A 72,089-nucleotide genomic window follows, 5' to 3' on the forward strand; every position below is an offset into this window, starting at 1 on the left:
AATTGGGTTTCATGATGGTTCTTGGTGATTGTTTCGACAGAAAACAGAATGAATAAGCAGCAGATATGGTGGTGTTTTCATGGTTACAGCTTGTGGGGGCTTTGTGGTGTGTAAGATGGTGATTGAAGGTTGATCAAGGTGGTGATTATTGTGGTTGTATGGATTGAACAAGAAACAGAAAATACTCATAACAGTGGTGGTTTGATCATGGTGGTTATGGTTTGAACCCGATTTTAAAACAGAAAAAAGGAGAGATGGGAGAGAGAAAAAGAAGAGAGGGTGTGATCGATGGTTATGGGTTGCAGATGGGTCTTCTACGGTTGATGGTAGCCGATTATGGTTGTAAAGATGGCTGTGGTGGTGATGGATTGAGTAGTGTTTTTGTCTGTTGACCAAACAAGATATAACGGGTATAGCAACTGCAAGTCTCGAGCAACTATAGATGGTGATGGTGAGGTTGATCTCGATTAGAAAAACAATAGCAGCAAATAATTGGGTTGTTGTTTTACTTGTCTAAAACAGAATCATATAAGTCTTCGAACAACAACAAGGGAAAAATAAAAGAGGCCTGTGATGATGGTGATGATCAATGGTGGGTTGAGAATGTTTTTCGAATATACAAGATCACAACAAGTAGTCGATGGTGGTTGTAATGATTCCTAATGGAGATGATAGTCGAAGGTAGTGTTTTGGGTCGGTTCTAGATTGTCAATTGATCGTTTTGTGATGGTGATCGCAGGTCTGATCAGCCACAATAGGAACGAAACTACAGCCGGTTTGTAATCGATGGTGGTGGCGTTTATAGTGATCTTTGGGGTGATTCATGACTGTACAAATAGCAGCACTGATAGCTGTGTTTTTGCAGTTCTTTTGATTGACATAATCATGGAAACAAGTTACATATTTAGGAGAGAAAGAGAGAGGAGAGTGATCGGGTGTATGTATTAGATATAAAGGATGTGTAAGTTTGTTTTTTTGTAAATAATTCATGAATGATTTATAATATTTTTTGTAATTTTGTGAGATATTTCATGCTAGTTGCCAAATGATGGTTTAGGTGACTCACAAGGGCTGCTAAGAGCTGATCATTGAAGTGTGTATACCAATAGTAAATACATCTAGAAGCTGTGTATTGTACGAGTACGAATACGGGTGCATACGAGTAGAATTGTTGATGAAAATGAATGAGGATGTAATTGTAAGCATTTTTGTTAAGTAGAAGTACTTTGATATGTGTCTTGAAGTCTTTCAAAAGTGTACTAATACATCTAAATACACTACATGTATATACATTTTAACTGAGTCGTTAAGTCATCGTTAGTCGTTACATGTAAGTGTTGTTTTGAAACCTTTAAGTTAACGATCTTGTTAAATGTAATTAATTCATTGTTATTATACTTAAATGAGATGTTAAATTGTTATGTTAACATGATAACATGGTGTATGAATATATCTTAACATTATATATATATATATATATGTGTGTGTGTGTGTGTGTGTGTGTGTGTGTTAAAATACTATTACAACGATAATCGTTACATATATATATAGTTTCGAAATCCTAAGTTAGTAGTCTCATCTTACTTGTATAGTTCATTTTTAATAAACTCAATGATATACTTAATTATCATTTTATCATGTTAAATATGGTATATCAATATCTTAATATAATACATATGTATTTAGTAAGACGTTGTTATAACGATAATCGTTATGTATATCATTTCGAGCTTCATAATTCAATATTCTCATTTTTTTTATGTATATCACACATTGTTAATATACTTAGTGAGATACTTACTTATCATAATCTCATGTTAACCATATATATGTCCATATATATATATCCTCATGTCATTTTTACAAGGTTTAACGTTCGTGAATCGTCGGTTAACTTGGGTGGTCAATTGTCTACATGAAACTCATTTTAAATAATCAAGTCTTAACAAGTTTGATTGCTTAACAAGTTGGAAACATTTAATCATGCAAATATAGTTTTCATTTAATATATAATCATGGAATAATCATGGAAAAGTTCGGGTCATTACATCGTATCCCGTCATGGTGTACCCTTATCAATTATTTCTAACCGAGATGGCCGTTTTGTTTCTAAAAATGATAATAATACTAAAATATATAAAAAAAATTTAATAATGATAGCAATAATAATAATAATAATAATAAGATAAAAAGGTTGTATTATTTTTTTTTACAATAAAAATACTAATTTTGATAAAAACTCTTAATACTAATAATACTTAATAATAATACTTGTTAATAAATATATTAATTTTAATAATAGTAATAATAATAATAATGATAATAATAATTATAAAAATGATAGTAATAATAATATTAATGATAAAAATAATAAAATGTATTATTTTTATAATAATAATAATGATAATATTAAAAATAATAATAATAATAATAATAATAATAATAATAATAATAATAATAATAATAATAATAATAATAATAATAATAATAATAATAATAATAATAATAATAATAATAAAAACAAAATTTAGAATACAACCTTTGAAGAAACAAGCTTCTAAAATAAAACGCCACTGCCGGGACTCGAACCTAAGACCTCTCGATCAACCATTCTATCCAAAACCACTTAACCATTAGTTATTTCTTGTAACAATAAGCGAGTTTAATTAATTAACATTTACGACCGTCATGACTTCATCATCGTCTAATACCACAGTATACAATACCACCATCATATTGCATCTCGTCATCATCATATTATAGTATCATCTCGATCATCATCTATCAGGCATCGTCCAAAAAAAAAAATTAAACGAAGTAGCAGCAGCATAGCAGGATTGTATCGAGCATTTTGGGTTTTTAATATGGCCCAACAGAAGGTGTAGTATGGTTCTCGGCCCAAGAACACCAAAGGGGCACGGCCCAACAATTAGAAAAATGGCAGCCCAATTTCTTAAAGTAATTTAGCCCATCAACAATATTTAAATCAACTTGCATGATGTAATTGGGGTGGTAGGGCTAGTCTGGTAGCACAGGAACAACAAACACATATTTTACAACTCATCATTCCATTTATCATTCTCATTAACATAACCGACAATATTTTTTTTCATCAATCATCTTTTCTGTCTAATCATCTCGTGGTAGTATTAACAACTTCTTCAATGAGGTTTCGTGGCTGTGCAAACATAAGAATCTAAATATACCGGTCGTTGGAACAGGAACCGTAAGTGTGAAAATACAGTGGTGGTTTCAAGATGGTGATGGAGGTGAAAGGAAATGTTAATAGTAGTAGCTACAATTGGGTTTCATGATGGTTCTTGGTGGTTCTTGGTGATTGTTTCGACAGAAAACAGAAAGAATAAGCAGCAGATATGGTGGTGTTTTCATGGTTGCAGCTTGTAGGGGCTTTGTGGTGTGTAAGATGGTGATTGAAGGTTGATCAAGGTGGTGATTGTTGTGGTTGTATGGATCGAACAAGAAACAAAAAATACTCGTAACAGTGGTGGTTTGATCATGGTGGTTATGGTTTGAACCTGATTTCAAAACAGAAAAAAGGAGAGATGAGAGAGAGAAAAAGAAAAGAGGGTGTAACCGATGGTTATGGGTTGCAGATTGGTCTTCTATGGTTGATGATGGCCGATTATGGTTGTAAAGATGGCTGTGGTGGTGATGGATTGAGTGGTGTTTTTGTCTGTTGACCGAACAAGATATAACGAGTATAGCAACTGCAAGTCTCGAGCAACAATAGATGGAGATGGTGAGGTTGACCTCGGTTAGAAAAACAATAGCAGCAAATAATCGGGTTGTTGTTTTACTTGTCTAAAACAGAATCATATAAGTCTTTGAACAACAACAAGGGAAAAATAAAAGAGGCCTGTGATGATGGTGATGATCAATAGTGGGTTGAGAATGTTTTTCGAATATACAAGATCACAACAAGTAGTCGATGGTGGTTGTAATGATTCCTAATAGAGATGATAGTCGAAGGTAGTGTTTTAGGTCAGTTATAGATTTTCAATTGATCGTTTTATGATGGTGATCGTAGGTCAGATCAACCACAATAGGAACGAAACTACAGCCGGTTTGTAATCGATGGTGGTGGCGTTTATAGTGATCTTTGGGGTGATTCACGACTGTACAAATAGCAGCAATGATAGCTGTGTTTTTGCAGTTCTTTTGATTGACATAATCATGGAAACAAGTTACATATTTAGGAGCGAAAGAGAGAGGAGAGTGATCGGGTATATGTATTAGATATAAAGGATGTGTAAGTTTGTTTTTTTGTAAATAATTCATGAATGATTTATAATATTTTTTGTAATTTTGTGAGACATTTCATGCTAGTTGCCAAATGATGGTTCCCACATGTTTAGGTGACTTATAAGGGCTGCTAAGAGCTGATCATTGAAGTGTATATACATATAGTAAATACATCTAGAAGCTGTATATTGTACGAGTACGAATACGGGTGCATACGAGTAGAATTATTGATGAAAATGAATGAGGATGTAATTGTAAGCATTTTTGTTAAGTAGAAGTACTTTGATATGTGTCTTGAAGTTTTTCAAAAGTGTACTAATACATCTAAATACACTACATGTATATACATTTTAACTGAGTCGTTAAGTCATCGTTAGTCATTACATGTAAGTGTTGTTTTGAAACCTTTAAGTTAACGATCTTGTTAAATATAATTAATTCATTGTTATTATACTTAAATGAGATGTTAAATTGTTATGTTAACATGGTGTATGAATATATCTTAACATCATATATATATATATATATATATATATATATATATATATATATATATATATATATATATATATATATATATATATATATATATATATATATATATATATATATGTTAAAATACTATTACAACGATAATCGTTACATATATATATTGTTTCGAAATCCTTAAGTTAGTAGTCTCATCTTACTTGTATAGTTCATTGTTAATACACTCAATGATATACTTAATTATCATTTTATCATGTTAAATATGGTATATCAATATCTTAATACCATACATATGTATTTAGTAAGACGTTGTTATAACGATAATCGTTATGTATATCGTTTCGAGCTTCATAATTCAATATTCTCATATTTTTTATGTATATCACACATTGTTAATATACTTAGTGAGATAATTACTTATCATAATCTCATGTTAACCATATATATGTCCATATATATATATCATCATGTCATTTTTACAAGTTTTAACGTTCCTGAATCGCCGGTCAACTTGGGTGGTCAATTGTCTACATGAAACTCATTTTAAATAATCAAGTCTTAACAAGTTTGATTGCTTAACATGTTGGAAACATTTAATCATGCAAATATAGTTTTCATTTAATATATAATCATGGAATAATCATGGAAAAGTTCGGGTCATTACATCGTATCCCGTCATGGTGTACCCTTATCAATTATTTCTGACCGAGATGGCCGTTTTATTTCTAAAAATGATAATAATACTAAAATATATAAAAAAATTTAATAATGATAGTAATAATAATAATAAGATAAAAAGGTTGTATTATTTTTTTTACAATAAAAATACTAATTTTGATAAAAACTCTTAATACTAATAATACTTAATAATAATACTTGTTAATAAATATATTAATTTTAATAATAGTAATAATAATAATAATGATAATAATAATTATAAAAATGATAGTAATAATAATATTAATGATAAAAATAATAAAATGTATTATTTTTATAATAATAATAATATTAATAATAATAATAATAATGATAATATTAAAAATGATAATAATAATAATAATAATAATAATAATAATAATAATAATAATAATAATAATAATAATAATAAAATTAGAATACAACCTTTGAAGAAACAAGCTTCTAAAATAAAACGCCACTTCCGGGACTCGAACCTAAGACCTCTCGATCAACCATTCTATCCAAAACCACTTAACCATTAGTTATGTCTTGTAACAATAAGCGAGTTTAATTAATTAACATTTACGACCGTCATGACTTCATCATCATCGTCTAATACCAGAGTATACAATACCACCATCATATTGCATCTCGTCATCATCATATTATAGTATCATCTCGATCATCATCTATCAGGCATCGTCCAAAAAAAAAATTAAACGAAGTAGCAGCAGCACAGCAGGATTGTATTGAGCATTTTGGGTTTTTAATACTGAAAGGATCCGTTCATATACATTATAAACGATTCACAATAGTTAATTACATCGCGAGATATTTGACCTCTATATGATACGTTTTACAAACATTGCATTCGTTTTTAAAAGACAAACTTTCTTTACATCTAAAATTGACGGCATGCATACCATTTCATATTACATCCAACTATAATTGACTTAATATTAATCTTGATGAACTCAACGACTCGAATGCAACGTCTTTCAAAGTATGTCATGAATGACTCCAAGTAATATCCTTAAAATGAGCTAATGCACAGCGGAAGATTTCTTTAATACCTGAGAATAAACATGCTTTAAAGTGTCAACCAAAAGGTTGGTGAGTTCATTAGTTTATCATAATCAATCATTTTCGTAATAGTAATAGACCACAAGATTTCTGTTTATAAATATATGTACACTCGCAAGTGTATAAAAGTATTCTATAAGTTGTAGGCACCCGGTAACAAGCCTTAACGTTCATGTTTTACCCTCTGAAGTACACCAGATCAGGTGTGTTTAATATAACCTCGAAGTACTAAAGCATCCCATAGTCAGGATGGGGTTTGTCAGGCCCAATAGATCTATCTTTAGGATTCGCGCCTACCGTACATAGACAAGTAGTTTAATGTTACCAAGTTAAGGGTATATTTCTGGTTTAAACCCACATAGAATTTGTTTTAGTACTTGTGCCTATTTCGTAAAACATTTATAAAACAGCGCATGTATTCTCAGCCCAAAAATATATATTGCAAAAGCAATTAAAAAGGGAGCAAATGAAACTCACAATACTGTATTTCGTAGCAATTTTGTATATGACGGAACTGAACAAGTGCAGGGTTTGTCTCGGATTCACGAACGTATCAATATTGTGATTCAATATTGCAGGAAAGTACGTAGACGCAACGAAAATGATAAACGTTAGGTTGACCTCACGAGCAATACCCTCGAACAATACCCATAACCTCCATAGCTATAACCCATAATTTCCTTAGCTCTATCCCGTTTGAAAACTTATTTTGAAATCGTCTGAATATAACTCCGTCGTAGTATTTTATGTATACTAATAATATCTTGAAATAATACTAAGTAAATATATATATGTAATTCGACTGAGAGAGTTTAGAGAAATATATTTTCAAGTTTCTATGAAATAATGAAACCTATTGAATTCTATTTATAATAGATTTTTGAATTATTAAAGTGAATTATTAAAGTATGAATTATTAAAGTGAATTATTAAAGTATGAATTATTAAAGTGAATTATTAAAGTATGAATTATTAAAGTATGAATTATTAAAGTGAATTATTAAAGTATGAATTATTAAAGTGAATTATTAAAGTATGAATTATTAAAGTGAATTATTAAAGTATGAATTATTAAAGTGAATTATTAAAATGAATTATTAAAGTTAAAGTAAAGTAAAAGTAAAGTAAAGGTAAAGTTAAAGTATAGTAAAAGTATAAAACTATATACGTATAATACGCATATATATAATATTAATTTAAACCGTTATATATATTTAATAAAATAAAATATAAATATCGTTATCTTTATCATACTGGTTAAGTAATGAGTTGTCAAAAGTGGTTCTAGATATTTATAAAAGTTATATACGTTTTAATAATAAAGTTTTTTTTAAACTGAAAACGTCTTTGTACTTTTGAAACTAAATTAATAGAATATTATGGAAACCAATTCCCCACTATCTTTTGTCTAACTTTCGTAAATGACACTTTTTGTTTTTATTTATAAATAGCTTTACAAATTATTCTGAATATCGTTAAGAGGAATAGATTTTCTCAAATCATAGTGGACCTCTCAACAGAGACTTGTAATCATAATTCAATGTTTCTGATAATTTAATCATTTAATATATATTTTTAATTTCATCGAAAATCATATTGAAACAAATACGTTCGTGTAAGGTATTATACGTTTAATACTTTATTAATATTCTCAAGTTATAATACATATATACATATACATATCTATTTATATATAACGGTTCGTGAATCGTCGGAATTTGGTCGAGGTTATAATGAATGTATGAACACAATTTAAAATTCTTGAGATTTAACTTAACAAACTTTGCTTATCGTGTCGGAATAATATAAAGATTAAAGTTTAAATTTGGTCGGAAATTTCCGGGTCGTCACAGTACCTACCCGTTAAAGAAATTTCGTCCCCGAAATTTGATAGAGGTCGTCATGACTAACAATGAGAATGTTATTATAACGATTATAGAGTTTTATCATGTTCAAGAAGAATGGATAAAATAATTCGATTAATCGAAACGTGTGAGTGAAGTTATCGTAAATGAATGAAATAAGATAATAGTGATTCGTCGTATCTTTTGACGTCATCACGATTGATCTCCGAAAAAAAAATCTTTGTAATCTATATTGGATTTGATTATTCGGCGATTAAGGAAATTATGATCCTCTTCGAATTAATGCGATAATCCATTTTGATTTCTCTGTCGGATATTTCACTATAAATCCACCTTATTTGTTTCTTACAACTCACACCTTCTCAACTCATATTTTAAAGTATTTGTCAATATATACTTCATCCAGTGCTGATTCTTGATATACTCCTCACTTTCATATCTGTCGCTCTTCTTTTTCATCTACCTCCGGAAGAATCTATTTACTTCTACTATACTCTTGGTTTTATAGTGTTTTTAGTTCTCCCGTGTCTTTATATTGCTATATGCATTGATATATACGGTTTGTGATTTCAGGGTTGTTGTTGGGTTTTATATCTTCCCTTATATTTCAAAGTCCTTGCTTCTTCTATAATCATTGTCATCCCCAATTAATGCTCTCTTTTATTTGCTGCGATTTATACCCCAATTTCTATTTCGGAGTTTTGTCCTTTCGTTTCTTCTTCTTGCGATTAAGCACCGCTTGTAATGGTCCATAATTCGCATATTTGAATTTCAGAATGAACATTGTTAATGTTCTAAGAAGTAAATTGTAATGACACGATCTTGACTTGTCAAATTACTAGAATGCCTCGAAAAAGGCCGAATCATCAAGAAATATTTTCTTGATATTTTAGAGGTTAAAGAGAATACAAGAGTCGTGTAACATAGCACATGATGACGTTATGATCTGTGAATCATCACGTTCCATTTAGAAACTCAGCATGACTTAATGTAATATAATCACGTTGATCAAGTGTCATTATATTATACTAGTTCATGCTTCAGTTCACAACACTACTTCAAAAATATTCCTATTTTAAATTCGAAAGTTTCAGAATTTAGAAACTAAAATAGTTTCTTTTATGATGTAATACAGACAGCACGAAGAGGTAAATGATTTCAGATAAGAATAATTATGGAAATATCTTCAGAAATATGGAGGATATTTATAATGAAAGATACGATGATATCTTAAAATTTCTAATATCAGAGGATGATGAAGAATATTGTCCGTAAGAGTTTAGAGTCAGGAGCAAGGTATTCGATAATGACTTCAGCAGACACGGAATCATTTGGATTCTTTGAAGGTAGATTTCGTCCTTGTGATTTATCCACAGCCTTCTTCATGGTTTGCTCAATCCGTATTTTTCAGTACCAAATATTCTCTTTTTCTGAGCTTTACCAACACACTACTCTTTATCATCAAACTTTTTACTGTTAAGGTCGTTTATAGTTTTTGCTGCTTCATCAGTATTTCGAGAACTAGTTCGCAGTTTAGGGTGTTTTTCAGAAACTTCACATTCAAAGTATATAAGTCCAGAAGATAGACACATATAATTGTTGGCGTAGACATGCTGCGAGATTTCAAAATACTGATTGCTAATTTTTGATGATTCGTATGGCAATTCTCGTTACAAGATGCAGATGAGTAAATGATGGGGTTTTGATAAATATAAAGATTTTTCAGAAAGTCAAAGATCAATGAAGTTGTTAATAAGTTTACTGCTAATGTGGCGAGATATGAAAGGTTCCCCGGTAATAATGATGAAGGGGTAATCATTATAATAAGGCTTATTCGAATGAACAATTGAAGCTGGTTTGCTGGAGCTGTGACAAAACCGTCTATTTTTAGAAGGGATTGAAAAGTTATTTTAGCTAGTAAATGCCAAAAGGTCTGACATGGATACATGTTAAATTATGACTTTGATTTCAAGAGTTTTTCAGGTACGTAACTGTGGATAACATGTGGTTGGATCATCATCTCGATTGTTCATTATTTGAAGTGTCTTCAGGTATTTCGAAGGGCTTGAACACAGATTATAATCGTTAATATACATACAATGTTCTAACACAGTTTTGAAGTTAAAGTATAGCTTTGAAAGATGTAAGAATCTAAGAGTGATGATACCGGTTATAACTTGAATTGAATTCGGCGATTTCAAAATCAGAATATGTAATTAGATTTTTGAATGAGTATGGTTGTTTTGATTTCTATAAAAGAATGTATATTGTTGTGAAAGTAGGGAGTATAATGGATAATTTGCTGAATCAGATTCGAAGAATGTAACATATTAATTGTGAATTTATATATCTCTCGGGTATTACCTACCCGTTAAAAAAATTGTCACAATTAATATTTTGTACAAAAGAATTTTATTACAGTCTTTATGGAAATATATGTGTATATTTCTTCAGATGTAATATTGATTTAATGAGTTAATATTAAATTAAACTCACTTAATTTATGGTTAAGGCTAGGATAGATAATTTCTAGACTTTAGAAATTACATAATCGTTGTAGAATGTTTTCCCAATGAAGTTATGAATCAATACTTCATCGTTGTGGTATTCCTTAGTATCTACAGGGCGTATGACGTCGATGCTCATGGGACAGATTGTGAAGTTGAGGTTTGCGATGCGGTTGTTGTTGGTGGTGGTAATGGTACTGTTGATGTTGTTGATGGTGGTACTGGTTATGTTGTTGGTGCTGCTGCTGGTGTTTGTAACCTTTGCACCATATTCTCCAAAGCCACTACCCGAGCGTGAAGCTCGTTGACTTTTTCTATTACACCGGGGTGATTGTTGGTTCGGACGAGCGGATAGATAAGATCTAGAATTTGGTGTAGTATATAATCATGACGAGATACTCTGGAAATGAGAGAGAAAATGGTGTTTCGGACAGGTTCGCCGGTAAATGCTTCAGGTTCATTGCCAAGAGGGCAATGTGGTGGATGAAAGGGATCACCTTCTTCTTGTCTCCAATGGTTAAATAGATTACGAACTCATCCCCAATTCATCCAAAATAGATGATGGCTAATTGGTTGATCCATTTTGGTCATGCTGCTTTCGGAGCTCATGTGAAAATCCATATCGGTATAGCTGTCGGAACCCGAGGAACTCGAACTGGTTGAGGGATCCATCTTGTATGATCAGGGAAAGAATTTTTGGTATGAAATAGATTGTAGAATTTAGATTTGGTATTCTTCAATACATAATTTACATATGTATATATAATACCAAAATCCCATAAATTACGGAGGAATCTTTGAAAGATGTCAATCAAAGTTCACAGTAACAGATATGCTAAGATAAGAATTCGTCTATACATTATTATGCAATAAATGTAGGAAAACGCGTCTAGACTTAAGAATGATAAGCAGGTAATTTCCTAAGGATGGTAAGTAGATGATTTCCGACTAAAAATGATAAGTAAAACTTTTGACATGTAGACACGGTCAAAGTCCAGACTCACTAATGCATCTTAACAACTATCAGTTAGACACACTAATGCAAGACCTGGTTCGCTAAGACCACCGCTCTGATACCAACTGAAAGGATCCGTTCATATACATTATAAACGATTCACAATAGTTAATTACATCGCGAGATATTTGACCTCTATATGATACGTTTTACAAACATTGCATTCGTTTTTAAAAGACAAACTTTCTTTACATCTAAAATTGACGGCATGCATACCATTTCATATTACATCCAACTATAATTGACTTAATATTAATCTTGATGAACTCAACGACTCGAATGCAACGTCTTTCAAAGTATGTCATGAATGACTCCAAGTAATATCCTTAAAATGAGCTAATGCACAGCTGAAGATTTCTTTAATACCTGAGAATAAACATGCTTTAAAGTGTCAACCAAAAGGTTGGTGAGTTCATTAGTTTATCATAATCAATCATTTTCGTAATAGTAATAGACCACAAGATTTTTGTTTATAAATATATGTACACTCGCAAGTGTATAAAAGTATTCTATAAGTTGTAGGCACCCGGTAACAAGCCTTAACGTTCATGTTTTACCCTCTGAAGTACACCAGATCAGGTGTGTTTAATATAACCTCGAAGTACTAAAGCATCCCATAGTCAGGATGGGGTTTGTCAGGCCCAATAGATCTATCTTTAGGATTCACGCCTACCGTACATAGACAAGTAGTTTAATGTTACCAATTTAAGGGTATATTTCTGGTTTAAACCCACATAGAATTTGTTTTAGTACTTGTGCCTATTTCGTAAAACATTTATAAAACAGCGCATGTATTCTCAGCCCAAAAATATATATTGCAAAAGCAATTAAAAAGGGAGCAAATGAAACTCACAATACTGTATTTCGTAGCAATTTTGTATATGACGGAACTGAACAAGTGCAGGGTTTGTCTCGGATTCACGAACGTATCAATATTGTGATTCAATATTGCAGGAAAGTACGTAGACGCAACGAAAATGATAAACGTTAGGTTGACCTCACGAGCAATACCCTCGAACAATACCCATAACCTCCATAGCTATAACCCATAATTTCCTTAGCTCTATCCCGTTTGAAAACTTATTTTAAAATCGTCTGAATATAACTCCGTCGTAGTATTTTATGTATACTAATAATATCTTGAAATAATACTAAGTAAATATATATATGTAATTCGACTGAGAGAGTTTAGAGAAATATATTTTCAAGTTTCTATGAAATAATGAAACCTATTGAATTCTATTTATAATAGATTTTTGAATTATTAAAGTGAATTATTAAAGTATGAATTATTAAAGTGAATTATTAAAGTATGAATTATTAAAGTGAATTATTAAAGTATGAATTATTAAAGTATGAATTATTAAAGTGAATTATTAAAGTATGAATTATTAAAGTGAATTATTAAAGTATGAATTATTAAAGTATGAATTATTAAAGTATGAATTATTAAAGTGAATTATTAAAATGAATTATTAAAGTTAAAGTAAAGTAAAAGTAAAGTAAAGGTAAAGTTAAAGTATAGTAAAAGTATAAAACTATATACGTATAATACGCATATATATAATATTAATTTAAACCATTATATATATTTAATAAAATAAAATATAAATATCGTTATCTTTATCATACTGGTTAAGTAATGAGTTGTCAAAAGTGGTTCTAGATATTTATAAAAGTTATATACGTTTTAATAATAAAGTTCTTTTTAAACTGAAAACGTCTTTGTACTTTTGAAACTAAATTAATAGAATATTATGGAAACCAATTCCCCACTATCTTTTGTCTAACTTTCGTAAATAACACTTTTTGTTTTTATTTATAAATAGCTTTACAAATTATTCTGAATATCGTTAAGAGGAATAGATTTTCTCAAATCATAGTGGACCTCTCAACAGAGACTTGTAATCATAATTCAATGTTTCTGATAATTTAATCATTTAATATATATTTTTAATTTCATCGAAAATCATATTGAAACAAATACGTTCGTGTAAGGTATTATACGTTTAATACTTTATTAATATTCTCAAGTTATAATACATATATACATATACATATCTATTTATATATAACGGTTCGTGAATCGTCGGAATTTGGTCGAGGTTATAATGAATGTATGAACACAATTTAAAATTCTTGAGATTTAACTTAACAAACTTTGCTTATCGTATCGAAATAATATAAAGATTAAAGTTTAAATTTGGTCGGAAATTTCCGGGTCGTCACAAATATGGCCCAACAGAAGGTGTAGTCTGGTTCTTGGCCCAAGAACACCAAAGGGGCACGGCCCAACAATTAGAAAAATGGCAGCCCAATTTCTTAAAGCAATTTAGCCCATCAACAATATTTAAATCAACTTGCACGATGTAATTGGGGTGCTAGGGCTAGTCTGGTAGCACAGAAACAACAAACACATATTTTACAACTCATCATTCCATTTATCATTCTCATTAACATAACCGACAATTTTTTGTTCATCAATCATCTTTTCTGTCTAATCATCTCGTGGTAGTATTAACAAATTCTTCAATGAGGTTTCGTGGCTGCGCAAACATAAGAATCTAAATATACCGGTCATTGGAACAGGAATCGTAAGTGTGAAAATACAGTGGTGGTTTCAAGATGGTGATGGAGGTGAAAGGAAATGTTAATAGTAGTAGCTACAATTGGGTTTCATGATGGTTCTTGGTGATTGTTTCGACAGAAAACACAAAGAATAAGCAGCAGATATGGTGGTGTTTTCATGGTTGCAGCTTGTGGGGGCTTTGTGGTGTGTAAGATGGTGATTGAAGGTTGATCAAGGTGGTGATTGTTGTGGTTGTATGGATTGAACAAGAAACAGAAAATACTCGTAACGGTGGTGGTTTGATCATGGTGGTTATGGTTTGAACCCGATTTCAAAACAGAAAAAAGGAGAGATGAGAGAGAGAAAAAGAAGAGAGGGTGTGACCAATGGTTATGGGTTGTAGATGGGTCTTCTACGGTTGATGGTAGCCGATTATGGTTGTAAAGATGGCTGTGGTGGTGATGGATTGAGTAGTGTTTTTGTCTGTTGACCGAACAAGATATAACGGGTATAGCAACTGCAAGTCTCGAGCAACTATAGATGGTGATGGTGAGGTTGATCTCGATTAGAAAAACAATAGCAGCAAATAATCGGGTTGTTGTTTTACTTGTCTAAAACAGAATCATATAAGTCTTCGAACAACAACAAGGGAAAAATAAAATAGGCCTGTGATGATGGTGATGATTAATGGTGGGTTGAGAATGTTTTTCGAATATACAAGATCACAACAAGTAGTCGATGGTGGTTGTAATGATTCCTAATGGAGATGATAGTCGAAGGTAGTGTTTTGGGTCGGTTCTAGATTGTCAATTGATCGTTTTGTGATGGTGATCGCAGGTCTGATCAGCCACAATAGGAACGAAACTACAGCCGGTTTGTAATCGATGGTGGTGGCGTTTATAGTGATCTTTGGGGTGATTCACGACTGTACAAATAGCAGCAATGATAGCTGTGTTTTTGCAGTTCTTTTGATTGACATAATCATGGAAACAAGTTACATATTTAGGAGAGAAAGAGAGAGGAGAGTGATCGGGTGTATGTATTAGATATAAAGGATGTGTAAGTTTGTTTTTTTGTAAATAATTCATGAATGATTTATAATATTTTTTGTAATTTTGTGAGATATTTCATGCTAGTTGCCAAATGATGGTTTAGGTGACTCACAAGTGATGCTAAGAGCTGATCATTGAAGTGTATATACCAATAGTAAATACATCTAGAAGCTGTGTATTCTACGAGTACGAATACGGGTGCATACGAGTAGAATTGTTGATGAAAATGAATGAGGATGTAATTGTAAGCATTTTTGTTAAGTAGAAGTACTTTGATATGTGTCTTGAAGTCTTTCAAAAGTGTACTAATACATCTAAATACACTACATGTATATACATTTTAACTGAGTCGTTAAGTCATCGTTAGTCGTTACATGTAAGTGTTGTTTTGAAACCTTTAAGTTAACGATCTTGTTAAATGTAATTAATTCATTGTTATTATACTTAAATGAGATGTTAAATTGTTATGTTAACATGATAACATGGTGTATGAATATATCTTAACATTATATATATATATATATATATATATATATATATATATATATATATGTGTGTGTGTGTGTGTGTGTGTGTGTGTGTGTGTGTGTGTGTGTTAAAATACTATTACAACGATAATCGTTACATATATATATTGTTTCGAAATCCTTAAGTTAGTAGTCTCATCTTACTTGTATAGTTCATTGTTAATACACTCAATGATATACTTAATTATCATTTTATCATGTTAAATATGGTATATCAATATCTTAATACAATACATATGTATTTAGTAAGACGTTGTTATAACGATAATCGTTATGTATATCGTTTCGAGCTTCATAATTCAATATTCTCATTTTTTTATGTATATCACACATTGTTAATATACTTAGTGAGATACTTACTTATCATAATCTCATGTTAACCATATATATGTCCATATATATATATCATCATGTCATTTTTACAAGGTTTAACGTTCGTGAATCGCCGGTCAACTTGGGTGGTCAATTGTCTACATGAAACTCATTTTAAATAATCAAGTCTTAACAAGTTTGATTGCTTAACAAGTTGGAAACATTTAATCATGCAAATATAGTTTTCATTTAATATATAATCATGGAATAATCATGGAAAAGTTCGGGTCATTACATCGTATCCCGTCATGGTGTACCCTTATCAATTATTTCTGACCGAGATGGCCGTTTTGTTTCTAAAAATGATAATAATACTAAAATATATAACAAAAATTTAATAATGATAGTAATAATAATAATAATAAGATAAAAAGGTTGTATTATTTTTTTTTACAATAAAAATACTAATTTTGATAAAAACTCTTAATACTAATAATACTTAATAATAATACTTGTTAATAAATATATTAATTTTAATAATAGTAATAATAATAATAATGATAATAATAATTATAAAAATCATAGTAATAATAATATTAATGATAAAAATAATAAAATGTATTATTTTTATAATAATAATAATAATAATAATAATAATGATAATATTAAAAATAATAATAATAATAATAATAATAATAATAATAATAATAATAATAATAATAATAATAATAATAATAATAATAATAATAATAAAAACAAAATTTAGAATACAACCTTTGAAGAAACAAGCTTCTAAAATAAAACGCCACTTCCGGGACTCGAACCTAAGACCTCTCGATCAACCATTCTATCCAAAACCACTTAACCATTAGTTATTTCTTGTAACAATAAGCGAGTTTAATTAATTAACATTTACGACCGTCATGACTTCATCATCGTCTAATACCACAGTATACAATACCACCATCATATTGCATCTCGTCATCATCATATTATAGTATCATCTCGATCATCATCTATCAGGCATCGTCAAAAAAAAAAATTAAATGAAGTAGCAGCAGCACAGCAGGATTGTATCGAGCATTTTGGGTTTTTAATATGGCCCAACAGAAGGTGTAGTATGGTTCTCGGCCCAAGAACACCAAAGGGGCACGGCCCAACAATTAGAAAAATGGCAGCCCAATTTCTTAAAGCAATTTAGCCCATCAACAATATTTAAATCAACTTGCATGATGTAATTGGGGTGGTAGGGCTAGTCTGGTAGCACAGGAACAACAAACACATATTTTACAACTCATCATTCCATTTATCATTCTTATTAACATAACCGACAATATTTTTTTTCATCAATCATCTTTTCTGTCTAATCATCTCGTGGTAGTATTAACAACTTCTTCAATGAGGTTTCGTGGCTGCGCAAACATAAGAATCTAAATATACCGGTCATTGGAACAGGAATCGTAAGTGTGAAAATACAGTGGTGGTTTCAAGATGGTGATGGAGGTGAAAGGAAATGTTAATAGTAGTAGCTACAATTGGGTTTCATGATGGTTCTTGGTGATTGTTTCGACAGAAAACACAAAGAATAAGCAGCAGATATGGTGGTGTTTTCATGGTTGCAGCTTGTGGGGGCTTTGTGGTGTGTAAGATGGTGATTGAAGGTTGATCAAGGTGGTGATTGTTGTGGTTGTATGGATTGAACAAGAAACAGAAAATACTCGTAACAGTGGTGGTTTGATCATGGTGGTTATGGTTTGAACCCGATTTCAAAACAGAAAAAAGGAGAGATGAGAGAGAGAAAAAGAAGAGAGGGTGTGACCAATGGTTATGGGTTGCAGATGGGTCTTCTACGGTTGATGGTAGCCGATTATGGTTGTAAAGATGGCTGTGGTGGTGATGGATTGAGTAGTGTTTTTGTCTGTTGACCGAACAAGATATAACGGGTATAGCAACTGCAAGTCTCGAGCAACTATAGATGGTGATGGTGAGGTTGATCTCGATTAGAAAAACAATAGCAGCAAATAATCGGGTTGTTGTTTTACTTGTCTAAAACAGAATCATATAAGTCTTCGAACAACAACAAGGGAAAAATAAAATAGGCCTGTGATGATGGTGATGATTAATGGTGGGTTGAGAATGTTTTTCGAATATACAAGATCACAACAAGTAGTCGATGGTGGTTGTAATGATTCCTAATGGAGATGATAGTCGAAGGTAGTGTTTTGGGTCGGTTCTAGATTGTCAATTGATCGTTTTGTGATGGTGATCGCAGGTCTGATCAGCCACAATAGGAACGAAACTACAGCCGGTTTGTAATCGATGGTGGTGGCGTTTATAGTGATCTTTGGGGTGATTCACGACTGTACAAATAGCAGCAATGATAGCTGTGTTTTTGCAGTTCTTTTGATTGACATAATCATGGAAACAAGTTACATATTTAGGAGAGAAAGAGAGAGGAGAGTGATCGGGTGTATGTATTAGATATAAAGGATGTGTAAGTTTGTTTTTTTGTAAATAATTCATGAATGATTTATAATATTTTTTGTAATTTTGTGAGATATTTCATGCTAGTTGCCAAATGATGGTTTAGGTGACTCACAAGTGCTGCTAATAGCTGATCATTGAAGTGTATATACCAATAGTAAATACATCTAGAAGCTGTGTATTCTACGAGTACGAATACGGGTGCATACGAGTAGAATTGTTGATGAAAATGAATGAGGATGTAATTGTAAGCATTTTTGTTAAGTAGAAGTACTTTGATATGTGTCTTGAAGTCTTTCAAAAGTGTACTAATACATCTAAATACACTACATGTATATACATTTTAACTGAGTCGTTAAGTCATCGTTAGTCGTTACATGTAAGTGTTGTTTTGAAACCTTTAAGTTAACGATCTTGTTAAATGTAATTAATTCATTGTTATTATACTTAAATGAGATGTTAAATTGTTATGTTAACATGATAACATGGTGTATGAATATATCTTAACATTATATATATATATATATATATATATATATATATATATATATATATATATGTGTGTGTGTGTGTGTGTGTGTGTGTGTGTGTGTGTGTTAAAATACTATTACAACGATAATCGTTACATATATATATTGTTTCGAAATCCTTAAGTTAGTAGTCTCATCTTACTTGTATAGTTCATTGTTAATACACTCAATGATATACTTAATTATCATTTTATCATGTTAAATATGGTATATCAATATCTTAATACAATACATATGTATTTAGTAAGACGTTGTTATAACGATAATCGTTATGTATATCGTTTCGAGCTTCATAATTCAATATTCTCATTTTTTTATGTATATCACACATTGTTAATATACTTAGTGAGATACTTACTTATCATAATCTCATGTTAACCATATATATGTCCATATATATATATCATCATGTCATTTTTACAAGGTTTAACGTTCGTGAATCGCCGGTCAACTTGGGTGGTCAATTGTCTACATGAAACTCATTTTAAATAATCAAGTCTTAACAAGTTTGATTGCTTAACAAGTTGGAAACATTTAATCATGCAAATATAGTTTTCATTTAATATATAATCATGGAATAATCATGGAAAAGTTCGGGTCATTACATCGTATCCCGTCATGGTGTACCCTTATCAATTATTTCTGACCGAGATGGCCGTTTTGTTTCTAAAAATGATAATAATACTAAAATATATAACAAAAATTTAATAATGATAGTAATAATAATAATAATAATAAGATAAAAAGGTTGTATTATTTTTTTTTACAATAAAAATACTAATTTTGATAAAAACTCTTAATACTAATAATACTTAATAATAATACTTGTTAATAAATATATTAATTTTAATAATAGTAATAATAATAATAATGATAATAATAATTATAAAAATCATAGTAATAATAATATTAATGATAAAAATAATAAAATGTATTATTTTTATAATAATAATAATAATAATAATAATAATGATAATATTAAAAATAATAATAATAATAATAATAATAATAATAATAATAATAATAATAATAATAATAATAATAATAATAATAATAATAATAATAATAATAATAATAATAAAAACAAAATTTAGAATACAACCTTTGAAGAAACAAGCTTCTAAAATAAAACGCCACTTCCGGGACTCGAACCTAAGACCTCTCGATCAACCATTCTATCCAAAACCACTTAACCATTAGTTATTTCTTGTAACAATAAGCGAGTTTAATTAATTAACATTTACGACCGTCATGACTTCATCATCGTCTAATACCACAGTATACAATACCACCATCATATTGCATCTCGTCATCATCATATTATAGTATCATCTCGATCATCATCTATCAGGCATCGTCAAAAAAAAAAAATTAAATGAAGTAGCAGCAGCACAGCAGGATTGTATCGAGCATTTTGGGTTTTTAATATGGCCCAACAGAAGGTGTAGTATGGTTCTCGGCCCAAGAACACCAAAGGGGCACGGCCCAACAATTAGAAAAATGGCAGCCCAATTTCTTAAAGCAATTTAGCCCATCAACAATATTTAAATCAACTTGCATGATGTAATTGGGGTGGTAGGGCTAGTCTGGTAGCACAGGAACAACAAACACATATTTTACAACTCATCATTCCATTTATCATTCTTATTAACATAACCGACAATATTTTTTTTCATCAATCATCTTTTCTGTCTAATCATCTCGTGGTAGTATTAACAACTTCTTCAATGAGGTTTCGTGGCTGTGCAAACATAAGAATCTAAATATATCGGTCGTTGGAACAGGAACCGTAAGTGTGAAAATACAGTGGTGGTTTCAAGATGGTGATGGAGGTGAAAGGAAATGTTAATAGTAGTAGCTACAATTGGGTTTCATGATGGTTCTTGGTGGTTCTTGGTGATTGTTTCGACAGAAAACAGAAAGAATAAGCAGCAGATATGGTGGTGTTTTCATGGTTGCAGCTTGTAGGGGCTTTGTGGTGTGTAAGATGGTGATTGAAGGTTGATCAAGGTGGTGATTGTTGTGGTTGTATGGATCGAACAAGAAACAAAAAATACTCGTAACAGTGGTGGTTTGATCATGGTGGTTATGGTTTGAACCTGATTTCAAAACAGAAAAAGGAGAGATGAGAGAGAGAAAAAGAAAAGAGGGTGTGACCGATGGTTATGGGTTGCAGATTGGTCTTCTATGGTTGATGATGGCCGATTATGGTTGTAAAGATGGCTGTGGTGGTGATGGATTGAGTGGTGTTTTTGTCTGTTGACCGAACAAGATATAACGAGTATAGCAAATGCAAGTCTCGAGCAACAATATATGGTGATGGTGAGGTTGATCTCGGTTAGAAAAACAATAGCAGCAAATAATCGGGTTGTTGTTTTACTTGTCTAAAACAGAATCATATAAGTCTTTGAACAACAACAAGGGAAAAATAAAAGAGGCCTGTGATGATGGTGATGATCAATGGTGGGTTGAGAATGTTTTTCGAATATACAAGATCACAACAAGTAGTCGATGCTGGTTGTAATGATTCCTAATGGAGATGATAGTCGAAGGTAGTGTTTTGGGTCGGTTCTAGATTGTCAATTGATCGTTTTGTGATGGTGATCGCAGGTCTGATCAGCCACAATAGGAACGAAACTACAGCCGGTTTGTAATCGATGGTGGTGGCGTTTATAGTGATCTTTGGGGTGATTCACGACTGTACAAATAGCAGCAATGATAGCTGTGTTTTTGCAGTTCTTTTGATTGACATAATCATGGAAATAAGTTACATATTTAGGAGCGAAAGAGAGAGGAGAGTGATCGGGTGTATGTATTAGATATAAAGGATGTGTAAGTTTGTTTTTTTGTAAATAATTCATGAATGATTTATAATATTTTTTGTAATTTTGTGAGACATTTCATGCTAGTTGCCAAATGATGGTTCCCACATGTTTAGGTGACTCACAAGGGCTGCTAAGAGCTGATCATTGAAGTGTATATACATATAGTAAATACATCTAGAAGCTGTATATTGTACGAGTACGAATACGGGTGCATACGAGTAGAATTATTGATGAAAATGAATGAGGATGTAATTGTAAGCATTTTTGTTAAGTAGAAGTACTTTGATATGTGTCTTGATGTCTTTCAAAAGTGTACTAATACATCTAAATACACTACATGTATATACATTTTAACTGAGTCGTTAAGTCATCGTTAGTCATTACATGTAAGTGTTGTTTTGAAACCTTTAAGTTAACGATCTTGTTAAATATAATTAATTCATTGTTATTATACATAAATGAGATGTTAAATTGTTATGTTAACATGGTGTATGAATATATCTTAACATCATATATATATATATATATATATATATATATATATATATATATATATATATATATATATATATATATATATATATATGTTAAAATACTATTACAACGATAATCGTTACATATATATATTGTTTCGAAATCCTTAAGTTAGTAGTCTCATCTTACTTGTATAGTTCATTGTTAATACACTCAATGATATACTTAATTACCATTTTATCATGTTAAATATGGTATATCAATATCTTAATACAATACATATGTATTTAGTAAGACGTTGTTATAACGATAATCGTTATGTATATCGTTTCGAGCTTTATAATTCAATATTCTCATTTTTTTTATGTATATCACACATTGTTAATATACTTAGTGAGATAATTACTTATCATAATCTCATGTTAACCATATAAATGTCCATATATATATATCATCATGTCGTTTTTACAAGTTTTAAGGTTCCTGAATCGCCGGTCAACTTGGGTGGTCAATTGTCTACATGAAACTCATTTTAAATAATCAAGTCTTAACAAGTTTGATTGCTTAACATGTTGGAAACATTTAATCATGCAAATATAGTTTTCATTTAATATATAATCATGGAATAATCATGGAAAAGTTCGGGTCATTACATCGTATCCCGTCATGGTGTACCCTTATCAATTATTTCTGACCGAGATGGCCGTTTTGTTTCTAAAAATGATAATAATACTAAAATATATAAAAAAAATTAATAATGATAGTAATAATAATAATAAGATAAAAAGGTTGTATTATTTTTTTTACAATAAAAATACTAATTTTGATAAAAACTCTTAATACTAATAATACTTAATAATAATACTTGTTAATAAATATATTAATTTTAATAATAGTAATAATAATAATAATTATAAAAATGATAGTAATAATAATATTAATGATAAAAATAATAAAACGTATTATTTTTATAACAATAATAATATTAATAATAATAATAATGATAATATTAAAAATGATAATAATAATAATAATAATAATAATAATAATAATAATAATAATAACAATAATAATAATAATAATAATAAAATTAGAATACAACCTTTGAAGAAACAAGCTTCTAAAATAAAACGCCACTGTCGGGACTCGAACCTAAGACATCTCGATCAACCATTCTATCCAAAACCACTTAACCATTAGTTATGTTTTGTAACAATAAGCGAGTTTAATTAATTAACATTTACGACCGTCATAACTTCATCATCATCGTCTAATACCAGAGTATACAATACCACCATCATATTGCATCTCGTCATCATCATATTATAGTATCATCTCGATCATCATCTATCAAGCATCGTCCAAAAAAAAATTAAACGAAGTAGCAGCAGCACAGCAGGATTGTATCGAGCATTTTGGGTTTTTAATATGGCCCAACAGAAGGTGTAGTCTGGTTCTTGGCCCAAGAACACCAAAGGGGCACGGCCCAACAATTAGAAAAATGGCAGCCCAATTTCTTAAAGCAATTTAGCCCATCAACAATATTTAAATCAACTAGCACGATGTAATTGGGGTGGTAGGGCTAGTCTGGTAGCACAGAAACAACAAACACATATTTTACAACTCATCATTCCATTTATCATTCTCATTAACATAACCGACAATTTTTTTTTTCATCAATCATCTTTTCTGTCTAATTATCTCGTGGTAGTATTAACAACTTCTTTAATGAGGTTTCGTGGCTGTGCAAACATAAGAATCTAAATATACCGGTCATTGGAACAGGAATCGTAAGTGTGAAAATACAGTGGTGGTTTCAAGATGGTGATGGAGGTGAAAGGAAATGTTAATAGTAGTAGCTACAATTGGGTTTCATGATGGTTCTTGGTGATTGTTTCTACAGAAAACACAAAGAATAAGCAGCAGATATGGTGGTGTTTTCATGGTTGCAGCTTGTGGGGGCTTTGTGGTGTGTAATATGGTGATTGAAGGTTGATCAAGGTGGTGATTGTTGTGGTTGTATGGATTGAACAAGAAACAGAAAATACTCGTAACAGTGGTGGTTTGATCATGGTGGTTATGGTTTGAACCCGATTTCAAAACAGAAAAAAGGAGAGATGAGAGAGAGAAAAAGAAGAGAGGGTGTGACCAATGGTTATGGGTTGCAGATGGGTCTTCTACGGTTGATGGTAGCCGATTATGGTTGTAAAGATGGCTGTGGTGGTGATGGATTGGGTGGTGTTTTTGTCTGTTGACCGAACAAGATATAACGGGTATAGCAACTGCAAGTCTCGAGCAACAATAGATGGTGATGGTGAGGTTGATCTCGATTAAAAAAACAATAGAAGCAAATAATCGGGTTGTTGTTTTACTTGTCTAAAACAGAATCATATAAGTCTTCGAACAACAACAAGGGAAAAATAAAAGAGGCATGTGATGATGGTGATGATCAATGATGGGTTGAGAATGTTTTTCAAATATACAAGATCACAACAAGTAGTCGATGGTAGTTGTAATGATTCTTAATGGAGATGATAGTCGAAGGTAGTGTTTTGGGTCGGTTCTAGATTGTCAATTGATCGTTTTGTGATGGTGATTGCAGGTCTAATCAGCCACAATAGGAATAAAACTACAGCCGGTTTGTAATCGATGGTGGTGGCGTTTATAGTGATCTTTGGGGTGATTCACGACTGTACAAATAGCAGCAATGATAGCTGTGTTTTTGCAGTTCTTTTGATTGACATAATCATGGAAACAAGTTACATATTTAGGAGAGAAAGAGAGAGGAGAGTGATCGGGTATATGTATTAGATATAAAGGATGTGTAAGTTTGTTTTTTTGTAAATAATTCATGAATGATTTATAATATTTTTTGTAATTTTGTGAGATATTTCATGCTAGTTGCCAAATGATGGTTCCCACATGTTTAGGTGACTCACAAGGGCTGCTAAGAGCTGATCATTGAAGTGTATATACCAATAGTAAATACATCTAGAAGCTGTGTATTATACGAGTACGAATACGGGTACATACGAGTAGAATTGTTGATGAAAATGAATGAGGATGTAATTGTAAGCATTTTTGCTAAGTAGAAGTACTTTGATATGTGTCTTGAAGTCTTTCAAAAGTGTACTAATACATCTAAATACACTACATGTATATACATTTTAACTGAGTCATTAAGTCATCGTTAGTCGTTACATGTAAGTGTTGTTTTGAAACCTTTAAGTTAACGATCTTGTTAAATATAATTAATTCATTGTTATTATACTTAAATGAGATGTTAAATTGTTATGTTAACATGATAACATGGTGTATGAATATATCTTAACATCATATATATATATATATATATATATATATATATATATATATATATATATATATATATATATATATATATATATATATATATATATATATGTTAAAATACTATTACAACGATAATCGTTACATATATATATTGTTTCGAAATCCTTAAGTTAGTAGTCTCATCTTACTTGTATAGTTCATTGTTAATACACTCAATGATATACTTAATTATCATTTTATAATGTTAAATATGGTATATCAATATCTTAATACAATACATATGTATTTAGTAAGATGTTGTTATAACGATAATCGTTATGTATATCGTTTCGAGCTTCATAATTCAATATTCTCATTTTTTTTATGTATATCACACATTGTTAATATACTTAGTGAGATACTTACTTATCATAATCTCATGTTAACCATATATATGTCTATATATATATCATCATGTCGTTTTTACAAGTTTTAACGTTCGTGAATCGCCGGTCAACTTGGGTGGTCAATTATCTACATGAAACTCATTTTAAATAATCAAGTCTTAACAAGTTTGATTGCTTAACATGTTGGAAACATTTAATCATGCAAATATAGTTTTCATTTAATATATAATCATGGAATAATCATGGAAAAGTTCGGGTCATTACATCGTATCCCGTCATGGTGTACCCTTATCAATTATTTCTGACCGAGATGGCCGTTTTGTTTCTAAATTTTGGTGTACCTTACAAGAAGCGTTGGGAACACGATTAGACATGAGCACCACATATCATCCACAAACCGATGGACAGAGCGAACGCATGATTCAAACTTTGGAAGACATGTTACGAGCTTGCGTTATCGATTTGAAAAAAGCTTGGGAAAAGCACTTGCCTCTCGCCGAATTCTCTTACAACAATAGTTATCATTCGAGTATTAACGCCGCACCATTCGAAGCGTTGTTTGGCCGAAAATGTCATTCTCCTCTTTGTTGAGCCGAAGTAGTCGACAAGCAAATCACCGGACCCGAACTCATTCATGAAACAACTGAGAAGATCGTTCAAATCCGAGATAGGCTCAGGACGGCCCGTAGTCGTTAAAAGAGCTATACCGATAGAAGATGTAATGATCTTGAGTTCCAAGTCGGTGATCGTGTAATGTTAAAAGTCTCGTCTTGGAAAGGTGTAATCCGTTTCGAAAAACGTGGGAAACTAAATCCGAGGTACATTGGTCCTTTTGAAATCTTGAAACGTATTGGAACCGTCGCTTACCGTTTAGATCTTCCGACCCAATTGAGCTTCGTTCATCCTACTTTCCATGTATCAAATTTGAAGAAGTGATTTGCCGAACCCGAACTCGTCATCCCTCTCGAAGAGCTTACTATTGATGACAAACTTCATTTCATGGAAGAACCGGTTGAAATCGTGGACCACTCCGTCAAAACGCTAAAACAAAGCAAATTCCCGATTGTTAAAGTCCGTTGGAATGCCAAAAGGGGACCCGAGTTTAATTGGGAAAGACAAGATCAAATGCAAAGAAAGTATCCCCACTTATTCGAGGATTCGGAAATGCAAGATCTCGAGGAAGAAACAACGACCACTACGCCTACTTAAATTTCGGGACGAAATTTCTTTTAAGGAGTAGGTAATGTAACATCCCGCCTTTTTCCGTTTACTTAATTTAAAGTCCATTATTTAATTATAACATCTTCCGTTAATATGCGTTTTTAAAATATTTCGTTTAGGTAATTCACGCACCCGTTTTTAAACTAGAGGGACTAAACTTGCTAATGGATCAAAGTTTTGACTAGGTCAAAGGGTCAAACCTCATCTCCTCCATTCATTTTACCTCTTCACATTCTAATACTTTCATCTTTTTCTCTCAACACCAAATTCAAAGAATCGTCATCCATTTTCGATCTAGCAAGTGTTCATAAAAACAAATTGCATATTTGGAATCCTTGCATCTTCCTCTTCGAATCCATACCAACATCATCTCATTTGGGTAACTTTCTAAAAACACTTGATTTTATGTTCTTGATGTTTTGACTTATAAAAGTGTTAGTTAGTGTCTATGGCTCGAGTCTAACATGAATATATAATTTGTATGCTCGATCTTGTTGTTTTAGTGTAACTAGCTTGAACTTGCAAAGTGTGTATTTAATCTTGAATTTTGGATGATTAAATGTTGTTGCTATGTTAAAGTTCATGTATTAAATGTGTTACTAGCATCACTAGCTTCATTTTGATGTATAGGTTGATTAAGAAAACTTCACTAACATGATTATTGAATTTGTGATTTTGGATTAGGGTTTGATAGACTTAAATATGAACCTTTGATGCATCGAATGCTATGAAATGTTGTTGGTAAGGGTTTAGTTGTATTGTATATGTAATTACCTACGAAACGGCGTATTATATGTAGGTAGTAAGTTCCCGAATCATCTTATGAAATTTGTGAACTTGAAACTTTGAAGATGAACTTTTAATGATCACTTGACGAGATTTTGATTATTTTAAATGATGTTATTGTTTGATGATAAGTGCTTAGTTGCGTTCCTCGTCAAAATACCTTTCCGGTGATATAAGATACATGTTTTGATTGTTTGCGGATCATAAATTGTGATTGTTTCAAGTTTGGTTCGTGCACTTGTGTGATTTCAGCAAAACAGGATCTGTATACCATTTTGGATGCCGTCCAAACACTTGGACGCCGTCCAGCCCTTCACTGCTAGATGCCGTCAAGCATATTTTGGACGCCGTCCAAATGAACTAGAGAATTCTGTTTTGGTTGGTCGTTTACCGTTTAATTCTAACTATGCTACGCACCTCCGATTAACATGTAACTTGTTCTAACATGCTCATATATGATTATATAACTCAGAAAAATTGTCTGAGGCCCGACCCGAATGTGTTGACTTTTTCGTTAACTTTGACTTGACTAAATTTGACTTTTATTCAAACTTAACCAAACACTTATGCGATTGTTCTAACTTGCGTTTATACTTATATCTTGCATGAAAAATGACAATTTGACTCACATGCTATATTAATCGAGTCGTAACGAGCCATAGGACTAATTGAACACTTTGACCGACTTATACTTTACCGATATTGATACAACTTATTGTTTAGGTCAAGACTAGCATTCGTTCTTACACACGTTAACTTTGTGAAGTACTTTTATACTCTTGCACTCAAGGTGAGATCATAGTCTCACTTTTACTCTTTTATACTTACATTTGGGATGAGAAAAATATAAACGTTTTGTTTTACAAAGTGAGCACAAGTACGAAAACAAACATTCTACGTACGAGTTAGAACAAAAATGCCTCAATTCGATTATCATTAGTTACACTTGCCGGGTGTAAGAGAGAACTTATGTTGTATGGCCATATGGGTTTGACAAACCCTCATTCGGACGGTTCGCTACCGTTATGCGGATGAAATATATATTCGAGAATAAGTGTAGGTTCTAACACTATGTGATGGGGTAACGTTAGTTAAGCTTTGATAATTGGGTGCTCGTGATAACAATTTTTAGAATAATTTTACTATTACTTCAACGTTATAAATCTTGTGGTTCAGCTTACTTACTTACGTACTCACTTACTAAACCTATGATTTCACCAACGTTTTTGTTGACAGATTTTCTATGTTTTCTCAGGTCCTTGAACGATATGTGTTACATGCTTCCGCACTCTATTTTGATACTTGCTTGGATGTCGAGTATACATGCATACATGGAGCGTCTTTTGGCTTTACATTAAATTGTGTCGCATAGGTTTCATTTGTACTTAAAACGTTGTAACGTAACTAGTTGTTGAACTACTTTTGTAAACTTGAAACATCTTTACATTTGAAATGAATGCGACATATTTTGGTCAAACGTCATTTTAAAGACTTATGACCACGTAACGGGACCTAAGTAGACGGCGCCGTCAATGATGATATTGTCGGGTCGCTACATTGGTGGCCCTCGAGAAGTTATATCTCGGGAAGAATATGACCATAAAGCTGAACTTGAAGCATGATCTTTATCGGTTGAAGATGGAGGAAGGCGGGAATATCATTGAACACATGAACGTGTTTAATGGTCTAGTGTATCAACTTGCAAAAGTTGAGGTTAATATTGAGGAATAAGATAAGGCCCTTATTTTTCTTACCTCTCTTCCCAGTTCGTATGATACTTTGGTTACTACTGTTCTTTATGGAAAAGCTACTGTAAAGATGGAGGAGGTAGTACCGGCACTTTTATCTCAGGATAAGAGACGAAGATCCGATGATCGTTTTGAGCATGAATTTTCTATGGTTGATCATGGAAAAGGAAAGTTTTCCAGAAAAAGATCTGGTGATAAAAGTAGGTCCAGATCAAGAGACGGAATGAAGGGTATCCAGTGCTTCAAATGTCATGAGTGGGGTCACTTTAAGAAGGACTGTCCACTTTGGAAGAATGGTGAAGATAAATTTGGGGGTTAGTCAGTTGCAGTTGCAGTTAATGAATCGGTTAATTTGGGATATGTTCTCACAATCTCCAAAAGTTCTACTTCTGCTCAAGATGAATGGATTTTAGATTCGGGTTGTACAATGCATGTGTGTTCCAAGAAAGTTTATTTTGATAAGCTAATATTAAAGAAGGTGGGGGTGCTGACTTTAGGTGATGGTTCAACATGTGATGTTGAGGGTGTTGGCATGGTGAAAATAAAATTGTTTCATGGAGCTGCTTGCACACTTGGTGGCGTGGCATCCGCACCAAAGATGTGCAAAAATCTAATTTCCTTAAGCCAATTAGATTTTCAAGGATACGGCTGTTCGGCCGTAAGTGGAGTTATGAAAATCACACGTGGCGTGAAGGTCCTGATGATTGGAGAGAAGTATGAGGGTTTGTATCGTCTGGTGGGGAGTACTCGATGTACTCGTATCTCAAAGGTTTGGAAAGTGTGCACACGGAAAATTGATCGGGAACATGTGACGACATGTTTGATCAAGTTAGGCGATGGTGAGAAGGAAAATCCTACTGTGGGAGAGGTAATTCGAGACTCCTCTCCGGAGTTAACTATGTAAGTTGACAGGGTCAGCTGCACATGTTTATTGGCCGTTTTATTTGAATCAGGTTCAAGACCGAGATGATTCAAGGTGTGTGCAGCGGTGATAACGGAGGCCAATGGTGAAAGTACTATGTGATAGTATTTTCATTGACAAAGAAGATAAATGTTCTTCAAGGTGGAGATTGTTGGACAATAGTCCAAATCATGGCAAACATTTAGTAGACAAATACAAATTGTCTTTTGCATGATGAAGACATTCAATTGAATTTGTCTTGTGCATGGTCAAATAAGAATGCACTAAAACTTACAACTTGTAACAACTTGATTACAACTCATTTACAACTTGTTTTAAACAAATGATAAACGGAAAGAGTAGGCAATTTGAAGTCTTCTTCCTAACATACAAGTTCAACTATAAAAGGAAGTGCATAGATTTCATTTTAGAGTATCAGAAAGAGAAAGAAAAACATAGTTTATAGGTTTATCAACGGAGTGTGTTTATTTGTGAGGTCGAGAGTTTATTCTTGTAAGGATTGTAAACGAGTGTACGGGAAACTTAGATTTTATACTAATATCTAAGGGGCTTGGGTTTGGATTTAACTCATAGTGTACTATTTCTTGTACGGGGTTCTTTTATATTATAAGAACATACGAGAATATCTTAGAATTTCTAATATCAATGGATGATGAAGAAGATTTATCTGTGAAGGTTTAGAATGAGAAATAAGATGTTTGCTAACGATTTCAGCAGGCACAGAATCATTTGGATTCTTTGAAGGCAAACTTATTCTTTGTGATTTGTCCACGGCTTTCTTCATAGTTTCTCATAATCCGCTTTTCGGTACTAAATTTTCTATCGAGCGTTCCTAACACTCCTTTCTTTATCATCAAACTTTTGGCCATTAAGATCATCTACAACATGCTGCTTCGTCAGCATTTTCAAAGTTAACTGATCTGAGTCATCGGTTATCAAATCGAGGTAGTTTCAGGAGAATTGTGTTTTTTTAGAATAATTAATCGCTGATGGTAGTATTGTGGAATATAAAAGGTTCCCAAGTAACAATAAAGAGTACGCATATATATCGCGGTTATAATAAAGTTGTTTCGGATGAAAAGTCGGAGTTGACTTGCTGGAGCTGTGACAAAATTAGCTACTTTGGAAAGGGATTGCAAAACGATCTTCGGTAATAACAATGTCAAAGGAACTAGAACAGATACGTGTCAAACGTTTACTCAGTTCCCGAGGGTTTTTCAGGTGCATAACTATATGCATCAATCTTTTCTTCCGTAGATGAAGTGCGGTTGGTTTATCCTCTCGATTGAGGTGTTTTTAAGAATCATGATAGATTTGAACGCTGATTGTAATCCTCGAGATACAATGAGGTTTAAGATGAAATCAAGTGGCAATCTTGAAGAAATGTTTAGTTTCATATGTTATAATCAATATTTTAATTCATTTTAATTGTCCAATGTCATTAGTCCACAGTCGATAGTCCACAGTAACAGTCCAATAATTCACATATAGTTTAATATATAATATACGAATTAATTAATACGTGTCGTGACCCGTATACGTCTCAGACTCGATCACAACTCAAACTCTATATATTATTGTAGAATCAACCTCAACCCTGTATAGAGAACTCGATCATTACTGCATATAGAGTGTCTATGGTGATTCTAAATAATATATATAGATGCGTCGATATGATATGTCAAAACATTGTATACGTGTCCCGATATTTAAAGTGCGTAAAATAATTACAGAAATTAAATGACGATAAATAAAAGTGCGATAATTAAATTGCGATAAATAAACTGCGATAAATAAAATGTAATCAGTTAGCTAGGAACAGTTAGCTGGAACAGTTAGCGTGGATTCTTAACAAAATTTTTCATAGTTAATTTGTTTGTTTCTAACAGATTTTATTTTTGTCATATGTTTTCTTCATATGCCACTTGTTGGATTCTGGGAAGTCAAAATCCAAATATGAAATTGAATGAAAATGATTATTCTGTGGTGAACGGATACGTATATCGGTGGTTGTAAGTAGGATAGTAAATGACTGTTGAATCAGCTTCGACGAATGTACAATGTAACTTATTAAGATGAAATCTAATTATTCCTCGGGTATTACCTACCCGTTAAAAAAAATTTCACCATTATTATTTTGTACAAAAGAACTTTTAATTACAATCTTTATGAAAACATATATACATATATATTTTCTTCAGACGAAATCATGAATTTAATGAGTTAATATGATATTAATCTCATTTGCTTTTCGGTTTGAGCTAGAATAAGAAATCTCTAAAACTTTTTGAAACCATATATTCTTCGCAGAATATCAATGAAGTTATGGATCAATACTTCATCGTTCATTATTGTTGGTACTCCTTGGTATCTATGGTGCGTATGATGTTGATGTTTGTGGGACAAATTATGATGTCGAGACGTGTGATGCGGATGTTGTTTGTTAGTGGTGATGATGGTATTGTTGATGTTATTGATGGTGGTGCTGATTATGCTGCTGGTGCTGCTGCTGGTGTTTGCAACCTTCGCACCATGTTCTCCAAAGCCGTCACGCGAGCGCGAAGTTCGTTAACTTCTGCTAGTACACCGGGATGATTGGCGGTTGGAGCGAGCGAATGAACAAGATTTTTAATATGGGATAGTATATAATCGTGACAAGATACTCTAGAAATGAGAGAGAAAATGGTGTTTCGAATAGGTTCGCCGGTAAGTGCTTCAGTTTCATCGCCAAGAGGGCAATTTGGTGGATGGAATGGATCACCTTCTTCTTGTCTCCAGTGATTTAGTATATTACAAACTCATCCCCAATTCATCCAGAATAGATGATGGGAAATTGGTTGATCCATTCCGGTGGCGCTGCTTTCGGAGCCCGAATGGAAATCCATATCGGCATAACTGTCGGAATATGAAGAATTCGAACTAGATGCGGAATCCATCTTGTATAATGGGGAAAATGAATTTTTGGTATGGAATAGATTATAGGAGTTAGATTTGGTACTCTTCAATACATAATTTACATATGTATATATAATACCAAAATCCCGTAAATTACGGAGAATCTTTGAAAAGATATCAGTCAAAGTTCGCAATAACAGATATGCTAAGATAAGAATTCGTCTATACACTATCAATGCAGTAAATGTAGTAAAACGTGTCTAGACTTATGAATGATAAGCAGGTAATTTCCTAAGGATGATAAGCAGATGATTTCCGACTAGAAATGATAAGCAAAACTTTTGACATGTAGACACGGTCGAAGTCCAGACTCTTTAATGCATCCTAACAACTACTAGTTAGACACACTAATGCAAGACCTGGTTCGCTACGACCACCGCTCTGATACCAACTGAAAGGACCCGTCCTAATCCACCTGGACGAAGTCATCAATATTTGGTCCCATTGCGATGATCGGCTCCAAGTAAGGTCCTTATATTGAGCAAATGCACAGCGGAAGACTTAATTCGTACCTGAGAATAAACATGCTTTAAAGTATCAACCAAAAGGTTGGTGTGTTTATAGGTTTATCATAACAATCATTTCAATATGTTAATAGACCACAAGATTTCATAATCATAAACATAATACACTCGCAAGTGTATGTAAAGCATTCTAAGTGGTTGAGCACTTGGTAACCATACTTAACATTTAATAAACGTCGCATATTCCCTTTATTATGAAATCTCACTACACCGTACCAAGTGTAGTCACCAAAATGAAGTACTGTGCAACCGTTGAATACTGGTCGTCCTGTCCAGTTGGGGTTGTCAGGCCCGATAGATCTATCAACATGATTCGCGTTTACAATACCCATGTAATTAGTAGTTACCAAGCTACAGGGAAATATGCCAGTGGTACAACTCAACGTAGAATATATTTTTAAGTACTTGTGTCTATTTTGTAAACATTTATAAAAGCAGCGCGTGTATTCTCAGCCCAAAAATATATATTGCAAAAGCAATTAAAAAAGGAGCAAATGAAACTCACTTTTGCCTTGAAGGTATTTAATTCGACTTGGTCTCCGATAGATATCACGAACCTAACCATATATATAATATATCAACATATTTTCTTTTTAAGTAATCGTTACATATATATATATATATATACTTTTAATACTTTTAATATTTTCTTAGTCCGTAGTTAGCAGTCCGATGTTAGTGATCCACAATTAGTTGCTTAAATAAAATAAATAAAGACCCCATCGTATTCGTATTGATCAGAATTAATCTCAACCCATGGTACCATGTTGTCAAATGACGTGTTGCGTACATAAAGTACCGTGTTGTCAAATGACGTGTTGCGTACAATCATGAGGTCTTATGATTAATCTTCTCGTGTTGTTTACGGGTGGTCCTGAAATATATAAAATCAAATCATAAGTAATTATATATAAAATATCATATTAATTAGAAAAGATATGATTAATTTACTTTTTCTCCAAATATTTTCGTAGCTAAACTAGCTTCGGATACCCAATCTTGTTTTAGTCGTAGTTTCTTCATTACAACTCCGTTTTTGTTGGTTCAACTTGCCACTTCCTTGGATCGAGTCAACTTTTAAGAATATGAACTAAAAATACCTTAGTTTGTATTCAAAATTATAGGTTATAGGTCAAACTTTGGTGAAACTTATGAAAGTGATCATTTTCCATCATAAAAACAACATTTAATGATCATTTTTCTAAAAATACTTACACTTTGAGTTAAACCATGAAATTTTTATGTGTTAACATATTCATAAGAAATATCATTTTTCCAGAACATGAACTTCCAATTCAAAGTTCAAGATGGTTTTTAATTATCCAACCCAAAACAGCCCCCGGTTGCACTCCGACGACGTAGATTCAGTTTTTAAGATGTTCTTTGTAAAACCAAGTAATATCTTGTTATGTTAGCATATCATTATGATATATTACAGGTCTTGAAGTGTTTTAAAAGTCAAGTTAGAAGGATCTATTTAGTTTGCGAACAAGTTTGAAATCATTCAAACTATGTTCTTGTTGTTAAAATTTTATACCACAAAATAAGATAGCTATATGAATATGAATTGAATAAGATTATGAACAAGGTTACTACCTCAAGTTACTTGGACAAAGTTACTGCAAAAGATAAGAAATAATTTTGGAATCAAAGAGTGGTGGAGTTAGATCAAAAGGTTGGAAGTAAACTTCTTCAAATGGGTGGTTATTTTGATGTGTTCTTGAAAGAGTTTTCTTATGGTGTTTAAGGCTTGTAATTGAAGCTAAATGATGGGGAAAATGCTTGGATATGATCAAGTATGAAGTTAGGAGTATTTTGAGAGAGAAATGCGGGTGTAGTTTTGAGAAAATGGAGTGAAGAAATGGTGTTCATTTATAAAACATTTTTAGTTTATAAAGAAAGAAAAGGATTCCTAATTTTGTTTTCTTACTAATAATTCATACTACTTGACAAATCCTAGTTACCTCATATATAGAGCAGTAATAATGTTGATTAGGATGTTGATTTGATGTGTATATACCAATAGTAAATACGTATAGAAGTTGGGTATGATACGGGTACATATACCCTAGATATACATATAGAAATCTTGAGGAAACGGAACAAGAATTCAAATATAGCTATCTTTTGTGAATATACTTATATTTTTTTATGTATTTAAGTCCTTACAAAGTGATTAAATACATTATATATACGATACATGTATAAGCATTATAGATTATAAGTATATATATCAAAGAATGTTACGTATAGTTATCGTTTTGAAAACTTAAGTTAGTAATTTCAAAATATACTTATAACTCATTGTCATTAGTACACAATGAGATGTTAAACCATCCTTAGATCATGTTAAATATATATAAATACATATATATACACAAACGTATAATTATCGTATGTTATATAGTTCGTGATATCATCGGTCATATTGGACGGTCAAACGTTGTGTAAAACTCTTTTCAAAAACACAAGTCTCAACAATTTGGATTGCTTATCATGTTGGTATGGTTTAATTTATGTAAATATTAATCTCATAAGTATAATTTGGTCGGAAAATTTCGGGTCATTACAAGAATGATACGAATGAATCAGATAAATACATACAAACCCTAATTTGGGTTATATAAATTAAAATAAGAATTAGCAGAAATGGTCCTTCTTGAATGATTAACCGCTCAACTTGGGCAACAAGAAACAGCAACATACACTTTGCACCCTTTAACTTCCATCCCAAAAAGACATCAAGCTTTGATAGAATCCTACAAAATGTAAAAAACAAAAAAAGAAGTAAAAAAAATACCAATACCAAGACAAATAATAAGATTGAAATATTTCACAACCCCCCCTTCAATCTTATTCTGAAAAAGTCTTTTAATCCAAATTGATGACAAAAATAATTAAGTTTCTTAACACTTAAACCTTTAGTAAAAATGTCATCAATTTGGACTTTAGAATTAATTTTCACAGTTTTAATTACTCCAGTGCTAATCTTTTCTCTAATAAAATGAACATCAACTTCTAAATGTTTAGTTCTTTCATGAAATACATGATTAACAGCCATTTGAGTTGAATTAGTTAATCCTCGCGGTAATCGTTTAACCAGAATCATAAAGTATTGGAATTGGTCAAACACGTTACACTAGCTAAAACTTGGGTGTGAGTCTATTGATTGGCGTTGTAGTACCAATTAAAAATTAACCTATTTTACACTAACTAGTAAGGTAAGCAACGAGGAGTAAGTGGTTATAGTTGAGCTTTTTTAAATAATAAAAATAAATTTCCAAAGATGTATTGAGTTGAATTAGTTAAGTAATACGGAGTACTAAAAACTACCACTAAGAAAACTAATACTAATGAGCTTAAACTAAAGAAATCGATTGAAATCAAGTTTTACTAAAGATGCACCCTTAAATTGATTAGTAAGTTTCCATTAAATACCAGTTAATTCAAACACTTTGAGTATTATAAATTACATTTTTCAAATCACCGTCACAATCCTTAATATAATTGGACTCGACACGAACGATTGAATCGATATAACATGTCTTACAAGGTGTAAATCAATATGTATTAATAGGAAAAAAAGTTTAAAACTCAAAATTAATGTGAAAAACCGATCAAAATAATTATTGAAAGTGATCACAAGAAGTTGAGGCTTCCGTTACAACTGTAGAAACAAAACACCAATAAATATTGCATCTCAAAGTCTTGAAAATATTGAAGAAAAAATTCCGATGGAGGCCAAGGTTTTTCCGTTGGAGAAAATATGTTAATCGCCAAAAAGAATAGTCCTGACAAATTTTCCTTCTTTTCCCTCAAGTCAAAAGTAAAGAATAAAAATTGTTGGAAATATGTTCTCGAGTTGGCTACGGTTCGACCGTGGTTTGATCGTGGTACATATATTCCGAAGATATGCCCATGACATTAAATAATAAAATTCCATTTATCCTATTCGGTCACACACAAAGGCCAATCGTAAATTGTTTGATATGCCTTCTAATCGGAAATTAAATTATTAATCATTAGTTAATGGTTTAATAAATTAAGTAAGTTTTTTTTATGTGTTTACATATACTTACAAATCTAAATATGTAGAGATTAGATTAGATTTTGCAAATCATATTTTATATAAGATATAAGATTTGATTTGATTTATAAAATATGATTTGATTTTGTAAATCTTATTTTATATTAAGATTTGATTTTGCAAATCTTTCCAAATCTTCATTTATTATATTTGTACTATATGTATTATTGTATCAATTATGTAATATATAATACCAAGTTTTGGTATTGGAAAGATATAAAAAAGATACAAAACACACATACAAAAATGCTATTTTCTTTCACATTTTCTAGTAACCAAAATACTTGAAATCTATAATTGGGTACCGTTTTGGTGAAAATAAGGAAGAAGAAAATATCTGTTAAGTAGAAGGTATAGATCGAAACAAGGTAGGTGTAAAGACCCGTCCTAATCCATCCGGACGAAGTCCATATCAATTATAAACGATTCACAACAGTTGACTTCATCGCGAGGTACTTGACCTCTATATGATACATTTTACAAACATTGCATTCGTTTTTGAAAATACAATCTTTCATTACATTGAAAGTTGACGGCATGCATACCATTTCATAATATATCCAACTATAATTGACTTAATAATAATTCTGATGAACTTGATGACTCGAATGCAACGTCTTTTTGAAATATGACATGAATGACTCCAAGTAATGTCTCTAAATTAGGCAAATGCACAGCTGAAGATTTCTTTCGTACCTGAGAATAAACATGCTTTCAAGTGTCAACCAAAAGGTTGGTGAGTTCATTAGTTAATCATAAATAATTATTTTATAACTTTAATAGACCACAAGATTTCATATTTCTATTTCTCATAAACATACGTCCCATGCATAGAGACAAAAATATCATTCATATGGATTGAACACCTGGCAACCGACATTCACAAAATGCATATAAGAATATCCCCATCATTCCGGGATCCTCCTTCGGACATGATATAAATTTTGAAGTACTAAAGCATCCGGTACTTTGGATGGGGCTTGTTGGGCCCGATAGATCTATCTTTAGGATTCGCGTCAATTAGGGTGTCTGTTTCCTAATTCTTAGATTACCAGACTAAATAAGGGGCATATTCGGTTTAATAATCCAGCCATAGAATGTAGTTTCATTTACTCGTGTCTATTTCGTAAAACAGTTATAAAAGCAGCGCATGTATTTTCAGCCCAAAAATATAAAGGGTAAAAAGGCAAATGAAACTCACGCATATAAATATTGTAAAACAGTTATTAAAGCATTTGCATGTATTCTCAGCCCAAAAATGTATATAAAAAGGGAATAATGAAACTCACCTAATGTATTTTGTAGTAAAAATACATAGAACGACATTGAACAATTATAGGGTTGGCCTCGGATTCACGAACCTATATCATTTGTATATTTATTAATATACTTAATTGTAATCGAACAAATTTATATGTATTATATCTTAAATTATATATCTTATATATTTAATTTGTATAAATATTTAAAATAATTAATATTTATATTGTTTTCTATATCTATGTGATTAGTATTATATTAAAAATCAATAATAGCTAATATGTAGTTATTTAATATATAATTATATGTATTTGTAATAAATATATTCTTTTATAGAAAATATTTATTTAATATAATAATATCGTTAATATGAAAGTAATAATAATAATGATAGTAATAATAATAGTAATAATAATATTGATGATAATAATAATAATAATAAATTTACTAAAAAAATAATATTAATATTAATACTAATTTTTATAATAAAAGACACTTTTCATAATAATCTTAATAATAATGGTAGTTTTAGTAAAACTGCTCTTTTTAATAAAAATGATAATTTTTAAATGTTATTAATAATAATTAATAATAATAATAAGAATATCTATAATCTTAATCATATAATAATAATAATACTTATTCTAATACTAGTTATGATATTAGTAATAATTAGGATAATAATAATAATAATAATAATAATAATAATAATAATAATAATAATAATAATAATAATAATAATAATAATAATAATGAAACTAAAATAAAAAGGGCTACCTTAAATAGAATGAGTTCAAAAAAAAAAGTACGAAACTGTCCATGTCGGGTCTCGAACCCGTGACCTCTTGCTTAACACTAGCACTACTAACCAATGTTCTGTTTATTGCTTTTCTGTTTAGATCCACTGATTAAAGTATATAACAAGGAAATCTGACTGTTTCCTCAGCTTCTTCTATTCTTAAAAAAAAAATGCTACAACCCCATATCGAACCCTAGACCTCTTGTTTAAGAACCACCACCCTTAGCCATTGAACCAATATTCTTATCTGATAATAATTGCGACTGCTAAATAATATATACAAAACCGTATAACTTATTCTTCATAAACCCTTCATCATCATTATTACATGTGACCTTCATCATCATCTTTACTCTATCAATAACACTTAATTATTACCTCGAACAGAAACATGATATCATCATCTATTTCATCATCATTAAATACTAAAATCTCGATCATACTCAAATTCTGTTGACACCTATATGCCTAACCGAGAATACACTAGCTTGGCCCAAATAGCAATACATATCGGCCCATTTAAGAACTGAACCAGGCCTTACTCGTACAGCCCAACAAAACAATTGATCCAATTATCTTTTAAAGGGAATCCAGCATATATATAGTCCAGCACTTCATCAATTGCCAAATAATTTACATGCGTTTTTAAATCTCCATGAAAACATCGAATTTTTGCATCCATTCGGTGGGAATACAAACGAAAGAAAAAAAGATAATAGGAGAGCTCAAACGCCTTTAACAAGTGGGGTTTACTTCTTTTGAAAAAAAAAAAATGTCGACCATAATAAAAAAATATCATGTGGTATCACTTGTGTATTTGATAACTTTGTCCCACCATAGAAAGAAAAGCATTATAAATAATTGATCAAGTGGTATAGCCTCCTTATTCTTTTATTTGTTAGTTCAATCAATGTACCCTCTTTATTTGTTTCCATTTGTCGATCAACCAGAAGGAGCTTAGCAACAATCGTAGACTGCTATGGTGACGGGTTATGTAGGAAAACAAAGGTGGTTCCTGGTATCGGCTAATTGAAGAAGAAGGATAGGGTGTCGTGATGGTTTTGTGAGGGTTAAAATAGAAAAAGAAGCTGCAGCTGGGTTCATGGTTCAATCGAATAACATGGGTGACAGGTTTAAAGGTGGTGATTAATGGTAGTTTAAAGGTGATGGATGGTGAGACTTATGGAGCTCGACAGAAAAAGGAATAAGCAGCTATTGCTCGATGGTTGATATCAAACCAAAATAGTGGGTGGTTGTTGGACGATGGTTGTGGACTGCAGAGTGACGGATGGTGGTTCGTTGGGGAGTTCGAAGATGGTGGTGTTAAATGGGTTGGGTCGTGGTTCGAACAATAAATAGAAAGGTGGTGGATTGAAGTGGGTTTGTCAAAGTAAGAAGAGAAGATTTTAATGACTTATGTCTAATGATATAATTGTTTGTATTATAATGAAAATGGTTGACAAGAATTATTCGTTCCAGAGGAATGAAGACAAAAAAAAATAAAGATTAGATAGGGACATCAAACTAATTCGTATACTTTGTGAATGTGATAGAAGATCAACCAGACAAGAAACAATATACAGAAAGAAAGAAAAAAAATAAAGGTCGATTGAGATGGCTAATAGATTAATTTTTAGTACAATTGATTTGTACTGATATCAATTAGAAACAGGAAACAAATCTTACAGTTGGATTAATACATGGAACTAAATCTGATTCTGAATTGATACATTTAACATTATATATTAATAATTAATCATTATAATTATTAATTATATTAATAATAATAAAAATTCTAATAATAATAACAATAGAATTAATATTAATAACAATAATATTAATATTACCAAATAATACTAGAAATGATATTAATAATAATTTATAATAATAATAACAATCATGATAATACTAATCATAATAATAATAATAATGATAATAAAATGATAATAATAATTTTATTAATAACATTAATAATAGTACTAACTTTAATAATATAGATATTATTAATTAATAATAATATTAACAATAAAAATCTAATAATTTACACATATTCATTTTCATATTTATATCATACTATTATTAATACTGATATTAACATTAATATATCTATGAAACTAATAATATTAACATTAATACAACAACTGTATTTTATCTTGTAGTTACATTTATTTATATGTTATTAATTATTTATTTTATATATATTTAATATGTATACATTCTATCAATATACTTTATATAATCAAATTAACCATTTTTTCTCATTTGAAGTTATTTTCCATAATAACTAAATCACATAGTAGTTCATTATTATATTTAATTTATTGTATATAATTATTTACATGTATAGTTATTTATATCTACATTTATATTTTCAATTATAGGTTCGTGAATCGTCAGGTAATAGTCAAAGGTCAAATGTTTTCCATATCAACAGTTCAAAGGTTTTGAGACTCACATTACAGATTTTTGCTTATCGTGTCGGAAACATATAAAGATTAAAGTTTAAATTTGATCAGAAATTTCTGGGTCATCACAGTACCTACCCGTTAAAAGAAATTTCGTCCCGAAATTTGATCGAGGTCGTCATGGCTAACTATAAAGATGTTTTCGTGACGAATATGAGTTGGTGAATAGAGTTTTATCATCATTGAGTAATATAGATAAAACGATTTAATTACGCAAGAAACATAAGTGAAGCTATCGCAAGAGTGTGAAATCAGTAAATGTATATTCACTTTAACCGATGACGTAGTTATGATTGATTTCCGGAATTCAAGGGATTTAAAGAAAATCTTCGTAATAAGATTTGGTTCTTCGGAGATTAAGGAAATCAGGATCTTCTTTGATTAAATGCGATAATCTGTTTCGATTGCTCTGTCGGATATTTCACTATAAATCTACCCCGTCGTTTCCTTACAACTCACACCTTCTATTCTTTCTCCCTTGATTCATATTTTAAAGCATTTGATATTATGCTCCATCCATTACTGATTCTTGATATACTCATAATTTTCATATCTGTCATTCTTATCTTTCATTTTCCGCCAGAAGAATCTATTTACTTCTACTATTACCTTGGGGTTATAGTGTTCTTAATTCTCCCGTGTCTTTACGTTGCAATACGTATTGATATACATGGTTTGTAATTTAGGTGTTGTTGTCGAGCTTTATATTTTCTTTTATATTCAAAAGTTCCATACTTTTGTCTCCTCTTCCCGACTACAAGTCAAGCGAATACTGGTCCGGAATTCATAGGTATGGATTTCGGAATGAACATAGTTAATGTTCTAAGGAAGGAATTGTAATAGCACGATCTTAATTTGTCAAATTACCAGAATATCCAGAAAGATAGAACTATCAAGAAGATATGTTCTTAATATGTTTGGAGATTGGGTAGAATGTAAGAGTCGTGTAAATGGCACATGATAAAGGTATGTTCTGTGAATCATCACGTTCCATTAGAAACTTGGCATGAATTACTGTAATATAATCACGTTGATCAAGTGTCATTATATTATACTAACTCATGCATCAGTTCCCAACACTACTTCAAAACATTCATATTTTAAATTTAGATTTTTCGGAATTGAGCAACTAACATAGTTTCTTTTATGCAGATATTGCGGCGAGATAAATGATTTCAGCTAAGAATAGCTATGAAAATATCTTCAGAAATATCGAAGATATTTATGATGATATTTTGGAATTTCTAAGTTCGAAGGTTGATGAAGAAGAATTTTTCGCAAGATTTTAACATGACCTCTGAGCAAGATATTCTCTAAAGATTTCATCGGATCCATAATTACCTGGATTCTTTGAATATAGGGTTTGGTCCTTGTATTAGTCCTTGGTCTCCTTCACAGTTCGCTCAATCTGTTTTTCAGTACCAGATTTTCTATCGAGCGTTCCTAACACTCCTTTCTTTATCATCAAACTTTTGTCCGTTTAGACCATCTACCATTTTTCTGTTTCCTCTGCATTTAATGCTACAATATCTGAATCATCGGTTATCAATCCGAGATGATTTTAGGAGAATTGTGTTTTTAGATGATTAAATGCTGATGGTAATATGATAGAATATAAAAGGTTAGCCGGTAATAATAAATGAGCACGCATATATATCAAAGTTATAATAAGGTTGTTTTGGACGAAAGGTCGAAGTTGTCTTGCTGGAGCTGTGACAAAATTTGCTACTTTGAAAGAGATTACCAAGTTATTTTGGGTAATAATGACACTAAGGAATTAGCACAGCTACGTGTTAAACGTTTACTCAGGTTCCGAGAGTTTTTCAGGTGCATAATTATAGGCATCAATCTTTCCTTTCGTAGATGAAGTGCGGTTGATTCATCCTATCGATTGAGGAGTTTTCAAGAATCATGAAAAGTTTGAACGCAGATTGTAATCGTCAAGATACAAATGAGGTTTAAGATGAAATCAAGTGGCAAAGTTGAAGTATTATTTAGTTTCATATGTTATAATCAATATTTTAATTCATTTTAATTGTCCACTGTTGGTAGTCCTCAGTTGATTAGTCCACAGTTAGCTAGGAACAGTTAGCTAGGATTTTGTTAGCGTGGATTCTTAACAAAATTTCTCATAGTTAATTTGTTTGTTTCTAACAAATTTTATTCCGTCAAATGTTTTCTTCATTATGCCACTTGTTGGATTCTGATAGGTCAAAATCCAAATATGAAATTTGAATGGAAATGGTTATTCTGTGGTGAACGGATTCATATATCTGTGGATGTAAGTAAGACAGGAAATGACTGTATCAGATTTGAAGAATGTACTGTGTAACTGGTTATTGTGAAATCTAAATATTCCTCGGGTATTACCTACCCGTTAAAATATTTTCATCATTAACAGTTTGTACGAAAGAATTTTTAATCACAATCTTTATGAAAATATATATACATATATATTTTCTTCAGATGTAATTATGGATTTAACGAGTCAATATAATATTAGACTCATTTGATTTTCGGTTTGAGCTAGAATAAGTAATCCCTAAAACTATTAGGATCTACATATTCTTCGCAGAATATTGATGAAGTTATGGTCCAATACTTCATCGTTATATTAGGATCCACATATTCTTCGCAGAATATTAATGAAGTTATGGTTCAATACTTCATCGTTAGTTGCTGTTGGTACTCCTTGGTATCCATGGTGCGTATGATGTTGATGTTCGTGGAACAGATTGTGATATTGAGGTATGAGATGCGGATGTTGATGTTGGTGGTACTGTTGGTGCCGGTAATGTTGCTGAAGCTGGTACATTTTGCACCATATTTTTCCAGACTACAACTCGGGTGCGAAGCTAGTTGACTTATTACTCCAGGATGGTTGTCGGTCGGAATGAGCGAGTGAATAAGGTGTTGAATTTGAGATAGTATATGATCATGGCGAGGTATTCGGGAAATGAGGGTGAAAATGGTGTTTCGGACAGGTTCGCCGGTAAGTGCTTCAGGTGCATCGCCAAGAGGGAAATTCGGTTGATGGAAATGATCGCCTTCTTCTCGTCTCCATTGATTAAGTCAACTACGGACTCATCTGATGAATTGGGGATGGCTGATTGATTGATTCATTATGGTGACGCTACTTTCGGAGCTGGAGTGGGACTCCATATCGGAATCCGAGGGACTTGAACTAATGGTGAGTTCTATTGCGTACGATTGAATAAAGGATTTCTCGATATGAAATGATTTTTGGATATCGGATGATATTCTAATTACATAGAATACCTGTACATAGTACAGAAGATCCCGTAGATTACGAAGGGAATTAAGGAAACGTGTTAGATAAAGTTTACAGTAACAGATACGCTAAGATATGAATTAGCAGACACGCTAAGATATGAATTTTGTCTATACACTATTCATGCAATCAATGCAGTAAGATGTGTCTAGACTAAGAATGATAAGCAGGTAATTTTCGACAAGAAATGATAAGCAAAACTTTTGACATGCGGACCAGGTTGAAGTCCAGACTCATTAATATAACCTAACAACTACTAGGTCGAAGTCCAGACTTCACTAATGCATCCTAACAACTACCGGCTAGACACACTAATGTTGACCTGGTTCGCTAAGACCACCGCTCTGATACCAACTGTAAAGACCCGTCCTAATCCATCCGGACGAAGTCCATATCGATTATAAACGATTCACAACAGTTGATTTCATCGCGAGGTACTTGACCTCTATATGATACATTTTACAAACATTGCATTCGTTTTTGAAAATACAATCTTTCATTACATTGAAAGTTGACGGCATGCATACCATTTCATAATATATCCAACTATAATTGACTTAATAATAATTCTGATGAACTTGACGACTCGAATGCAACGTCTTTTTGAAATATGACATGAATGACTCCAAGTAATATCTCTAAATTGAGCAAATGCACAGCGGAAGATTTCTTTCGTACCTGAGAATAAACATGCTTTCAAGTGTCAACCAAAAAGTTGGTGAGTTCATTAGTTTATCATAAATAATCATTTTATAACTTTAATAGACCACAAGATTTCATATTTTCATTTCTCATAAACATACGTCCCATGCATAGAGACAAAAATATCATTCATATGGATTGAACACCTGGTAACCGACATTCACAATATGCATATAAGAATATCCCCATCATTCCGGGATCCTCCTTCGGACATGATATAAATTTGGAAGTACTAAAGCATCTGGTACTTTGGATGGGGCTTGTTGGGCCCGATAGATCTATCTTTAGGATTCGCGTCAATTAGGGTGTCTATTCCCTAATTCTTAGATTACCAGACTAAATAATGGGTGTATTCGGTTTAATAATCCAGCCATAGAATGTAGTTTCATTTAATCGTGTCTATTTCGTAAAACAGTTATAAAAGCAGCGCATGTATTCTCAGCCCAAAAATATAAAGGGTAAAAAGGTAAATGAAACTCACGCATATAAATATTGTAAAACAGTTATAAAAGCATTTGCATGTATTCTCAGCCCAAAAATGTATATAAAAGGGAATAATGAAACTCACCTAATGTATTTTGTAGTAAAAATACATAGAACGACATTGAACAAGTATAGGGTTGGCCTCGGATTCACGAACCTATATCATTTGTATATTTATTGATATACTTAATTGTAATCGAACAAATTTATATGTATTATATCTTAAATTATATATCTTATATATTTAATTTGTATAAATATTTAAAATAATAAATTTACTAAAAAAATAATATTAATATTAATACTAATTTTTATAATATAAGACACTTTTCATAATAATCTTAATAATAATGGTAGTTTTAGTAAAACTACTCTTTTTAATAAAAATGATAATTTTTAAATGTTATTAATAATAATTAATAATTAATAATAATAATAATAATAATATCTATAATCTTAATCATATAATAATAATAATACTTATTCTAATACTAGTTATGATATTAGTAATAATTAGTATAATAATAATAATAATAATAATAATAATAATAATAATAATAATAATAATAATAATAATAATAATAATAATAATAATAATAATAATAATAATAATAATAATAATAATAATAATGAAACTAAAATAAAAAGGGCTACCTTAAATAGAATGAGTTCAAAAAAAAAGTACGAAACTGTCCATGCCGGGTCTCGAACCTGTGACCTCTTGCTTAACACTAGCACTACTAACCAATGTTCTGTTTATTGCTTTTCTGTTTAGATCCACTGATTAAAGTATATAACAAGGAAATCTGACTGTTTCTTCAGCTTCTTCTATTCTTAAAAAAAAAATGCTACAACCCCAGATCGAACCCTAGACCTCTTGTTTAAGAACCACCACCCTTAGCCATTGAACCAATATTCTTATCTGATAATAATTGTGACTGCTAATTAATATATACACAACCGTATAACTTATTCTTCATAAACCCTTCATCATCATTATTACATGTGACCTTCATCATCATCTTTACTTTATCAATAACAGTTAAATATTACCTCGAACAGAAACATGATATCATCATCTATTTCATCATCATTAAATACTAAAATCTTGATCATACTTAAATTCTGTTGACACCTATATGCCTAACCGAGAATACACTAGCTTGGCCCAAATAGTAATACATATCGGCCCACTTAAGAACTGAACCAGGCCTTACTCGTACAGCCCAACAAAACAATTGATCCAATTATCTTTTAAAGGGAATCTGGCATATATATAGTCCAGCACTTCATCAATTGCCAAATAATTTACATGTGTTTTTAAATCTCCATGAAAACAGCAAATTTTTGCATCCATTCGGTGGGAATACAAACGAAAGAAAAAAAGATAATAGGAGAGCTCAAACGCCTTTAACAAGTGGGGTTTACTTCTTTTGAAAAAAAAAATTGTCGACCATAATAAAAAAATATCATGTGGTATCACTTGTGTATTTGATAACTTTGTCCCACCATAGAAAGAAAAGCATTATAAATAATTGATCAAGTGGTATAGCCTCCTTATTCTTTTATTTGTTAGTTCAATCAATGTACCCTCTTTATTTGTTTCCATTTGTCGATCAATCAGAAGGAGCTTAGCAACAATCGTAGACTGCTATGGTGACGGGTTAAGTAGGAAAACAAAGGTGGTTCCTGGTGTTGGCTAATTGAAGAAGAAGGATAGGGTGTCGTGATGGTTTTGTGAGGGTTAAAACAGAAAAAGAAGCTGCAGCTGGGTTCATGGTTCAGTCGAATAACATGGGTGACGGGTTTTAAGGTGGTGATTAATGGTAGTTTAAACGTGATGGATGGAGAGACTTATGGAGCTCGACAGAAAAAGGAACAAGCAGCTATTGCTCGATGGTTGATATCAAAACAAAATAGTGGGTGGTTGTTGGACGATGGTTGTGGACTGCAGAGTGACGGATGGTGGTTCGTTGGGGAGTTCGAAGATGGTGGTGTTAAATGGGTTGGGTCGTGGTTCGAACAATAAATAGAAAGGTGGTGGCTTGAAGTGGGTTTGTCAAAGTAAGAAGAGAAGATTTTAATGACTTATGTCTAATGATATAATTGTTTGTGTTATAATGAAAATGGTTGACAAGAATTATTCGTTCCAGAGGAATGAAGACAAAAAAAAATAAAGATTAGATAGGGACATCAAACTAATTCGTATACTTTGTGAATGTGATAGAAGATCAACCAGACAAGAAACAATATACAGAAAGAAAGAAAAAAAATAAAGGTCGATTGAGATGGCTAATAGATTAATATTTAGTACAATTGATTTGTACTGATATCAATTAGAAACGGGAAACAAATCTTACAGTTGGATTAATACATGGAACTAAATCTGATTCTGAATTGATACGTTTAACATTATATATTAATAATTAATCATTATAATTATTAATTATATTAATAATAATAAAAATTCTAATAATAATAATAATAGAATTAATATTAATATTAATAATATTAATATTACCAAATAATACTAGAAATAATATTAATAATAATTTATAATAATAATAACAATCATGATAATAATAATAATAATAATAATAATAATAATAATAATAATAATAATAATAATAATAATAATAATAATAATAATAATAATAATAATAATAATAATAATAATAATAATAATAATAATAATAATAATAATAATAATAATAATAATAATAATAATAATAATGATAATAAAATGATAATAATAATTTTATTAATGACATTAATAATAGTACTAACTTTAATAATATAGATATTATTAATTAATAATAATATTAACAATAAAAATCTAATAATTTACACATATTCATTTTCATATTTATATCATACTATTATTAATACTGATATTAACATTAATATATCTATGAAACTAATAATATTAACATTAATACAACAACTGTATTTTATCTTGTAGTTACATTTATTTATATGTTATTAACTATTTATTTTATATATATTTAATATGTATACATTCTATCAATATACTTTATATAATCAAATTAACCATTTTTTCTTATTTGAAGTTATTTTCCATAATAACTAAATCACATAGTAGTTCATTATTATATTTAATTTATTGAATATAATTATTTACATGTATAGTTATTTATATCTACATTTATATTTTCAATTATAGGTGCGTGAATCGTCAGGTAATAGTCAAATGTCAAATGTTTTCCATATCAACAGTTCAAAGGTTTTGAGACTCACATTACAGATTTTTGCTTATCGTGTCGGAAACATATAAAGATTAAAGTTTAAATTTGATCGGAAATTTCCGGGTCATCACAGTAGGAACTTTGGGTGTCTACCGTTTAAAGGAACTCTTCTTTGAGTTTTTAAATTCGATCTTCAAAAGGCTACAAAGGTTGTATTCTAATCTTCTCTTGTTCGGTTTCGTTAATTTATTTTGTTTGCTAAAGTTTTGTACAATGATCCGTGGAAGAGTGTGATTTTGTAAAGTTTTAAAAATGCTTCCGCTCGCTTTGAATTTGTATCATACTCCAACAGTGGTATCCGAGCCATCTTGTACAAGTTTTAGCAAACTTTTTTTATAATATTTAGTTTTGATGAATGCGTTGTGCATGATTCTTGGAGATGATCATGCATAACAAACATGCAAAACAAGTATCATGATTTATGTTTTATGTTTCCTAAATACTAATTTGAATCTTGGATTTTGGCAAAATGTAAAATGGGTTAAACTCATTTTTTTCTTATAAGAAATTTTTTTCAGCTTGGACAGTCCGTCTTTGATGGACTGTTTCGGGGCTTTAAACTCAATATAATTGTATGAGACCAATTGCATTTGAAAGCTAACTGAAAGAACTTAAATTTGAAAAAAAAAAATCATCGAAAACGGACTAGAAATGAGTAAGAATGACCATCTGAAGTTGCATGTATGAATCTGCCAAAAATCCAAAAATTTAATAAGGTAACTTGCATGTTGACTAAAAGTGATTCAAAGTTTAGGAAAATAAAGTACATAAATTATATTCATGTTTTACATGAAATGAGAAAATTAAAATTGTTAATTTTAGACTTTATGCCTTGTTAAAAAGTGAATAAATCTCCAACATATTTTGATTCACTTAATATGTTTGTTTGGATGGTTTTGGCATGAAAATCATACTTACAAATATGAAGTGGGTTTACATACATACATAAGTTATGTAAACAAGGATTGATTATTTTGTGTGCCATTAAGTGTTTAAATCAATCCTTATCGAAACATGTTTCATGAAAATGGATATTTGGCACTCCATTTGTTATGTATGTGATTGTTGTATGAAATCGGTAGTATTTGCCTCAATAAGACCCTTGTGTGGATGTTTGGTTGTATGATTTAATTTATTATTTATTCGAGATGAATGTAATAATTTATTAAACGGCTTGCATGTCGTGTTTATTATTTATTCGGGATGAATGTAATAATTTATTAAACGACTTGCATGTCGTCTTTCTATTTATATTGTATTTGTAATAGTATAGAAAATAGAATAGTTATTTTGTAAGATAATGCAACCAAGATTGGAATCAAGAAGACGATGTTTACAAGGCGGTCCATCCGAGCATATAATGGAGATGGCGGTTTTAGTGGGAGTCAATTCGCACACAAGGTTATGTCCCTAGTTGACCATGTTTTTTCGTGTGTTGGCTCACCGAAAAAACGCATAGGACTCGAGGCATACTACCGAAAATTGCGTGTCATGATTATTATTGTGTTCTTATTTGTCTATGTCATGCTAGCTAGAAAATTAGTATAGAAACAAAAGACAATAATCACTTAAAATGGTTTGGTTAAAATTAGTTTAACAAACGCAACACGCAATATATAATTAGCAAATGTTTTAAAAAGGAATAAACTACTTTTGCTAAAAGAAAACAAAACCCCGTTTTAAATGTAAACTTTACGCTACCCATGAGTAGTACACACATCTGAACCTTCTACCTGTTAGAGTTCGCGATACCCGAGAGTCTTGGGCCGGACTTTAGTTGGATGTTGGGAAGGGTGAGGTGAATTTCGCGATACCCGAGAGTCTTGGGCCGGATTTCACGTGTATCTATCACGAACCGTTTACAATCTAAAATCGTGGTTCGCGGCAAACCCGCTACGAGGAAGGATTAGCGTAGAAGGGATTAAACATGCCAAGTGAAATAATTGATTATCACTAAATCCCGCAGAACCTAAGAATTTCATAATGGATGAAATTGGTAATATAGTTACCTACCTAAATAGCTTATGATTGGCGATCCGCGGTAAACCCGTCGTTACCATAAGTGAAATATGGATCTTAACCTTGTTAATTATAATTGTTTGAATATTGAACACACTTGGGTAATTATCTTAACAAGGATTAAACATATCAAACTAACTAATACAACTTACTTTAAAAATATGATAGATGTCTGCAACAAACACAAATCCTACTCCGTCATCAATCACTAATTTCTTCCTTAAAGGGCTCTTCGAAAAGGACAAGCTTACGGGCTTGAACTACATGGACTGGCTTCGCAACCTAAGAATTGCTCTTAGGATGGAAGAAAAGATCAGGGCAATTGAGGAACCCTTACCGGCAGAACCCGAATCGAGAGCTACTCAAGCGGCTAGGGACGAGTTTGAAAAACGTCATTCCGAGTCTAATGAGGTAGCATGCTTGATGTTGGCGACTATGTCTCCGGAGCTCCAAAAGGGCATGGAGAGCTTAGGGTCGTATGACATGCTTAACCAACTCAAAGACATGTTCCAACAATAAGCAAAGCAAGAAAGGTTTGACACCGTGAAAGCTCTCGTATCTTGTAAAATGGCAACGGGAAGTAGCGTTAGTGTCCATGTACTACAAATGAAAGGGTACATAGACCGACTGGAGCGCCTTGGTTTTTCCATAAGTCACGAGCTTGCAACAGATTTTATCCTGAACTCGCTGACTAGTGCATATGAAGGATTCATTATGAACTATAATATGAAAAATATGGAGAAAACAATCATGGAGCTCCATGGCATGTTGAAAACCGATGAGGCTAACATGGACAAAGCTAAACCTGCAACTACCGTCCTAGCCATTCGTGAAAGTGGGATCAAGAAGAAGAAAAACAAAGCAAAGAGCAAGAACAAGGGCAAGGGTAAGGTTGGCACGTCCAACTTCAAACCTAAACCTAAGGGCATTGCTAACTCTTCTACTTCAAAGATCCCGCAAACCAAGTCTCCTGAAGAAGCAATATGCTTCCATTGTGGGGATAAAGGACATTGGAGGTGCAATTGTACTAAGTACTTGAAGGAACTTAATGAACTAAGGGCTAAGGGTGTCATTGTACCTTCAGGTTTGTTCATGATTGAACTAAACAATACTACTATTTCTAATTTCTGGGTATTGGACACAGGATGTGGTACTCACATTTGTACAAATGTGCAGGGACTCACAAGAAGTAGGAATCTGAAGACCGGAGAGCTCAATCTAATTATGGGGAATAAGAATGTTGCCTCTGTTAACATGATTGGAGAATACAAGCTTTCTTTTGATACTGGTCTATGTATTGTTTTATCAAATGTTTGCTACAATGCCGAAATAGCAAGAAATATTATATCTTTTGATGCTTTATTTAATGATGGTTTTGATTTTAGTTTCGATAATGGATCAATACTTGTTCACAAAAATGGGATATTTTATTTCAAGGCTAGTCCTTGTAAAGGCATCTTAGAAACCACAGCAAAGCTAAATGATAGTTCAATCTATAATGTTGATTCATCCAAAGATGTTTTGGATAAAACGTATCTATGGCATTGTCGTTTAGGCCACATAAACAAGAAACGCATAGCCAAACTCCAGTCAAATGGAATTCTAGAATCATTTGATATAATATCGTATGATGAATGCAAATCTTGCTTATCAGGAAAAATGACAAAGGCACCTTTCACAGGAAACTGTGAATGGGCTAAGGATCTGTTGCGGTTGGTACACACTGATGTGTGCAGTCCGTTCAGATCGCCTACTATACACAATGAACGATACTTCGTTACATTTACTGATGACTTCAGTAGATATGGTTACGTTTATTTAATTAAACAAAAGTCTGAAACTTTGGGAGTGTTCAAGGCATACCAAAATGAAGTAGAAAATCAACTGAACAAAAGAATTAAGATTCTTCGATCTGATAGAGGTGGTGAATATCTTAATGATGAATTTCGTGATCATCTATGGGGTTGTGGGATAATCTCACAATTAGCTCCTCCTAGAACACCACAACATAATGGTGTGGCTGAAAGGAGGAATCGAACATTACTTGATATGGTTCGATCCATGATGAGCTGCACAAAGCTTCCAATCAGTTTTTGGGGTTATGCCCTACAAACTGCCGCAAGGATCCTTAACCTCATCCCAACCAAGAAAGTTTCTAAAACACCTTATGAGATATGGCATGGTAAAACTGTGTCTCTCTCATATCTAAGAATCTGGGGTTTTGAGGCTTACGTTCGTCGTGAAGCTCATGATAAACTTGAACCCAGATCCGAAAAGTGTTTATTTGTTGGTTACCCGACTGATTCTTTTGGATATTTGTTTTACAACCCTACTGAGAACAAAGTATTTGTGTCTTGAAGGGGAGTCTTTCTTGAAAAGGATCTCATATCAAAAGGAACCAGTGGGAGCAAAATTGACCTTGAAGAAATTCAAGAATCAACCGACATGGAAACCGATATTGGAACCGATTCTCCTCAAGAGGTCGACGAGCCTGCAGTTGAAAAAGAAACTGACCTACAGCCCCCACCCATACGTAGATCTGATAGAGTGCGTCGAACACCAAAGAAATATAATTTACACATATTTGAGGGTGATGATGAAAATATAGATTCTGATGAACCTATTACCTATCAGGAAGCAATGACGGGCCCCGAGTCTGCTAAATGGAAGGAGGCTATGGACAATGAGATCCAATCCATGCATGATAATCAAGTTTGGACCTTGATTAATTATATACCAGGTACTAAAATCATTGGGTGTAAGTGGGTCTTCAAGAAGAAGACCGATATGGATGAAAATGTACACACATTCAAAGCCAGACTGGTGGCTAGGGGTTACACGCAACAATATGGTGTAGACTAGGGGTGTTCATAATATCCGAATCCGAATCCGCAAACTGAATAATCCGAAAATCCGATCCGAAAATATTCGAAAAATCGGATATCCGAATTTTCAGATATCCGAAAATCGGATATCCGAATTTTCGGATTCGAGTTTCGGATAGCACTTTTCAAAATTTTCGGATATTCGGATATCCGAATATCCGAAAATATATTTATCAATAGTTAAATAATATTTATAAATTTATAACTTTTAATGGGGGCAATAGGCATTGGGCCGTGTAAGTTAAATAGAATATGGGCAGATGGGTAATTGTATTTCTGATTCACAAATTGAGAAACCCAAATCTCATTTTTACTTCACGAATTCACAAACCCAAACATCGCAGAATCTCATCTCGACTTTAAAAGACGACGGTGGTACCTGCTGCTGCTATCCTAATTAGTACTCAAATCTCAATCGCTTTGGGATTTGAATCAGATTCAGATTAAATTTTCTTAAGTTCAAATACCTGATGCTCATATTGTTAATCGGTACCTCTATTGCTATGTAGTTGTTAGTCAATGCTATTGGTTCTTATTTTCTTTCTATCGTACTGTATCAATTAAAATTTGCTTGTTTTACTTAAAATCTTGATTTAATTTTGTTACTTGCCTTTTAGTATTTGTTCTATATTATGTTCTTTTTCCATTAAAAATATTGGTGCAATATATTTTTAAGAACAGTTCATGATGTGCAAGAGGATGGATGGATTTATTATAGGTATATAATTGTATTTGATCTCCAATTGAAATTGAAAATTCGGATATTCGGATAATCCAGTATCCGAAATTTCGGATATCCGAAAATTCGGATTCGAATTTCGGATGGCCAAATCCACTATCCGAATTTTCGGATATCTGAAATTCGGATATCCGAATTTTCGGATATCCGGTTTTGAACACCCCTAGTGTAGACTATGATGAAACTTTTTCACCAGTAGCTATGTTGAAATTTATTAGAATACTTCTTGCCATAGCTGCATTTTATGACTATGAGATATGGCAAATGGATGTAAAAACAACTTTCCTTAATGGTAAGCTAACAGAGGATGTGTTTATGACACAACCTGAGGGTTATGTACATCCTAAGTATCCTAATAGTGTGTGCAAGCTTCAAAAGTACATTTATGAAATTAAACAAGCTTCTCGTAGCTGGAATCTTTGCTTTAATGAGAAGATCAAAGAATTTGGTTATTAGAGGCGAAGATGAGCCATGTGTCTATGTTAGGTCTAGTGGGAGTGTTGTAGTCTTCCTTGTACTATATGTCGATGACATATTACTCATGGGAAACGATATCCCGACATTGAAAGATGTCAAAGCTTGGCTAGGGAAATGTTTCTCCATGAAATACATAGGAGATGCATCATATATTTTGGGAATAAAGATCTATCGAGATAGGTCAAGGAGATTAATTGGGCTAAATCAAAGTGCATATATAGATAAGATACTGAAGAAATTCAGTATGCATAACTCCAAGAAAGGGTGCGTTCCTATGAACCCTGGAATGATATTGAGCAAGTCTCAATGTCCTAATTCTGACTTGGAGTCAGCTACCATGAGTCGGACTCCATATGCTTCAGCTATAGGATCGATCATGTATGCGATGATATGCACTAGGCCTGACGTATCGTATGTACTAAGCATGACTAGTCGTTATCAGGCTAATCCTGGTGAAGCTCATTGGATAGCAGTCAAGAACATTCTAAAGTATCTTAAGAGGACTAAAGTGATGTTCTTGGTCTATGGTGGGAATGACGAGCTGAGCATCAAAGGATACTCTGACGCTAGTTTCCAATCAGATAGAGATGATTGCTCTTCACAATCATGATTTATATTTATGTTAAACGGTGGAGCCGTCACGTGGAGAAGTGGCAAGCAAAGTACTATTGCTGATTCTACGACAGAAGCCGAGTATATAGCGGTAAATGAAGCTGCTAAAGAGGCCATGTGGATAAAGAAATTCATCGGGGATCTGGGTGTGGTTCCTACAATCCATGATCCTGTTGAGATTTTCTGCGACAATGTGAGTGCGGTTGTCTCGGCTCAAGAACCGAGGTCACAAAAGCGCACACAGCACATACTCAGAAAGTACCATTACATCTGTCAACTTGTAGCAGAAAATGACATATTATTAAGTAGGATAGACACGACTAAGAACTTGGCTGATCCTTTCACCAAACCTTTGCCACAGACTAAGCATGATGCTCATAGCATGTCTATTGGCATTCGTATCATTGATGATAAAGTTTGATTGTATTTTTTAGGTTAAGTTTGAAACTTTAAACATTGAGTAATAATATATGTTGCAATTGATCTGATGATTAATATATTGAGATTATATTATACGCACGATGCGATCATGTCATTGTATATTGCCATGTTTCATTTTGCATGTTTTAACTTCCAATGAATATTATTTCATAAACTTCCACAGTCGGTCATTCTCTAAGGAAGAGAGAATTGAATTAAGGCTGCTATGAAGTGTAGTAATATAGGCTTATATGAAACTACATTCATGAGGAACTTGATAGTTAATTCAAGGTTCTGGAATGACCACACTTAGACATTACTTCATGGTTTTTAAGTCAAAAGGTAAGCTCTAAGATGGCAACATCATTTATCCTAGAGTGGATATGTATGAGAAATCCTGACACAAAATATGTTATACTTTGACCTGTTTCTAACGCTGTGCGTAAATGCCGGTCATAAGGGAGCAGATTGGGTATATCATGGAATGTGGTGGATGTCTATACAGTTAAAGCAATTTATTCCTTCTTCTTTAAGCGAGTTTAAGCGATATCTCTGGGCCCCTCGTTGATTTGTGCTGAATTAAATGCATGGCCATGCTATGACTGAATTAATGCAATTGCAGTTTATTTGATCACCACAAATCTCCATCGGGAAACATAATCTTGAACGATGATGATTGACACTTAACCATGTCACACGTTCATATAGATATCTTGAACAAAAGGATGATTGATATAAATCAAAATATAGGAGTGTAACGTAGCAGACTAGTTGTTACACATGGTGTGTCTTTTAAGACAGGCCAATATTATTAATGTCAGTGCAAGTGGGAGTATGTTGAAAATATGTTCTCGGGTTGGCTACGGTTCGACCGTGGTTTGACCGTGGTACATATATTCCGAAGATATGCCCATGACATTAAATAATAAAAGTCCATTTATCCTATTCGGTCACACACAAAGGTCAATCGTAAATTGTTTGATATACCTTCTAATCGAAAATTAATTTATTAATCATTAGTTAATGGTTTAATAAATTAAGTAAGTTTTTTTTTATGTGTTTACATATAGTTACAAATCTAAATATGTAGAGATTTGATTAGATTTTGCAAATCATATTTTATATAAGATATAAGATTTGATTTGATTTATAAAATATGATTTGATTTTGTAAATCTTATTTTATATAAAGATTTAATTTTGCAAATCTTTCCAAATCTTCATTTATTATATTTGTACTATATGTATTATTGTATCAATTATGTAATATATAATATAATACCAAGTCTTGATATTGGAAAGATATACAAAAGATACAAAACACACATACAAAAATGCTATTTTCTTTCACATTTTCAAGTAGCCAAAATACTTGAAAGCTATAATTGGGTACCGTTTTGGTGAAAATAAGGAAGAAGAAAAGATCCGTTAAGTAGAAGGTATATATCGAAACAAGGTTGGAACTTGGGTGTCTACCGTTTAGAGGAACTCTTCTTTGAGTTTTCAAATTCGATCTTCAAAAGGCTACAAAGGTTGTATTCTAATCTTCTCTTGTTCGGTTTCGTTAATTTATTTTGTTTGCTAAAGTTTTGTACAATGATCCGTGAAAGAGTATGATTTTGTAAAGTTTTAAAAATGCTTCCGTTCGCTTTGAATTTGTATCATACTCCAAAAAATTAAAATAAACTCAAAGTCAAAGAATTTTATACTTAATTCAGAAATAAAGGGTCCGACTAGAAAGACCCATATCCCCCTATTCTATCCCATCGACACTAGCTTTACATGATGTACGTTTTCTCTTTTTTATTTATTTTTTTACCTACGGTTCCCACTGTTATAGTTCGATTTGGATTATAAATCGAGATCGAACGATAAGCATAAACTGAAACTGATGACTCAAAAGCTAGAACAGAGTCATGAATTGTATGTTTGCTACAATTGTTTACAATTGATCACAAGTTTACATAGAATTGAGAGGGAAATGTTTACACACACTACAAATACAAATCATAACTAGTTAATTCATATCCTAACCCCACTATAATTTTTTTAATTTTTTTTTTAATTTTTTTTTTTTTTAACATGGGTATCTAACCATTTTTTGAACTGACTAATCCCACATGTGCCAAGCACATGGCACTTGGTAATACTCATGACGTGACTGTATTCTATTTTGTCCAATTTGTACACTTTATTTTTCTTTTATTATTATTATTTGAACAGCGATTGGAATCACCCGAGGGAGACTAAACCACCTGTTGCGATCATGTCCCGTTTCGACTATGCCGATGTAGCGATAATAACTCCGCCTCCATCGCTGCCCTGGAGAAAACCTTGAAACCGATCTAAGGGCACGACCAAGTAAAACTTAGTGTTAGCAAATAATTTGTCTAGATTTTAACCATGAAAGTTACATTATTTGATACTCCGTAGTAACCTTTTTTCTTTTCCTATATTCACCATGTTTGTCCATCTTTCACTTTATTTTTCATATTATTTTTCATATTTTTCGTATAAAAAGTAAAAATTATTTGACGCGAAAGTAAAAGATAAAGTTATTTGATGCGACTAAAATTATCCGGTGTCTACCGTCATATCCATAGTGAAATGCATATAAATTTGACGCCGAATTGTCCGTATAAAAATTAACAACATATGTATATTCAACTTAAACGTCCAAATTTTAATCTTTTTTTATCTAAATCTTTCGGATTAGCAAATTAATGTAATATACTCCGTACAATTTGTTATTGTTAATTGTTTGTTTCATATCAATTATTACTGAAAATAATTTATTTTTAGAATAATATTATATTTAATTAATAAGTTAGAAAAGAGTTATAAACTAAAAAAACTAAGACCGCTAATATCAGTAGCATCTTTGAGCGCCGTTGCTAGCGTGGTTGCAAGCAACCATTGGTAGCGAGGTCCGTTGGAGCGCAGTTGGAAGACCGTGGTTTGAAATGTCGTTGCACAACATATTTGAAGACGAGGCTTTTGCTTTATTTGTATGGAAAATACGGATTAAGAGTGGTACATTGTATTAATTAATTAATTAAGATGTGTCCGCTTGATGATAAACTGATAGGTCATGGATACTATGGAGTATGATGAGTTAAATGATAAGAAAAAGTTGCTGGAGTGATGTTAAAGTAGCACAATGTGATTGTATAATGGTGTCATGGATAAGAACAGTCTAAAAAAGGTACTAACTTCCAAAAAAAAATAGAAAAGTAATACAATTTTTCAGTTCGGTGAAGAATTTTTGAATTAAATAGAAAAGGAAACAATTAGGGGGACACTTAGACAACTTCCAAAAAAAAAAATAAAGCGGTGGCAGGCCCTGTGGAGAATGTCGATTCAGATTTTCCCGAAAGGGAGCTGATTCGTACACCACTAAATTTTAGTCATACACCACCAAAGGTGCATTAAAATATTGTACTGTACAACACTGTAATGCATATTTGATGGTGTATGGCTAAATTTGGTGGTGTACGAATCAGCCCCCTTCCCGAAATGCTGGATGAGGAGAAAGTCATGGGTCCCCCTTCCCATTTTGTAATTCTTGCATGATTTACAATGTTTATACTCTTGCTTTAATTATTATTATTATTATTATTATTATTATTATTATTATATTATTATTATTATTATTATTATTATTATTATTATTATATGTATACTAAAATGCACGTCGAGTTTGGTCGTTTGTCCCCAAATCCCGGCCAAAATTTGGTCAAAACGAGTAGGGCTGAGCAGAAAACCGAATTAACCGAACCATAACCATTTTAACCGATAAAACCGAACCGAATTAACCAAACCGAACATATAACCGCGGTTATGGTTAATGATTTTAGATTAACCGAATTTTATGGGGCGGTTATGAAAATAAAGATTATCTGCCCCGATCTAACCGCACCGCACCATTTATACTAGTATATATATATATATATATATATATATATATATATATATATATATATATATATATATATATATATATATATATATATATAGATTTTATAAATGCAATCTATATAATATTAATTGAATTACAAACTTATATTGGTATTCTACTAGTTTATTATATATATATATATATATATATATATATATATATATATATATATATATATATATATATATATATATATATATATATATATATAATAAACTAGTAGAATACCAATATAAGTTTGTAATTCAATTAATATTATATAGATTGTATTTATAAAATAAAATTTGGAATAATACTCTTTAACTTATATATTGTTATAAATTGTATCACCTTGTAAGTCGTTATATCCGAAGATTAAAATAAATATTTTTATCTCGTCGAATGATCATAAAAAATGTTTCCATTAAAGTATGTTTACAACAACGTTATCGTTTGATATAGCATTATCTTTTGATATGTTGTGTTGTAACGATATACATTTAAAATACAATAGTAATTAAATCATTATTTGGTTCAATTTAACTTGAATGTTTGATGTTTTCAATCTAGGTTTGTTTGGATATACGTCCTTAAACGATATAACTTGTTACTCGGTGCCATCAAAACATATATATCATTACTCAGTGTTCAAATTCATTAAATTCTCTTTTTTTGTAAATGGTTAACCGAATTAACCACTTTATCCACAAATTAACCATATAAACCGCATTAACCAAGCCGTTTATTAACCGGACCGAACGGTTAAGAAATTTAATTAACCAAAGTTTCGGTTCTGGGGGCGGGTATTGTCATTAACCGCCCCACGCTCACCCCCAAAAACGACAACGGAAAAAAAAAATCACCCCTCCAAAGTTGTCCCAACTTACATCTCAACCCTCAAAACAGGGGTGCAAAATGTAAAATCGATATTTTAATTAAAAAACTAAAACAAACTTCACTAATATTTTTAACGAGACATATCTTCTCGCTCGCCGCGCGTTAAATTTTTACGAGACCACCGTTCAACTCAAAAAAATTTTACGAACACAACGCGACTAACTATACGTGAAATGGACATCGTTAAAAAAATACTAAATATTTCGGGCTATATTTCATACATATACATACACGTACGACAAACAGCCCAACATATTAGATATATTAAGTACCAAACAACGTATATCCAAATTCGACCGCGCATTGAATACAACCGCAGCAACGCGCGGTCGAATTTTTTTCTAGTTTTCACTATTTCGATAATAATTCTATTAATTTAATTCTTGTTTTTTTACTTAAAAAAAAAAAAAAAAAAAAAATAATAATAATAATAATAATAATAATAATAATAATAATAATAATAATAATAATTAATAATAATAATAATAATAATAATAACTTTGACTAACTTTTTAGCGTTGACCAACGTATTAGATGTTTTTGGTCAAAACGGAACGGGCTAAAAAAACAAAAGAACATTTCCGTAGGTAGCATTCGAGGCAGCAATTTTGATTCATTTACCTAAGATGGGTCAATTTGGGTTATGCTTAGTGTCGTACTAGTCAAACACTTCATAACATAATCATAGTTTATTTTCCTAATTTTGACATAACCCACATATTACTATTTTTTACTCATTACAGTATTTACCTAACCAGTCAACCGAACCCATTTCAACCTGAACAAAGATTAATCATTTCTGCTAACTCTAAATTGGGTGCATAACAATAACAAAATATAAAAAAGGATACTCCCCAGATATTTGCAACAATTCTTGATTTGGAAGCAGTTGACTACGAACTCGTCCAGGTGGCGGTTTCGCAACTCGGTTATCAGAACGACAGAACCTAATACACCTTTGTTTGATTTTGATGTTTTTGCAACCATATTACGTGGCATGTTCCGTATTTTCCTAACAGCAAATCTTCAGATCTTGCTTTTATTTAATGCTCTAGTTTTGTCAAATGACACCACAAATGAGGATCTTTAACTGACATTTCTTATTGACAATGTCCGCCATTAACGATAGCAAAAAACACATAAAACTAAAAGAGCATCGATATAAGGTAATTCCACACCTCTACACCATCACCTCGATGATAATCCATTGTCATGGTTTCAGCCCTTCTTTTCCCTTTATCGTAGCTACTTTCAACACCTACATAACATTGAAAACTGAATTGTAATATAAAAAAATTAACAACATACCTTTGATATATCATTATTATAAACTGAAATAAAATTTATGCAGCTTCTAACCCTTCACCATAGCAGCTTCTTACACCTGCATAATATCAAATTAAATTACTATTCAATGTGAGACTATATGCCTTCTGCACAACACTTGAACTGTCAATTAATTAAACTGTAAGCCTTGAATTCACAACAAATACTTATACTTAATCATAATATCAAAGGGTTTGGCTCGACTTTAGTTTGCTTAGATTGTTTGTTAGTTTGATTTTCTTTTGTTGAGTCATTCCTTAAGTAGGGCCCTCTCTTGTGTCTTTGTCTTCGGCCATCTTCTTTTCGGAGTATAGTCCGATAAGAGTATTCGTCTTTTTAGCAAAAAATAAAAAATAAAAAAATGAAAAAAAGATTATGCACCGATTAAAAGAATAATGACCAACGATGAAAGATACGTGATTTTGAGAAGTTGAAAGAAATATATGTTTTTGAAAGATGCTTAATACTCACCAACATAAAAATGTATAGGTTTGATGTAACTTGTATATCTCCGATTCGTATATACTTAAATTCATATAAATAAACAAGAGAATTAGTTTTAATTCAATTTCTTAATAAAAATACGCAGCTATAGTATGTGATCATTCAAAGCTTTCCACATTTCTTTCTTTTGTACTCGTAATTTCTTTTATTTTTTTAATGGTATATAAAGTCATCAAATCTAAAATGGTAACTTTCATTTCTTCACATTCTTACTTCATATTTCTTCTTACAAAAAATATGATATTTGATTTTAAATATCATTTAAAACGGGTAAGTAGTTAAGCACTAACAATTTATATATGTATGTCACATGATGCGTTTGATAAAACTAAAAAATTTAATGTTGTATGATTCGTAATCTAATTAATTCAAAGTCTCTGAATAAACTTGTTTTGATTAAAAATAATTTTGATTGATAATCATTTTGAATAAAGGATATGAACTGAGTAAAACTACCTTATTAACGTGTTAGAAAAATAAAAAATTCAATATACTTGTTTGTTAAGTGTTCTGGATATGATTTGAGAAGAATATTAGAGAAAAATTTATGTACTTAATGGTTAAGAATGTGTTTCAACTTTAAATGGTTCAACACTGAATGTCGAACCATTAAGCATCATATGTCATTCAGATGTCAAAAAACAAACGCGATGAATGTTAAATAGTTCAACATTCAGCACTGAACTATTCAAATAAGAGGTAAATAAATACACCCTAAAGTTTAAAACCATTAACAATACAGAATATATATAATAATAAATAAATTAAACTAGTTGTGGAGCCCTCGCTTCGCGCCGGGAGCTCCGTTTTGAATGCGAGTTAAAAAAAATTCTTTCCTTTTGTGGATCTATTTTGTAAAAAAGAATTTTTTTCGACATCTGACATTGAAGGGTTGTTCCTTTTGTGAAAGTTGCTTCTTTTAGCGTTAAAGTTAGTTGATCTATTTTGTAAAAAAAATATTTTCCGACATCTTTTGGTAGCATTGAAGGGTTGTTCCTTTTAAGAAAGTTGCTTCTTTTATCGTTGGAGACAAAAAAAAATGTAGCACAGTAGTGGCCTATGTGGGTCCTACTGTTTGAGCGCAGTGTAGAAGCCGGTAAAGCGTGGTGGGTGTTTTTGGTGTTAGTGATGGGATAAATAATAATTTATAATATAGGTATAAAGTAGGGGGTTCGATTTGTATTTTAATGAAAGTTAGGAGGTTGGTTTGTAAAAATTAAAAAATTGAATAGTACTATTCATAACAAATAAGACAAATCTTGTCTATTAGTTATATCCGGTAAAGCGTGGTGGGTGTTTTTGGTGCTAGTGATGGGATAAATAATACTAGTAATTTATAATATAGGTATAAAGTAGGGGGTTCAATTTATATTTTCATGAAAGTTAGGGATTAGTTTGTAAAAAATAAAAAATTGAATAGTACTATTCATAAAAAATAAGACAAATTTTGTCTATTAGTTATATTGGTAATTAATATATAAGAGACTTAAATCATCTACTTGATGAAAATACCCAAGGTCATTCACAAACAAAAAAGTTAATTCACTTTTACAATACCTTAACTTATTTTTATATTGATGAACAATCATTATATATTTTATATATACATATAATATAAATCTATAGGTCATCAGTGTTCACCGTGGCATACATATAAGACCTTTTCTAACGGGAGCGTGCTCCCTCCCAACATGCCTCAAATTACCCAACACGCCTCATAACCGTGGCGTGCTCACCCATGTGCTTCTGACGTGCGTGTATGGAGCACGGAGGCTTGTAAGTATTTTTTGTTTTTTGTTTGGTTCATTTTTCTTTTTTAATTATTTTTTATCCTCTTTTTCACACAACTTCAATCAAATTTTAACACATCACTCAACGCGCCACTCAACACTCCACCCCATTATTTACCAGTTTACTAACACGCCCATCAGTGTTAAAGATGGTCTAAATAGCCTTAACTTTCGGGGTATTTTGGTGATTCAGGTGTTTTTTTTCACACTTCTTATTGTTTTTTATACAACACAATGTTGCCTTCATTTGCTAAACTGATTATCCACTTTGCTAATATCTATTAAACTCAATCTGTGATGCCTCAAGAAAACATAGTACCTAATAACCAAGCAGGGTTCTCTTGCTACACCAAACATTGGTAAAGAATCACGAATCCATTATTACCTGGAGATATTACATTGAAATTTATTAACATATTATGAAGCATATAAACTTTTAATGAACAAGATAACATAAATGTTATTATATTTAATTTCATAACAGTACATTATTCTAGTTCTTGTATAACTAAAACATGTAATTAAGTCTATAAATTAAGACACAAAGAAGACAGTGCAGCAAGTAAATCTAACGAAGACATAAGAATTTGAAAGGGTCGGTAAAAGATAAAACATACCCTCAAGCGTTGATAATCAATAAGACAAAAAAAAAATAGAGCATTATACATACGAAACAACCGACTAAGAAAAGACAGCACATACTATCGAAGACAACACCACAACCAACAATATAAAAGAAATAACGTAAATAAATCGAAAATAAAAAAGGAACGTACTTGGGAGAAGGATGAATCGCAATCGATGAAAACAACATTAAAGTAACAAATATTACGCATAAAAAACAAACAATACGAGGCATAAACCCAAAAATTCTACCATTAAATTACCTTAGGAAATAAAAAAAGAAAAAAGAAGGAAGAAATCAGATGCAGAAGGATGATTATTTTGGTGCCCTAAAAAAAACTGGAGAACATAAGGGGATAGGTTGAAGAGGATGGGTTGAAGACATGGGTTGAAGACGCGTCAGAACTATTGGGAGCTATTGGTGGAAGTTTATACGCTACCTCAAAGTATGGTTAGTCAAAGCATGTTTTACGATACCTTATTTTTTATCACGTTTCTTTCCAGCAGATTGTGAGCAGTTGTGGGTCCCACTGTTAGACCAATGAGAATAGGCCCTTTTGTTTTGTCAATAGAAAGAAGGTAATATTATAATGGCTTTAACACGGGGTTTTGACTTGATGAACTAGTACGTGGTAGCCTAGGTTTGGATTAATGTTTATTATATTCGTACTTGTTGATCTATGGATCTGTTATATATTATTACGTTTTAATCGAAAAAATACATATAAAAAGATACGTTTGATGGGAAATGCCGTGTCAAATCCATACGGGCCTCATAATGTGTGTTCTTATCATTCTCCAATTGAATTAGAAAAATGGTTAGTATATAGAAAAAATGGATGGGAAGTTGGTTCGGTCGGTGCTTAGGCATTTGGTGTTGGTTGCTTTTAATTTTGTTTTAGATAAATTGGCGGTTTATGATTTGTTCTTGTTCTGTTTACCTCATTTTAGTAGGTTGGGTGTATACCTTTTTATTTTTTTTTTATTTTTATTTTTTTTTTTATTTTTTGCCATGTTAAAGGGTTTGGCTCGGCTTAGTTTGTTTAGGTTCTTTTATTAGTTTGGTTTTCTTTTGTCTAACTTTTCCTTAAGCTGCGTCCCTTTCTTGTATCTTTGTCTTCGGCGATCCTCTTTTTCGGATTGTCGTTTCGTAATAGTTTTCGTTTTTTTAGCCAAAAAAAGAAGCTATACATCAATTAAAAAAAATAATGACCAACGATGAAATGTACGTGATTTTGAAAAGTTGAAAGAAAAATATGTTTTTGAAAAATATTCTATACTCACCAACATAAAAATGTATTTCCTAAGAAAAATTTGTTTGTTATGTCGTGATTCCTCTTTTCGTGTTATATTCGTTTTGTTTTGTTAGTTTGTCTTTATGGTTTTTCGGATCGTTAAGAGGTTTGTTTATAGATAAATCGATTGGATAGTTGCTTTATAGGTGCGAGCTTTTTTGTTTCTCCATCTTTTTGTATTCCTTCTTGAGAGCGTTTTTCTTTAGAAATCATTCTCGTTTCTATATGACTATTCGTTTTTTCGCAGAAAAAAAAAACATATACCTCACTACTTTTTGGAAGGAAAAAAAAACAGTTCTTTTGCTAAAATGATAAATCTCCAACAACAACAATCATCATCATCATCATTCGTCGTATATTCATCATATATATGAACCGGGAGAAAAAAAAATTAAAAAAGAAAAAGAATAAAAGAAATATTTACATATTATCACTGCCTTTTGAAACTAAAAACATGGATTTCTTGCTAAAAATGAAAAACGAGCAACCTACAGCACATTGATGTTTGAAACTAAAAAAAAAAAAAAAAAAAAAAAATTGAAATATAAATAAAACAAAGTTGCTTATATGAAATGCCTTTCAAAGTGTTAAATGACAGTTGGATCATCTTCATAATCGCCATTTTCCTTTTTTACTTGTTTTGGAGAGTTTTACTTTATTTTACGGTGAAATGTGTATGTTTTTTACTGGTTGGATTCTGTTATATACAGCTACCATGAACCTAGGCCTGCACCATGATAGTGGTGGTAGTGGTATATCCAAAAGGATTCTAACAGATTCAAATTACCAATTTACCCTTCATTATATTTTATTATTACATTGTTACAGAACATATTTGTGCTCTATATTTCCCCAACGATACGTATTACGGAGTATATAACTACTGTCGTTTAATGTTTTTTTTCCCCCTTTTTTTTTAAATTAAAAACTTTCTATCCTTTTCGTTTCTATTTTTCATTTAATAATTTATTTAACCAATCGTAAACAAGATTTTTAAGATATCTAACAAAATAATTCTTTGCAACAACATTCTTACATAAATTTAGTTTGAAAACAAGTACCTGTATTTATTTATCTACTATTATACCATTTGTATCAGTGGGTGGCGTTTTCTGGTTGTGTTTATTGTTTTTTGCACTTTTTTGATAAGTAGGACATGTTTCTTTTTTGGGTGAAGTAGTGGTGGTGTTTCCATTTTGGTGTTGGTAGAAGTATTGTGATGATGTGTTAAAATATATTTGGGTTAAGTATTAAAAGGAGATAAAAATAATATTTTTAAATCAATTAAAAAAATAAAAAAACAAGAAACGTGCGTTGCTGCGTTCTTTGGATTGCAACACACGCTTGGGAAACGCCTGATTCCAACATGCCGATACTCCCGTTTCTTAAGTGCCACGTAGCAAGTGACGACGTTTATACAAATGGTCTTAATATATTAAATTTCCTTGTGATGCTCTCTCTATAAAATTCTCCGGCCAATTTAGGTGGAGACCCGTGGTGTCACGGGACACCGCTAGTTTAAAAAAGTTTAGTAGTAAATATCTCGTAAATTGTATAGGACACCACTAAATTTAAATGTATGACTCCATATCTTTTTCAAATCAATAGTTCTTCTTTTAAATTGTATAGAATACGACTAGATTATACTACTCGGCCTCCATATATTTTTTGAATTTATAATTTGATTTAAAGTAAATTATCACTAAAATAGCATTTTAGTACAACTAATACTGAAAAAATTTTATGGACCCCACTGAATTATAATTATGAAATCGCCACTGCCCGCAACACTTTGGCAAACATTCCGACAACAAATAAACCTCTGCTACCATCTACCATGTTCTCTTTACCTACTTCTCCTTTCACCCCAACACCTCCATCCAATCGATTTCAGAAAACAACAGGTAATTATGGACAACGAATCCAAGAAGATGGTGTTTGGATTAAGGTGGAGAGAAGCAAAAAGAAAAACACCAAATCTTATTTCTCCCGTTTAACTAAAACCCCCACAACCTTCAACACATACACATACTAACAATACATACCCCATGCAACAATTAGATTCAATCCTGTTGGAAGCTTCGACGAGCCCAACACACCCACTATAGAGGATCTAGACTATACTAGACTCACTACACCAACACTTTGACGTTGGTTAGCCTTTAATTTTATAAATCCTTAGTGCAAAATGTACTTAGGCGACAGTGTCGACCATATATCTTTAGGCGGTATAACCGACCATGTATTACTTAGGCGGCAGAGCCGACCATATAATAAGAACAACAAAAGTGCACTAAGAACTTAAACACAAACTAAGGCTTGATCGGGAAACTTAACAAAAACACTTATATTAAATTACAATTACAATATTACTTACAAGCTTTATCTTCTCTACTTTCGCTAACTCACACTCTTCTTCTCTTCTTCACAACTCACTTCTTATTTCACTCTCACAACTTCACACAACACAAATGAAATCTCCTCCCATATTTATACTGCTCCATGGAACATTCTAGAACCTAGATATTTCCATGGATATATAAATATCTAGATATTTCTACAACCTACAAATATCTAGATTTTTCTTTTACATTTCAATTTCTAGATTTTTCTCTCATATTCTAATATCTAGATATTTTCTTATACATATTAATATCTAGATATTTTACCCATATACATTTACTAATTCCATATTATTCTAAATTTGCATTGTATTTTAACACTCCCCCTCAATGCAAATTTTCTTCCAACGATGTCTTGCAGACCATTCCAAGTGCTTCTCTGAATTTTGTAAACTTCGGTTTACTTAGGCTCTTGGTGAATATATCTGCTACCTGTTCATCTGTCTTTGTTGGCACCATCTTGATCTCCCCTTCAAGGACCTTCTCGCAAACATAGTGATATTGTACTTCTATATGTTTTGTTCTTGCGTGAAAGACTGGATTCTCTGCTAGACGTATAGCTGATAGGTTATCGCAGAAAAGCTCTACTTGATAGTCTGTTGATTAATGAAGATCTTCCATTAGTTGTTTCAACCATGTCATTTCTTGTGTTGCTGACGATGCCGATCGATATTCTGCTTCAGTGCTTGACAAGGATACTGTTGGTTGTCTCTTGCTGCACCATGATATTACTCCTGATCCAAGACTAAACATGTATCCAGTTGTTGACCGTCGTGTATCATAGTCTCCAGCGTAATCGGCGTCACAATATCCAGTCACGTGACATTCTTTTGTTTTCTTGTACAAAATGCCAAAGTTAATAGTGCCTTTAACATACCTTAAGATGCGTCGTACAACATCAAGGTGAGGCTTCTTCGGATTGCTCATGTATCGGGTAACCACTCCAACTGCATAAGATATGTCTGGCCTGCTTAGTGTGAGATAAATAAGACTTCCGACCATCTTTCGATACATGGTAACATCTTGAAGACTTTTTCCTTCATCTGCTCGTAGTTTTGTATTTGGATCCATCGGAGTTGAGATAGGTTTGCAATTAAGCATTCCGTACTTTTGTAAAAGATCTCGCGCATATTTCTGTTGTCCCAGAAATAATCCTTCTCTTTTCTGCTCTATTTCGAGTCCAAGAAAATGTTTGAGTTCTCCAAGCTCCTTCATATGAAATCTGATAGACAGATTCTCTCTTGTTCTTTGGATCTCCTCATAGTGATCTCCCGTGATGATT

Source organism: Rutidosis leptorrhynchoides, chromosome 11 (genome assembly GCF_046630445.1).
Source record: "Rutidosis leptorrhynchoides isolate AG116_Rl617_1_P2 chromosome 11, CSIRO_AGI_Rlap_v1, whole genome shotgun sequence".
Classification (NCBI taxonomy): domain Eukaryota; kingdom Viridiplantae; phylum Streptophyta; class Magnoliopsida; order Asterales; family Asteraceae; genus Rutidosis; species Rutidosis leptorrhynchoides.